We start from the raw sequence: 70556 nt of genomic DNA, 5'->3' as shown, positions 1-70556 counted from the left end.
ATACATGTCTTGTAAAGTCAACACGTTTAAGAGATTGTATAGAAAATTTCCACATAGCTCCTAGTTAAGAGTATATATGGAGGCAAGAGTGAAGCCTTCTTCACTCTTATCAATGCCTTTCTAGTCTTTAGTCTTGTTTCAAGATTTTCTAGTCTTTTTATTTTTGACAATAGCCATTTTAGTTCAATATTATATCATCTTTGAATGACTTTTTAGTTCTTTTTATTGATACAAGAATGTGTTGAGGATTTTCTTTCTTCGAGATTCATATCCTTGATAATATGCTTATCCTTCTAGAATATATAGGCATCTTTTCAAATATAATAGATTTTTCTTGAATTCAAATTTGAAAGCATTATGAAACTTAAAGAAGGATTTTTAATATCATAAACAAGAGGATCAAAAGACATACTTGATTAAATTTGTTTGATAAAGGTTGAATCAACAATCAATGTTAATTTTATTACTTAAAGATAAAAATACTCTGAATTCAAGAAAATCATTCTTTGTTGATTAAAAGATGTGTTTCTTTCTTTTGATGTAAGATAAAAATGTTTAGAAAGAGTGTCTAACAAATCTTGTTATTTTTTGGATTAATAAGTGAACTTGAAATCAAATCTTAACAAAGACATGCTCTAATGGGCTTGGCAATGATTTAAAATATGTACTCATATAAAATATTCAAGATTCTTGAGGTTTATATAAATAAAGATTAGATTAGAATCGCCTTCTAGATAATAGTGCCATTCTTCAAACAAATCTATAATTACAAGAAATTCTTTGTCATGAATCTCATAGTTGATCTCAAATATTGAAAATTTGCTTAAATGAAAAGTTATTGAATGAAGTTTATCATTTTTTCCTATTTGTGACAATATAGCATCCAAAACAAAGTCTATTGTGTTTATTTTCATAAAGAATGACTTTAAAAATTTGACATAATATAAGATTGATATAGAAATAAAAGTTGTCTTCAAAACTTCAAATGCTACTTCTTCTTTTTTATTCCATTGAAGTTTGTCTTTACAAGTCAAACGTGTAAATGGAGTTGCAACTTGAGAAAAATTATTGATGAAGATTTGATAATAGTTGGTACATTTCAAAAAATATTAGACATCTTTTATTATTTTTAAAATCTTCTAATCTATAATAATTTGAACTTTTTTAGGATCTATCATAAGTCCATCATTTGAAGTAATATATCCTAAAAAGCCGACTTCAATAGTATGAAATATACACTTTCCTATCTTGGCATAGAGTCCGACATCTCTTAGTTCTTGTAATACATGACAAATATGAAGTTCATGTTCTTTTATATTTTTAAAATAGATTAAAATATTATTTAGATAACATACAATAAAGTCATTTCAAAACTCTTGAAAGACATCATTTTTTAAATGTTAAAAAGCTATTGGTACATTTGTAAGTTCAAAAAGCATGACATTATATTCAAAATGTCCATACCTAGTTTAAAATATAGTCTTCCATTCATCTCCTTCTTTAATGCATACTAGATTGTATACATCATTGATCTATTTTTGTATAAATCTTAGTTTGATTCAATTGAACAAAAAGTCCAGATATTAAAGGTAGGAGATACTTATTATTGATGATGATTTTGTTGAATCCTTGATAATCAACATACATCTGCAATGATCCATCTTTTTTCTTTACAAATAAAATTGGAGTTCTTTTTGAAAATTTGGAATGATGAATGAAGTTCTTAGCCAAATTTTCTTCAATATGGTCTTTGAATTTAGCTAACATATTTTGTGATAATTTATAGATTAGTCCAAATGACGATTGAGTTCTTTCTTAAAGGTCAATTGAGTAGTCATAAGAATAATGTTCCGAAAGAATATCTATATTCTTCTTCTCAAATATATCTTGAAAATCTTGATATTGGCTTGAAATGTCACTTGAAGTCTTTTCACCATTAAAAATAAGTGTAGCATAAATGACACAAGGTAATCCTATTTTTGTAACATGTAAAAAAGCTCTTGTATCTACAATTATATGTTTAATTGCACTAGACTTATGACTTTTTACTTAATTATATTCTTAATTATATTTTTTAAAAAATAAATATTATAAGAAATCCAATTTATTTTAGGATTATATTTTTTTAGCCATAATAAACTCAAAATGACTAGATTAGAGGGAGATCTAATAATATTAAATATTACAAAGCTACTATGACCATTAGTTGTTACTTCTATAGGAAGGATTTTATGAGTAACATCTCTTAAAGACAATAGACGACCATCTACGACTTTTATGTGAACAAGTTTAATTTTCTTCACTAAAGGTAAGTTATGTCTTTTAACAAATTCTTCATCTAAGAAACATGTTGAGGCTCTTGAATCTAATAAGGCAAAGGCTTTGTGATTTTTAGGACCTAAAATAATATTTATTATAAAATAAGGAGATAGTTCTAAGAAAAGAATAGGACCTTCATTAAGCGTTGTACAAGATTCTAGCCGCATAATTCCTATTATAGTTAAAAAAACTTATTTTCAAATATATTATCTTTTTTGACAGCGATATTCTTCATTTTGTGGTTGCATTGCTTCTTTGGATAATGTTGAGTAGTATGCTTAGGTTCTCCAGAATACAAGCACAATCTTTTCTAATAACAAGTCTTTTTTTTATTCAAAAAGAGGTTTGAAACGTATTGCATCAATTTACATATCTTCTATTTTTGAATATTTATACTGACAAGACAATGGTATTACCATTGATTTATAATAATGTTGATGTATACTTGTATGACTCTCAGATTGAAATTCAATTGGATTGATTTATTTACAAATAAAAAATAGTATAAGCCTATAATAATCCAACTTATCACAAGAAGGATTAGTCTTATTATTGCAACAAAGTAATTATACCTTATTGCTAATGTGAAATTAAGATTTCTCCTCACAATAAGCATTTGTGTTGGTCTTTTGTAATTTTTTAGTTTCTTTTAATTATGCCTTCATTATTATATGTAATTTAGATAAGTGATTTGTAAAATATTTTATCACAAGATTATCAATTTTTAAAAAGTCAAAAACATCAAATTATAGATGATAATCATAATATATATATATATATATATATATATATATATATTGCTTAGAAGAATTTATTATATTATTATAAGCAAAATTTGCCTATGATAAAAGAATTATTTGATCATTTTATTGATAGTTGATGGTACATCTCAAACATGATTTCAAAACTTAGTTACATACTCTATTTGTCTATCAATTTGAGGATTAGAAGCCAAAGATAATTTTATGTTTAACTTTAGAATCTTAAGAGAATTTTCCAAAATCTTGATACAAATTGAATGTTCCTATCCAAAATAATATCCTAGGATAAGTTATGATAGTGATAAATATTATCAAGAAAAAACTTAGTCATTTTTTTATTCATGATAAATTTTTTACATAGTAAAATAATGTGATATTTTTGTAAAATAATCTACTATCATAAATTTAAACTCATAAGAACCTAAGACTAGAAGTTCTATGATAAAATCCATAGAAAGTAAAGACTATGATTTTTTTTTGAAATTTATAATGGCTGAAAAAGTCCATAAGATTAAAGACAAGGAATTTTTGATCTTGAACAAATGTCCCATGATTGTACAAAGTCTTTAACTTTCTTCTACATTTGGAGCCACCAAAAATCTTTAGATAGTAGCTCCAAAATCTTCTTGTATTCAAAATGTCCTACTATTGCAAAGTTGTAATGAACTTGAAGAATATGTAATTGTACTTCATCTTTTATAACATATAAGCATCCATCAAAATAGAGTAAATTATTTTTAAAATTCAAACTTGAAAGTATAATAAGATATTAAAGAATTTTTTGTAATATCACAATCAAGAAGATACACTTGACTGAATTTATTTTTAAAAAGTTGAATTAATAGTTGATATTAATTTTCATTCCTCAAAGATGACATTACTTTGGTTTTAAGGAAATGATTTGTTATTGATTAAAAGCCATATATTTATTTATTTTTTGTAAAAGATAAGATCATTTAAAAAGGGCGTTTAATAAATCTTATTATTTTTTGAATCAATAAGTAATCTTGAATTTGAATCTTAATAGATGCATGCTTCAATAAGCTTAATGATAATTTAAAATACATACTAATATAAAATATATGCTAATATAAAATACTTGAGATACTTGTAATCTATATTCATGGTGACTAGATTAAAAGTGCCTTCAAAATAATGAAATTATCATATTACATATTGTCTTGTTTGAGAATGCATCAAATATCTAGCTATAAAAAATGAAACTATATTTTATAAGTATTTAAAAAATCCTAATAGGTTTTATCCATATAAAAAAACATAATTTCAATTTCAATTCAAAAGTACTTAAAACCAATACAAAATGCTCAAAAACACTCTTCTTACTAACTTCAATTATACACAAGCTCTAATTTCCTTATTTCTTTCATAAGTAGGCAATTTTGATTTCTCTTTGTAAGTTCTAATCCTAGTTAGTAATCTTCAACAAGATGTAACTTCTAATCTATTTATTCAATTAGTACAAATTTTTGCATACAAATGCCACTATAAGTCTTCTACATATTCAAAAAAATTCAATCTAATCCAATTTATAAATTACAAGAAAACATCCAAAAAATTACAATGATGTCAATTGGTAGCCAATTCAAAAGTTGATGCATATGTTCTAGTAGCAATTTTTTATTCTCTAACTATCAGCTTCAGCTCAAAATTGGTATATAGCTTGATCTTTAAGTCTTATAATATCATGCTAAATTTCACCTTATTCCAATTATTAGATCTGTAAATATCATAGAAAGCCTACCCAACTCGAAACTACCAACTTTTAATATCTTTTTGTACCAAAAATCAAATATCTTTCAACAATACCATTAGATTAATACAAAATTTTATACATACTTAGCATATCTAATAAACCAAGCACTTTCAAATTGTGAACTATAGATATGACATCAATTATACAAACTAGCTAAGAGTATTAGTTTTAATTGTATAGCATAAATCTAATATCACCGATACAAACCTTGATTTTGAACAATAATTGCAAAGTCATCCCAAATCCTATAAAAACAAGCCTTATGCTTCTAAAACAAGCTTAAAGCTAGCTCTCTAATTCCAATTGCTGATTTCTAAATTTTCTTAAACTTTGCCTTGAGTGGCCATTATTATGATGTAACATGGCCAATGAATGATAGAAAAAAAATATTATATTATTAAAGATCTTATTAAAAATATTGTAACAAATTATCTTAAAAATATAGATAATAGTCAAAAAGATATTAAAACTAAAAATTACTACTACTATTATTTTATAAAATAGGCTTCTATTTACTTTGTAGGACCATAAATAAGACAAAACAAAGTAGATTAAAAAGTCAAACAATATAAACATGTGTAGAGAAAAGTTAAGAGTAGATTTTAGTAAAATTTACCTTAAGAAGACAAGAATTGATACATAAAGAGGATTAATTGTCAACTTGGATCAAAATCAGGTTCTAAGGTACAAAACCATGCACCTACAGTGATTTTGGGATCTTTTTGTAGTTTAAAGAGTGAGGTTTGAAGATAGACTTAAAAAAAAGGTTTTTAAGCATTGGTCTTATGTTATTTGAATCAATATTGAGATTTTGAAGGATTTTCAAAATTAGTGATATTTTTGATGGAACTAAAATTAGAGAAATAAAAATATGATTATAAAATTAAAAATTTCTTGAGTTCTATAATGATGTGAGTGTAAAATTTATTCTTCAATCCAGACTACAAGGTGGCCTCAAATAAGAATTGCTTGTATTTAGTGATATGAAGTGGAAGTAGCAAGAATAAGAACAAAAGAAGTACAATACAAAAACAAGTGAAATAAATGTAATCAAGCAATTATACTTTATAAATGTAGTAACAATTTGTTCACTAAGTTTTTATCTAATAAAAAATAAAATAAAAACAAAAAAATATTTTTAGAAATTTAATTTTTTATCTTTTCAATGGTATAAGAAAAATATGAATCCAATTTATTATTAATAATTTATAAAGGTTTAAAAATAATATGTAAATGAATAAAAAATTAAATAAATAATTCTTATCTCAAAAGTAACTTGCTTAAGAGATTAAGAGTTTGAGCCTCACCAAGGCTCATAAGTAGTATATATGGATGTCTAAGAGAGGCCACGAGGCTTTAGTCTTATCCTCCTAACTACCTTCAAGGTACTACAACCCATATGGAACTTATGCACTTCCTTTGTTACAAGGGCTACACTAGTTGCTGGTCCTCCTATTTTCTACTAGTAAAATCAATAATTTAGTATTTTTGACTTCTCTATGGTGTTTAAAAATACTTGATTAGCCAAAGAAACTTGCGTGGCCTTAATATCTTGTTTCATTTCTTCATAATGGCTTCCAAAGTGATAAAACTCATTTTTATCAAAGTCTTAGAAATTGTACTAAAAATTCCTAAGAACTTCTAAATAAATTCTAATTAAATTAAAATATTATTATAAGAATTATATGATACTAATATCAATTTAAGTATATAATTTTTTATTTTTAAATTTTTTTATAGTAGTAAAATGAAATTAAATTCATTGTAATTCTTACTTTTTATATAAATAACTAAAAATATATGAGGATCTTTTTCATGCTTCTTCTAGCTACTGATAAATATTTATAATTTTTTATAAGTAATATGTATAAATAGAAGGCCAATATAAATATTAATCTTAATAAGTAATCTTTAATATTCAATAATAAGTTAAAAATAATATATTAACTAAGATAATTGCCTCCAAGACTTACAAAGACTCTATTTCTATAATTAACATTTTAATTTTCTATTTGTCTAAAGATTTCTATACTTTTAACTATAAATTGTGGTTTTAAGCACTTCAAATGCATCTTTTTATCTTAAAATAACTAATAAGTCAATTTAATGACCCACATATATTTCTACAGGAAAAATTTGAGTAATGTATTAGTATATTAGTTATAAATGTATATACAAATTTTGAGGTCAATTGAAAAATTAGATTGAAGTATATGAGAGTTTACGGAGGTTGAGGTCTTAGAAATTGGAATTTGAAAGTTAGTGAATATTTCTAAGATCTTTAGAAATTTGTCAATTGGATTGAAGTGAAATTTCATTATATGGATACTAGACTCAATTTTCAATGTTTTGATGAAATTTGAGAGCAATTCAATAGTTCAAAAAGGAGATATTAGAATTGAAAGTTCAACATTTAAGTTGGAGTAGAAGACTATCCAACACATAATTGGATTAACTTGTATTTTTTTCAATTGGTAAGTACAATCAATTTCATCTTTCTTCTACTTGTTTTTAACTAAGATATTAAGAAGTTTGAAAATTTTGAGTTGGTATTAATAGTTTGATCTTTAATTATTGAGATTCTATTTTATTATAAGGTTTGTTAAGAGTTTGTTTAAGACCTAAAATTTGGTTTAGGATTTGTCTATGGTTTGGTTGGAACCTTTTAGAAGCTTCCTAATTGGTAGAAGTTGCTTGAGAAGCTTTCTAAATAAAAGTATATATTGGAATCGAGGCTGAAGAGTGCTTCAGTCTCGACAACACATCTCTTGAAGCTCTAGCTCACCTCTCTAGTGTTGTTCTTGTATTCATAAGATTAATCTAATTCTTGCCAGTTCTTCTTGAACTTCTTGTTAGATCTCGAGTCTGTATTTCTATGTCTGGACAGTTTGTCGAGACTTCACTCACCTCAGATATCAGAGTTAGTTTCTTCCTCGTTAGAATGCGGATTACTTCTCTGCTTGGAAGTATACTAGCATTTTAGTGGTTGCGGATTACCCTCCTCTAAACTGATATTTCTTTTGTTACAATATTGGAGTATTATTCTTCTTGGAGAGAATGGATTATCCCTTTTCTTGAAGCTCTTAAGGCATTTTAGAGGTTGCGGAGTATTTCCTCTAAACCAATATTGTCTTCTTGTAGGGTCATTTCTGTCCTTCTCTTAGAATGGCCGGGGGCTAAGACATTAGTATGACAGAAAGTTCGGAGTCCAAGTTGGATGCTATCATGAATGCCTTCGCTACGTTATCGCAAAGAACTGTAGAGATTGAAGGAGTCATGGCAAGGCTTCATAATGATGGAACATCTGAGATGGCACAATCTAGGTTGCACCAGCCTCAAACTTTTGCACTTGGAGAAGCAACTTTACCTCGGGTTCGACAAGCATCGTTGATTCTATAATATAAGGAGCCCCGAGTTAGCCTTCCTGACAAGTTCGATGGTACGCATTCTAAATTTCGAGGATTCGTCAACCAAATCAGGTTGATAACAATTTTACAGCCCGAACGCTATCCAACGGAGGAATCACGTGTTGAGCTTGTTGGAACCTTACTTACAGGACAAGCTCCATCATGGTTTGCTCCTTTGTTTGAGAAACGATCCTCCATACTAAACAACTTTGAAACCTTTTTGGAGGCGTTTGCGGAAGCATTTGGTGAACACGGCAAGTTTCGATGGACTACAACAAAGATCCGGTCACTACGACAAGGGATGCGCTCTACATCAGTCTATGCATCGGACTTCAGGCAATTAGCATGCGACATCAATTAGGACGAAGAAGCATTGATGAGTCAATTCTATTGGAGTTTAAAGGACGATGTGAAGGATTTGTTGTTAACTCTTCCTGATCCACAAACGCTCAACGAAGCTATTAGCCAAGCTATGAAGTGCGATAACGGCCTATTCAAACGCCACCAAGACCAACGTTCAAAACAACATACGCTTTGCCACGCCCCAATTATGTTGGCAAGCAACGTAAATTCACATTCAGAGGTAGAAGACATGCAAAATGATGTGGTACGTGTCAAATCTCTTACTCTAGAAGAAAAAAAACAACGTATGGAAAAAGGTCTATGTTTGTATTGTGGTGAAGAAGGCCACAAAGTTGGAAACTGCCCCAAGAATCAAAGTCGACGTATTATCAAGATTAGGGGCACGTTTACTCAGGAAAACGAGGATGCCCAGCCACAATAGGAACCGTGCAGCTGAACAGTGAAACATCGCAACAACAACCAGGTTCCTTTCTTTTTCGCTCAACCTGCCCTTTGTTTTACAATTCTTTTGCTTATTGGCCCTCAGAAATTGAGAACCTTAGCATTATTAGATTCAGTAGCATCTGCTTGTTTCTTAGACGAAGAATTTGCAAAGCATCGTAAGATCTCTTTAGTACAAAAATCCAAACCTGTTCACGTTGAGGTCATAGATGGGCGACCTTTATTGTCTGGTAGTGTCACCCATGAATCAGAACCTATAGAAGTGACGTTTAAGGGCCATAGTAATCATATTATTTTTAATATTATTAGAAGCCCATCAAATCCTGTTATTTTTGGTCTTTTCTAGTTGGAAAAGCATAATCCATCCATAGATTGGAAGTTGCAAAAGATGACCTTTTCCACAAAACCATGCAAGAGCAAGCCTAGTAGAAAATCTCGAATAGAGAAATCGTTATTTATTGGAGCAAGAGCATTTATAAGATCGTCTAAGGAAGGTACACCATTTATCATTTATGCGGCTCTAACTATCGGAGAGAAGATCTCGACAACAAGTACATCGGAGCAATAAAAGGATTTCAAAGACTTGTTTCAAAAGAAAAATGCTGACATGCTACCGGAACACAGACCATATGATTGCGCCATAGACTTACAAGAAGGAGCACAATCGCCTTTTGGCCCAATCTACAATCTATCGCAGACGGAGTTGGCGGAATTGCAGAAGTACATCGACGAGAATCTAGCCAAGAACTTCATCCGTCATTCAAAATCGTCAATTGGAGCACCCATCTTATTTATGAAGAAGAAAGATGGCTCATTGCGGATGTACGTGGACTATCGAGGCCTCAACAAGGTAACAAAGAAGAATCGTTACCAGTTACCCTTGATTTTTGGTCTCTTAGAACAACTTGGATGTGGAAGGATTTTTACAAAAATTGATCTAAGGAGAGCTTACAACCTCGTACGAATCAAGAAAGGAGATGAGTGGAAGACAGCGTTTCGTATAAGGTATGGCCATTTTGAGTATAATGTCATGCCCTTTGGTCTTACTAATGCTCCAGCGCTCTTTCAACATATGATGAATGATATTTTTTGAGAGTACCTTGATGATTTTGTTTTCATTTACTTAGATGATATTCTGATATTCTCCAAAAATGAGGAAGAGCATGAAAAGCACGTTCGTTTGGTCTTGGAGAAACTATGCGAGCGAGGACTATATGCCAAGTTGGAGAAGTGTTTATTTCATTAAATAGAGATGGAATTTTTGGGATTCATTGCGACTACGGAAGGCTTAAAGATGGACCCCAAGAAGGTAGAAGTAATCGTGTCCTAGGAGGTTCCAAAGACGGTGAGAGACGTACAATGTTTTCTTGGCTTTGCCTACTTCTATCGGATCTTCATCAAGAATTATTCTCAAGTTGCTGCTCCTTTCACTCGGTTGACATGCAAGGATAAGCTGGAATAGGGACCTCTAGCAAAAAAGGCATTTCAAGACCTAAAAATCACATTTACTACGGCTCCAATCTTGGTACATCTAGACTTTACAAAGGCCTTTTATTTAGAAACTGATGCTTTGGATTTTGCTTTGAGAGCTATACTTTCACAAATGGGAGAAGACAAGAAGCTCCATCTGGTTGCATTCTATTCTCAAAAGTTCTCTACTGCTGAAATCAATTATGAGATCCACAATAAGGAACTTCTTGCTATAGTGGATTCTTTTCAAGAATGGCGTCATTTTCTTGAAGGAGCTGCACACCTTGTGATCATATACACAGATCACAAGAATTTGGAGTATTTCATGTCGGCTCAAGTTTTCAATTGACGTCAAGCTCGGTAGAGTATGTTGCTATCTAGGTTCGATTTTGTTATCACTTATCGACCTGGAAAGCAGCAAGGACTATCTAATGCCTTATCGAGGAGATCGTATCTTGTACCAAAGGCTGGAAAAGCAGCGTTTCATCAACAATGTATGACGTTGTTGAAGCCAGAGCAATTTCAGCTTTCCGCTACTATTGTGCCAATTGATGCTGACTTCTTGAATCAGGTACGAGCCGCGACCATTAAAGATTCAGTAGCCATTGATATCAAGCAGCGTACCAATGACGACAAATTCAAGGTGGAGGGAGATCTTTTATACTTTGAAGAGCAGTTGTATATCCCAAAAGGACTAGCACGACTCCGAGTTCTTCAATCTCGCCACGATTTTCCAGTTGCAGGATATTTTGGATTCAACAAGACCTTGGAGCTTATTTCTCGAGATTTTTGGTGGCCCCAAATGTGAAAGGATGTGAAAGATTTTGTCCTCTCCTGCGACATTTGTTCAAGATCCAAGAATCCTTGGCATTGCCCTTATGGACTCCTACAACCATTGTCGATTCCACGTCGACCATGGTCTTCAGTTTCCATAGACTTCATTATGGACCTTCCATCATCAAACTCATTTGACAACATCTTTGTCGTGGTAGATCGACTTACAAAGATGGCACACTTTGTTCCTTGCAAGAAGACATCATCCAGTGAAGTCACAGCAAGGTTCTTTCTCAATAATGTGTATTGGTATCATGGACTACCAGATGATATCGTATTCGATCGAGGAACCTAGTTCGTATCAAAGTTTTAGAAATCTCTCTTTGAGATACTGAAGGTGGATATCAAGCTTTCTTCGGCTTTTCATCCTCAAACTCATGGCCAAACGGAATGGGTGAACTAAGTCTTGGAACAATACTTACGATGTAGTATCAACTATTAGCAAGATGATTAGACCACATATCTATCGCTAGTCGAGTTTGCATATAATAACACCCTCCATGCATCGACTCAATACACACCATTCTTTTCCAACTATGAGTATCATCCGAAGCTTGATTTACTGAATCCGTCAACAAATAACAATCCAACAGCTGAAGGATTTGCGAAACAACTATCAGAGCTTCAAAATACATTGAAGCTTCAATTACAATCCGCTCAAGAATCCTACAAGGTGTCTGTAGATAGATTTCGGAATCAAGCACCTACTTTCAAAATTGGAGATAAAGCATGGCTTCTTCGACAGAATATCAAGACCAAGCGACCATGTGATAAGTTGGACTATTGAAGATTGGGACCATTTATCATCCAGAAGCAAATCAATCCAGTGGAGTACCGTCTGGAATTACCGGCTTCTATGAAGGTACATCCAATCTTTCATGTTTCTCTGTTAGAGCCTTATCGAGAGTCGACTTTTCTTGGAAGAGTACAATGTCCGCCACCTAGTATTGAGATCGAGAACCACGAGGAATACGAGGTTGAAAAGGTGCTGGATTCACGGCGAAGGTGAGGCAAGTTGGAGTATCTTGTTCATTGGTGCGGCTACGACATTAATGAGTGAACATGGCAGCCAGCTGAAAATCTCGCCAATGCGCCACAAAAGGTACAGGAGTTTCATCAACAACATCCTCATAAACCTAAGTCAGTTCGACGATAGCTTCCTTCTAAAGCTTGCTCACCCAAGAATATTAGAAAAGGGGAGAGCACTACCAAAAGTCGTAGTTGATGTAGTTATTTTTTCCAAGATAAACTAGAATTTTTTCAGTAGCTATAGTTTGGTCTTCTGATATGGATAGCCAAGAGATAGATACTATGCCAGTGAGATTATCTCAACCGACTAGCTCACAAAGGCGACCCCGAGATGAAGAACCGCCTACACCACGCCGCCGACGGAGGATACCGAGTAACCGATCATTGGTGATTGTATTTGAGTCCGAGCCTGCTTACGATGGTCAGCCAAAAGGCATGTTTGCAGGATAATTTTATAATGAGGACACAGAAGTTCATGCTTGGTCAGAAGTTGAAGGAGTGGGCCACTACCATTGGCTTCAAGGGCCGATGAACTACTTGCCTCGTGAACAACAATTGGAGTTCATAGCAGACGTTATGCGACAGATCTTCATTTTCTTGCGTTGGTACTAATCAATAACATTGCTTCTCAGAGACCTCGAAGCTAAAGGAGGAGGTGATGTTGGAAAAAATCCTTAGAACCTTCTAGAGACAAGTTTCTAGAACCTTCTAGAAGCAAGTCTCTGGAACCATCTAGAAGCTTTTTAGTTAGTAGAAGATATTAGCGACTTAGTCCTTAGAACCTTTTAGAGATAAGCTTCTAGAATCTTCTAGAAACAAGTCTTTAGAACCTTCTAGAAGCTACTTAGTTAGTAGAAATTGCTTGAGAAGCTTCCTAAATAGAAGTATGTATTAGAATCGAGGCTGAAGAGTTCTTCAGTCTCCACAACACATCTCTTGGAGCTCTCGCTCACCTCTCTGGTGTTGTTCTTGTATTCATCTGATTAATCTAGTTCTTGCCAGTTCTTCTTGAACTTCTTGTTAGATCTCGAGTTTGTATTTCTATGTCCATGACTATAATAAGCTAAAAATACTATATTAATTAAGATAATTGCCTCCAAGACTTACAAAGACTCTATTTCTACAATTTACATTCTAATTTTCTATTTGTCTAAAGATTTCTATACTTTTAACTATAAATTGTAGTTTTAAGCACTTCAAATGTATCTTTTTATCTTAAAATAACTATTAAGTCAATTTAATGACCCACATATGTTTGTATAGGTAAAATTTTAGTAATGTATTAGTATATTAGTTATAAATGTATATACAAATTTTGAGGTCAATTGAAAAATTAGATTGAAGTATATGAGAGTTTACGGAGGTTGAGGTCTTAGAAATTGGAATTTGAAAGTTAGTGAATATTTCTAAGATCTTTAGAAATTTGTCAATTGGATTGAAGTGAAATTTCATTATATGGATACTAGGCTCAATTTTCAATGTTTTGATGAAATTTGAGAGCAATTCAATAGTTCAAAAAGGAGATATTAGAATTGAAAGTTCAACATTTAAGTTGGAGTAGAAGACTATCCAACACATAATTGGATTAACTTGTATTTTTTTCAATTGGTAAGTACAATCAATTTCATCTTTCTTCTATTTGTTTTTAACTAAGATATTAAGAAGTTTGAAAAATTTGAGTTGATATTAATAGTTTGATCTTTAATTATTGAGATTCTATTTTATTATAAGGTTTGTTAAGAGTTTGTTTAAGACCTAAAATTTGATTAGAATTTGGTTTAGGATTTGTCTATGGTTTGGTTGGAACTTAAAATTTGGTCTAAGATTTTATTAGAATTAAGATTTGGTTGAGAACTAGACTAGGATTTGATTAGGATTTTTCTTGGATTTGATTAGGTTGAAATTTATCATCTATTTTAATATGTGATAATATGACATCTAGCAAATAATTGGATGCATTTATTTCTATAAAAAAATATGTTGAAGAAGTCAACACAATACATGATTGATGCAAAATTTAATGTTTTTTTTAAGGCTTCAAAAGATGTTCTAGCCTCTTTACTCTACTTAAGTTTTTTTTTACATGTCAAAAATATAAGTAGAGCTAAAATTATAGAAAATTTCTTTATAAAGATTAAATAATAATTATTAAATTTTAAAAAATATAAAACATCTTTGACTTTTTTTGATATCTTCTAATACAAGATAGTCTGAACCTTCTTAAGATCTATTATAAGGTCATTATTTGAAATGATGTATTATAAGTATTCAACTTGAGTAGTATAAAATATACACATTTTCATCTTGATATAGAATCGTACATCTTCTAGTTTTTGTAATATGTAATGAATATAAAGTTCATACTCTTTTGTGCTTTTAGAGTAGATTAAAATATTATTTAGATAATAGTTAACAAAATCATCCTTAATAGTCTATACATATTTTTAAAAATTTGTGTTTTTTCTTCATAAATAAAATAGGAGTTCTTAGAAGAGATTTAATATGGCATATGAAGTTTTTAGTCAAATTTTTATCCATATACTTTTGAAGTATAATGAACTTACTTTGCAATAAATTATAGATTGATTCGAATGGTAGTTGAACTCTTTTTTGAAGATTGATAGAACAATCATGGAGACAATGCTCAAGAAGAATGTCTACATTTTTTTCTCAAAAATATCTTGATAATCTTGATATTGGCTTAGAATGCTACTTGAAGTTTTTTTTTTCATCAAAAATAGGTATGGCATGTATAGCAAAAGGTGACCTTTCTTTTGCAACATGCATAAATATTCTTGCACTTATCAATAAAAGTTTGGTTGTATTGGACTTATGAATTTTTACTTAATTAGAAAAATCTTTGGTTAAATATAAAAAAATATTAAGGCTATAAATAATCCAATCTATTTAAGAGTCAAAGTTCTTCAGCTATAATAATTTTAAAATAACTAGATTAAAAAGAAATTTAATGATATTAAATATTACTAAGCTATTACAATCTTTATTGCCACATCTAAAGGAAATGTTTCATAGAAAACATCTCTAAAGGACAATAAATTACTATCTATGACTTCTACATGTATGGATTTATTTTTCTTAATTAAAGATATTTTTATTTTTTAATAAAAGTTTCATCTATAAAAAAAAGTTGAGGTTCTTGAATCTAAAAAAGCAAAGATTTTGTGATTTTTTGGTCCTAAATAAAATTATATTATAAAATAAGGTGATGGATTTGAAAAGAGAATAGGATCTTTATTAAATATTATCCCAGATTCTAATTGCACGGTTCCTATTGTATTTTAAAAAAAATAAAAAATAAAAAATCACACATTATCTTTTTTAGTAATTATACATATCATATTATGATTACATTGTTTTATTAAATAATATTAAGTAGTATATTTATGTTCTGTAAAATATAAACATAATTCTTCTCAATAACATAACATCTTTTCTTAGTCAATAAGAAGTTTAAAACATATTGTGTTAATTTGCATAGGTTTTGACTTTGATGAATAAGCTTTTAAAAACTTAGAATTTGTAATCATGACTTAATTTTTTTCTATTCAACCAAGCCTTTTTCCTTGGCATCTTTCAAAGAGTCAATTATTACATGTTGTTATAGACATACTTATAATTATTTAGATAATATGAATTGATAAAAATAAATAAAAATAGATTAATTTAATAATATATTATAATTCTTAAGTAGATAGCATATATAGAAGTAAGAGTGAACCTTCTTTACTCTTCTCAACTCTTTTCTTGCTTCCAATCTAATTTTATGAATCTCAAGCTCTCTATTCTTTGGCAATAGTTATTCCAATTTTTTATTAAATATATTTATTTTTTATTTTTATTTTTCATATTTCTTTGATTTATTTATTTATTTATTTATTTATTTATGTATCTCCTTTGAATTCTTATCCTTAATAGATTGACAAGAGTGCTAACTCATTGTTCTTATTTTGTTTTTAGAAGTGAGTAGATTATCCTACTTCTATTATTGTGTTTCAAAGGTTGCAAATTATCTATCTTTGAATTGACTTTTTTTGTTTTCTAAACCTTGATTTTTTTTTATAAAGAAAGTAAATCATCTTTTTTCATAGAAATTTTTATTTGACATTAGAGATTGCAAATTATCTTTTTCTATTTGATTTGTGGATTTATAAAGTTGTTTGAAATAGAAGAAAAAAATACAAATACTATATTTAGCAATAATAAGGATAGATTTGCAACTATTGAAAATCTTTATAAGTTTGTTAATACTCTTAGGATAGAAATTTCACACATTACTAATGCCAACCACAAAAGTACTATTCCTATGCCTATAGAAGAAGTCTAGAATTTATGCCCAGAAGTTGTGTAGTTGTAAAAAGTAAGTAGATCAACCTCATAATCAAATTCAAGAAGTCTTGCTTCTACAAGTACAAGAGAAGTAAAGATTATTATGCCTAAAAAGTTTAATAGAAAAATATTAAAATTTTGAAGATTTCTACAATAATTCAAGCTCTATCTAAAATTGCATCATTTTTAATATTCTGATGGATTTATTCAAATTGGATTCATAATTGTACTTCTATTTGGAAGTATTTTTTCTTGATTTGTACCTTCAATAGAAAAGGATTTATAACTCTTTTATAATTTTAATTCATTTTAAAAAGTATTTATTACTACATTTAGAGAAAGTGATCAAAAAAGAGTAATAAAGACCAAATTTTTATCTTTATAATAAAACTTATGGTCAGCCACTATAAATATTGGTAAATTCCAAAACCTCACTTGCAACATGGACTAAAATGAAAAAGCCCTTATTAATTACTTTTAATATAGGTTTAAGAATAACATCAAAGATTTCTAATTGACAATATTAAAATTAAATTCTTCAAAATAATTTATTACTCAAGCCATTGCATACAACAACCAGCTATTTAAATGGTGTCAAGAATAAAAATTTGATTGAAGAAGAATAAGTTAAATAATAATGAAAGCTCTTAAGTTTTCAAAAATTTATTCATCAAGGCTGAAACCAATGCAAATTGATATAGTACATTTTAAACCTCTCATTGAGCAGAAAAAGAATTGATGTCATCAAGAAGGTTTATACTTATATTGTGGAGAAGCTAAGTGCATTGCTCAATATTGTCCAAAGAAGCAACGCAAGCACAAAATGAGGAGCACAATTGCCAAAAAAGTCAATGTCTCAAAAAACAAGTTTTTCTAATTATAATAAGGATTGTGTGACTAAAATCATGTGCAATGCCATATAAAGGTCCTTCTCTCTCTTCAAATTCTTCACCTTGTTTTACAATAAATGTGTATTTAGAACCTAAAAATCAAAAAGTATTTGTCTTATTATATTTAAGAGCCTCAACTTGTTTTATAGACAAAGACTTTGTCAAAAAATAAGAAATATCTTTAATCAAGAAAAATAGATTCATACATGTAAAAATCATAGATGGTCATTTATTGTCTTCTAAAGATATTACTTATGAGAATGTTCTTTTAAATGTAGCAATTAAAGATCATAATAGCATAATAATATTGAATTTGATAAGATCTCTTTCTAATCCAATTATTTTAGAATTATCATGGTTAAAAAAAATATAACTCTTTGATAGATTGAATTTCTTGTAACCTTGAATTTTCTTATAATTTAATCCAAAATTCCTTTAATCAAATAGAAACACCTATGTCTAATACATCCAAATTCTTACTAGTATGTGTGAGAGCTTTTATGCATGTGGCAAAGGAAGGGTCATCTTTTGCTTTATATGCCACAGCCATTTCTAATAGTAGAAAGGCATCAAGTGATATTACTAATTAATATTAATTTTTTTTAAATATTTTTAGAAAAGAAAATCCATAAATTCTTGTAGGATATTGACTCTATGATTGTTTAGTTGATCTTCAAGAAGGAACTCAATTGCTATTTAAACCAATTTATAATTTATTATAGAACAAGTTTGCTACATTAAAAGAACATATTGATAAAAATATGGCTAAAAACATTATAAACCATTCAAAATCTCTAGCAAGAGCTCCTATCTTATTTGTGAAGAAGAAATATGGATCTTTGTAGATATGTGTAGACTATCAAGAACTTAATAAAATCACAATCAAGAATAGGTATCTTTTATCTTTGATTTTTAAGACTTTTTGACTAATTCAATTATACAAAGATCTATAAAAAAAATGGATCTACAAAGAATATATAACCTAGTTTGCATCAAAAAAGAAGATGAAAGAAAGATTATTTTTTAAATTAGATATGGAAATTTTGAATAAAAAGTCATACCTTTTGAACTCACAAATACACTAGTAACTTTTCAACATCTATGAATAAAATTTTTTATAAGTTTCTTCATGATTTTGTGGTATGCTATTTAAAAAACATTCTAATCTATTCTAAGAATACAAAAAAATATGAACTTCATATTCGTTATGTGTTACAAAAACTTAGAGATGTAGGATTTTATGCCAAGATAGAAAAGTATCTATTCTATACTACTTAAGTTGACTTTTTAGGATACATCACTGTAAACAAAGGCCTTATGATGGATTCTAAGAAGGTCCAAATTATTATGAATTGAAAGATTTGGAAAAAAATAAGAGATGTGCAATATTTTTTGTGCTTTGTCAATTACTATCATATCTTCGTCAAGAACTTTTTTTAAGTTGTAGCTCTACTTACATGTTTGATTTATAAAAAAATATTCAAGTAGTAAAGAAATTAAAGCATTATTTGATTCTTTAAAGAAAGAATTTATTTTTGCTAAAATCTTGTATTATTTTGATTTTTCTAAGGTATTTTTTTTGAAAAAAATACATCACACTTTTTAAAGTGAGGTATTGTCACAAATGGAAATAGATGATAGATTCTACCTAATAACTTTCTATCAAAAAAAATTTTAGAAATAGAGATGAAGTACAAAATCCTCAATAAAGAATTTATTGCAATTGTAGATTTTTTTTAAGAATGACATCACTACTTAAAAGATACTTCAAGATCAATCACTATATATATATGGATTATACGAATCTTGTATACTTTATGACAATACATGTATTGCATTATTACTAAGCTTGTTGTAGCATATCATTATCAAGATTCAATTTTAAAATAACATATTGACTTAAAAAATAATAAAATTTATTAGACATACTTTTTAGACATTTTTATCTTGTATCAAAAAAAAAAAGATGTAGGTTATGATCAACAAAGCATGGTAGTCTTGAAGTTCAAGCAATTTCATCTTCAAGTAATAAATTATACATTGATTGTTGATTCAACTTTTATCAAGCAAATTCAAGCAAGTGTATTCTTTAACCCTCTTATTCATGATATTAAGAATCTTTCTTTTAAGTCTCATGATACTTCCAAGTTTAAGTTTAAAAATAACCTATTTTATTTCAAAGGTTGCATATATGTTCTAGAAGAAGAAACATGTTTACGTATTCTTCAAACTTGTCATGACTTTCTAGTGACATGAAATTTTGAATACAATAAGACTTTAGAGCTTATATCTAGAGATTTTTTATAGCTACAAATATAAAAGACTATAAAATATTTTGTACAATTATGTGACATTTTTTCAAGGTCAAAAACTCCTCATCATTGATCTTATAAACTTTTTCAAATATTTTTTATATTAAAAAAATCAAGGTTTTTTGTTTCTATCGATTTCCATTATAAATCTTTTAAATTCAAGCTTATATGACTCTTTATTTGTGATTGTAGATCATTTCACAAAAATGGCATATTTTGTATTATGTACAAAAACTATTTCAAGTGAAGAAATATCTAAGTTTTTCCTTGACAATATCTATTACTATTATGGATTGCCAAAAGATATTATATCAAATAGAGGGATATAATTTGTATCAAGTTTTTAGAGAATTATTTTTAAGATATTGAAAGTACATATAAAACTATTTTTAATTTTTCATTCTTAAATTTGTTGACAAATAAAATAGGTGAATCAAGTTTTAGAGCAATATTTAAAGCACACTAATAAATACTATCAAAATGATTGGACAATACTTTTGCCTTTGATAGAGTTTATATATAATAATTTGATATATTTTTTATTTAATAAACATCTTTTTTACTAATTAAGGTTATCATCTATAACTTGATATTTTTAACTTTTCAAAAGTTGATAATCATGTGGTGAAAAATTTGGTAAATCATTTATTAGAACTACAAGCAATAATAAAGGGGTAGTTAACATAAACTCAAGAACAACAAGACATTAATACAGATGCATGTAGCAAGGAACAACCACAATTCAATGTGGATGATAAAATATAGTTATTTTATTATAATATCAAGCCTATTTAACTTTGTCATAAATTGGATTATTGTAAGCTTGGACCTTTTCTTATTTGTGAATAAATCAAACTAGTTGCTTATTGATTATATCTACCAAAGTCAATGAAGATCCATCCAATGTTTCATATGTCTTTTCTTAAATTATATAAGATAATTAATATACTAAAAAGATAACAAGTACATCTTTGTGCTATAGAAGTGGATAATAATAAAGAATTTGAAGTCAAAGAAGACTTAGACTCAACTCAATGCCAAAACAAATTAGAATAACTTATTCATTGAAGTGGATATAATATATATATATGAGCCACTCAAAAATCTTACAAATATAATGAAGAAAGTTGATATCTTTCATCAATAACATCCATCAAAATTAAGATGAAGGATAATAAATCTTTGTTGTAAAAGAATTATAATTTAGAAAAGATTGCATTCAACATTCTATCTTTATTTATAGTTTTTTTTTGTAATTATGATGCTAAAAAGATGGAAAACCAAAAATCACTAAATTCAACTCAAGAACCATCATTTGATAACTTATTGAATGAAACATTGCAATTATAACACCCTTTAAGAAAATGTAATAAAGATGAAGATCTTCAAGAATAATATATTCTTTGTCAAATAGATGGCAAGTTATAATATGTTTGATATCACAACTTGAAAAGAGACTCTCAATGTTTGGTGATTTTATTAGAGGTAAAAACAACTTTTGATGGTGTTATAAATTTTTTGTTTGAAAGAAGTAACGAAGCTCTTAATAATGATCAAATAATAGGATGGTCTTTCCACCTTACAATAAGACATCATTATTAGCTGAGAGGGCCTATCAACTATCTTTGAAGGAAACAACAATCAAAGTATGTAGCAAATACAATTTATTGCATCTTGTACTACTTCAACATGTGACCATTGCTCTTCATGGAACTTGTTCCTAAAAGAGGAGATAATGTCATGAATATACTTATAATTACCTAAATAATATAAATATATAAAAATAAATAAAAATAGATTCATTTGATAATATCTTATAGAAAAGATTTTTAAAAGCTTCATAGATGCGATTTCACCTCTATGCATGTCTATAGGTGATTGATAGATTAAAAACTTGGTCAATAAATTAGTCACATGTCATATATATTGGTAGCTTATAATACAAGCTTATAATATGGCACACATAAAGAAAACTTATTTTGCAAATTAAAACATGTGTCTCACAAATTGAACACGTATTTAAGATCTTATAGAATGTTGCTACACAGTTCTTTGGTAGATAGTATATATAGGAGCAAAAAAGAAGCCTTCTTCATTCTTGTTAATTCCTTTCTTACTTCCAATATAGTTTCAAGAGTCTCAAACTTCCTCGTCTTTGGCAATAGCTATTTGAATTCTTCTTAAATATAATTGTTTTTTATTATCATTTTATTCTCTTCTTTGATTTATTCTCACATGTTTATATATCTTCGTGGATTCTTATCCTTGATACATGCAATAGCTTGAGCAATAAATTTTTCTAATGAATCTATTCTTGGCATAGTCAACAATATATTTTTGATATTATCTTTCAATCCATATTAAATTTGATTAATAAAGGCATTGTCCTTCCAATCTACATTGCAAGTAAGATTTTGGAATTTTACAATGTATATAGTGGTTGAATGTAATCATTATTTTAAAGATAGGAATTCAGTCTCTATTACTATGTTTCAATCACTTTTTTTAAATATGGCCATATAACTTCTAATAATTAATTCAAATCATAAAAAATCATGATTTTTTTTCTATTAAAGATATAAATCAAGAAAAAATACTCTTCAATAGAAGTATACATATGAATTTAACTTCAGTAAATCTGTCAAGGTATTAGAAAAGATGTAATCTTAAATAGAGCTTTACTTGTTGTAGAAATCTTCAAAATTTTAATCTTATTACATCAAACTTCTCTAATATACTTATCCTTGCTTCACTCATATTTATAGTAGTAATACTTCTTGGATTCAATTATAAACTTTATCTACTTACTTCTCTTATTTATCCAACTTCTTAGTCTAGAGTTTAAACCTCATTATTGACTTCTTTCATAGGTATAGGAATAGTACCTCCATAGTTCATGTTAAAAATACATGAGATTTCTATCCTAAGAGTGTTGACAAGTTCATAAAGATCTATAATAGTTACAAATCTATTTTTACTTCTATCAAGTATAGCATCCATAATTTTTCTTTCTATAGACAATTGAAATAAATTCATAAGTTAAATTACAGGAAGTAATTTCTAATATCTAATATCAAATAATAATTTTTACCAAAAAAAATTAGTTCATTTTTTTTAAGAAAAAAATCACTATTAGAAAATTAAATTAATAATTTAAATATGGATAGTTCACAATCTTTAAAATACAACAATAGAAGTAGGATAATCTACTCACTTCTAAATAAAACAAAAATAATAAGTTAATATTCTTATCAAATTATCAAAGACATGAGTCTTAAAAAAATAAAAATAAAAAAAATAAAAAAATTCAATATAATCTTGTCAAAATTGTGAAGAATATTAATCTTAAAGAAAAAAAATTCAATGCACTCTTATCTCACTTAAAAAGAGTAGATATTCACTCAAAAATAATATTGTATTGAAATTTGAATGGCTATTGCTAAAAAATAAGAAGACTAAAAAGTCTTGAAATAATACTAAAGATTAGAAAGGTATTGACAAGAATTAAGAAGGCTTCTTTTTCGCCTCCATATATACTATCTAAGTAGGAACTACATGGCAATGTTCTATAAGACCTCTAATACATGTTCAACTCGCAAGATACATGTCTTAACTTATAAATGAAGTTTTTTATATGTGTGTTATATAATTAGCTTATATTATAAGCTATTAACATGTAAATAATTTATTAGTCAAGTTTTAAACCTACTAATCAAATACAAATACTTGTAAAGTCAAAATTGCATATATGAAGCTTTTAAGAAGATTTTTTATAAGATATTATCAAATTGATCAAATTTAATCTACTACTATCTTTTTATATTACCTAAAAAATTATTGAAGTAAATGTGTATGTCCACAACAACAAGTATCTTATTTTAATAAAATATGTCAAATTATTGAAGCATAAGCTTTTTAAAAGTAAAATACTATGGCTTGCCTTCTCTTTTAAAAAGCTATATCTATGTCCATTTTTACAGCAAATAAGTTGGAATAAAGATCTTTCTATTATAAATACTATTTCAATGGAAAAACATGAAGGTTTATATTTCAAACAAAGAAATATATGGCTCTATGAGAAATTTGAAACTTATTTTGTTTATATAAAATATCAATACATTATTGTAAAAGGATTATTGATTTTCTATATTATAATAGGATAAAACCAATATTCGCCTTACATATATTATGGTATAATTTTGTGTACAGAAGTTGATGGATCAAACTATACAATTGAAGTTTTTTATGAACTTCCTTCATTCTTCTTATTTTCTTTTTTCTTATAGTGGTCACTTGATTACAAGATACAATATTCACTTGATATTATTTGGATGAATTTTTTAAATAAAAATCCTTGCAGTATTGCTCTTTCTTCAATTTCTCTATTACTTCTATGGTTGATCAATTTAGCGATGGATAATAATTAAATATAGACATGAATCAATCTTCTTGATATTATTTTAATCAATAATATTAAATATTAGGTTTAATATCAGATTTTATAAATTTTGAGGAATTTGACTTCAAGGCTAGTAATATAGCAATAATAAAATGAATCACTTCATATCATTATTGTACATGATAAGAAAGATATTAAAGTGTTGTTACAAAACAAACTTTTTTTTTCAGTTGCACTTCCCTATAATGTAAGCCACCATGACATATTTTACTTAGTCTAAGGTATACATAGGTAAGAGCATAGTATCTACAAAAGAATTGACATCTTTTATTCAATTTTTTTTTTTAATCAATATTTGAATATTTACTTGGATATCTATTCAAAGGCCATAATTATCAAACATGATAATATAAAAAGTTGTAGTATATATGTCCTAGTTTCATGGTCTAATTAATGTTGCATATTGCCTAAAAATTTTTTTGGATGTGATATATTTCTATTGAACTCAATTAGTTGTAACTTATCTTTAATAATGAAAACAATGCAAAATGATGCCATGATCATAAGCAAACACTACATCTATGGAGGGTTTGAAAAAACAAGAGCCATAGCATGTAATAAACATGGATTAAGACTCACACATAAGGAATCAAATTGTGTTATGTGAGAGTGGAACAAATGTAAATTCTTTGGAGGCTTAACACCTCATTTGATCTAAAATCTAAAACAAGGGCTTTTACAAAATTTTATGTGCCAAAAAGTGCAGAAGAAGGCTTGTTGATTACTCTATGGCACACAAATTGGGCCTAGTGTTACTTAAAAAAAATATATTTTTGATAGTTTAATTAGTTGAAGTTTAGATTTAATATTCTCACAAAAGTGAAGGATAGATTTCCTATTATCAAGAATATAGAGGTATTCTTGATATTTCAACATATTTTAAGGACATATATGATATTTTCCTTGAAAAAGAAATATATATATATATATGTATATATATGCTATTTTAACTTTTTAAATAAACTATAATAATATATGTTTCTATCATTTAATAATCAAGTAAGATGTTTTGATAGATATTTTAATATTATAATATGTTCAAATAGATGTATTTCAAATTATTTACATTCTTATTTTTATTGTAGAAGAAAAAGTGGATTGGAGAGAGATGGGACTTGGCCTTGAAAGCTAGGTAAAATTTGAGTAATGTATTAGTGTACTAGTTATAAATGTGTATACAAATTTTGAGGTCAATTGAAAAATTAGATTGAAGTATATGAGAGTTTACGAAGGTTGAGGTCTTAGAAATTGGAGTTTGAAAGTTAGTGAATATTTCTAAGATCTTTAGAAATTTGTCAATTGGATTGAAGTGAAATTTCATTGTATGGATACTAGACTCAATTTTCAATGTTTTGATGAAATTTGAGAGCAATTCATTAGTTCAAAAAGCAGATATTAGCATTAAGAGTTTAACATTGAGGTTGGAGTAGAAGACTATCCAACACATAATTGAATTAACTTGTAGTTTTTTCAATTGGTAAGTGCAATCAATTTCATCTTTCTTATGTCTTGACACACATGTGATATTGGATTAGAACCTAGATGGTATCAAGATTCACATGAACACCCACTTATACTAATTTACACCATGAATGGCACACATAGACTGCATTCATCATTCTTAGGCTTCATTCAACACCCTTGCATTGTCACCCCATGACCACTTTTAATGTACCAAGATAATCAATGAAGCACATCTAACAAGTTTGAACCTCCCAAATTCTTAAGTTACATAAACATTTATTTAAAATGCACATAGTATGCATGCCCCAATCCTCCCTATGGTTGTTTCTCTGTGGCTTGTACCATGAAATTTGGGGAATCTTTATTTTGTGTGAAGACATTCACATTGTCCAATGCTTCCAAGAGCAGGACCAACAAGCAAAAGGAAAAAGCAAATAGAGGGGCCAAATATCCACGGCACATGGGATGAACAGTGAGAATCGGCCATGTGTTGGAATCCAGCATGGAGACCCTGATCCCCAGCACAGGCATGCATCTTTTGACGTGGGCTTGAAGCGTGTATGGGTCGGTCACTGACAATCTTCCTTCCCATCTCAAAAGTGGGGACTGACTAAATGAATGAATGAATGACTTCCTGGCCCGCTCCTCGTCACTATGGCCTCACCAGGCTCCTATATCCGCCCACGGGCCGTGGGCGTCCCCGGGTCCAGGCGAGCCCCCCGTGGGCCAGCTATGGGACCCATTGCCGTTCGGGCAGGCGTGGTGGTGTCGGCCAGCCAACGTCATCGCTCAGCACAGTTTCAGTTCGTAGTTGTATCCTCTCTCTGCCTTCTTCCAATTCGCCCTTGGTGGTGAAACGTCGGCTGATTCTTCTGTATTCGGCTGCGTGCGAGAGCAGCTCAATTGGGTTACTCTCTGCCCTGCAGTGTGCTGCCAAGTTAGAGAAGTAATTGGGGGTTGGGAGAAAAGATACAAGTCGTGAGGAGGTGATTCTGGAGGTGATTTTGTTGCGATGATTTTGTTTGGCTTCTTTCTGTTCTTTCTGCACTAGTGGTTCTCAGCGAATTTAAATTTATGGAGACAAGGTGGCTTGTAAGTCGAACTGAGATTGATGAAAAACTAAGATGATGGTAATCAGCTTGACAGCTTTATTTTCCTCTCAACTTTGGGAAATAGCAATTCGAGGGGAAAATGTAAGTTGGTTTCAGATGGTTGGGAGGGGGGAAATTTTGCAAGAACATGGGACGCTGTAGGATTTTTCCTTTCCTCTGATACAGGACTGTTTTAGGAGAGACTTGCGCCTCGGAGTGCAATCTCGAAGCTGAATTGCAACATTTTTGTTCACTGAAGGAGTGAAAAGCTGTTCTGCATCAATGAACTATTTCGTATATTGCTGTGCTACTTATTTTTTGCTTCTCGCTTCTTTCGAGCTGGTAGCAGGAAGTTCTTTGGGCTCCATGATGTTATCAGGATCGCGGAACAGCTGCGGATGAATTGTTAACCTTGGTTATAGACTGATATCATTTTGGCCCTCTATTACAGGCCACGCGTTGGCGAGGCGCACATTTTGCCAAGGCAAGCTCTTCTTCAAGTACTTCTTGGTCGTAAGAGTTTAGTATTCGTGCAAACACATAAACCCTTGCAAAACCCCACAGCGTTCCATGTTCCTGCAAACTTTTCAATCTCCCCAGCCAGCTAAAACCCACTGTTAACGAACATAATTAATAAAATAAAATTGAACAACGTTTGCAACAATTTCATCCAACCTTGGAAATAATCACCAGAGGGGTCGTTGTGAATATGATATCAAATCCACTGCTTAGATACTTTCCTGGCGAAACCTTTTGTTGTGTTACCCTAGACGGGCATGCAGTGTTTTCCCAAACTTGAATGTGATATGCTCAAATGAACACAGGCACTGATCTAAGAAATAGAAAATTTGGACCTACTACGGGTTACACTTCCAGTGTCCAATAGTTACCAAACCGTACAAGCAATTGAGTGAGTCTTTCTCACACACACACTGTCTGTTTCGAGAGAAAGTTACTTCGTTGGAGACGTACTCCACACTGCATGCTAATCCACCTACAAGAGGAGCATTACAGAACTCATGAATCTTGCTCGCAGTGAAGGAGACAGCAATGCTGGTGAAACCAACGAGATTAAATTGCTTTCCACATGGATTGTGGTGGCCATTACTCGTGAACCTTGATGTGTCTTGATTTTCTTGCCCGTCTTCCTGATCTCTGACCCTCAGAATCGGCTGCTTCAATTTTAGCTGCTGATTGGTGCAGCCTGGGTGCGAGAGGCTTCGGTTTCCTTGTGGCTTGATCACATGCTCTCACGTATAATTATCCTGTACAATTTCCGAGAAGAAAAAAATAATTGATAGATATAGAATACCCATTAGAGACTTAAATTTGCGCTTCAAGGTCCATGTGAAAGTCCGGGAAACTCGCAGTGGGTCATGATTACTCCCATGATCTGCAAACACCTGCTGAAGAGAACCTGGATGATTCAACTTCTCTTACCAAGCTTGCCTAATAGATTGCATTGAAACTACGAACACAGGCTGTGCTGAGCGATGAGGACAATGTCTGAGCTGGAGCTGGAGCTGTGTGGAACTCACCGCAGCGATAACAACGGGAAAAAGCGGCTGCCCGAACAGCAATGGGTTCCGAGGCTGGCCGGGACCCAGGGACTCCCAGGCCCCTGGCGAGCGCCTATAGTAACGACATGGGGGCTTTCCATCTGGCGCTGCTACATCCACAAGCTGTGGTAATAGGAAGGGAGTCTAACGAATTTCCAGTACAAAATACACTGTTGGAGTTCCGCCATTCGTATCGCGGCCATCTAGGGCCTACAGGTTTGCGGTGGTTGTGAGGACCCACCATTGCTGACAGGGATATAAGCAAGCGCCGCAACGTCTACGTCATCCGCTCTGGATACTGTTTGTTATCGATTTCTACTGAGTCAGTGCGAGTTTGGATTTAACGTGTGTGTCAGCTTGCCTGTAGTGCTAACCCTGATTTCTCCTCGCCGAAGTTGCCGTTACCGCAGTTTTCCTTTTATGGAGGAGGTTTACAGCATCAGTGGATGCCATGGTTCATGCACGAAAGTCATTTTTGGTTGATGTATGGGTTGACTAATAGATAGCATTTGGTTCGGTGTAATAAGATCAAAGTAGCGTAATCAGGGTTAGGTGGTGTGTGCAAATGCATGTGCATGAGGCTGATAGAAAAGTGAAAGATCGTTGTTGGGTTTTGAATAATTCGATTGCGTTGATTGCCTGAGCTCTTATTGTTGTAGTTCAAAAAAAAGTTGGAACCCTACCGATTGAGCACAAGGTATGTCTCTGTTTTAAGTGCTGGTTGAAGTACCCAACGGGAGGTCGCTTCTGTGAGTCCTTCCACCTCTATGTGCTGTGGCAGCGCGGACTAGAACTTATTTACTTCATGTGTAGTTCCTTAGGGTGGTTATTGTTGGGGGTTGTGGTTTGTTGGTAAGTCGGCTGGAGATCTGCTACGTGCGCTTGGAGGGTGCCGATGTACGTGTGCTCAGGAATGGAACAAGAGACGTGTTGCTGTGCTACAAAAAATTATTATTAAATTTATGGGGTGCTTGTTTATGAGTTGTCCTATTATTTTTTGCGACCGTAATTTATCCGTTTGTCGATTCAAGGTTGTTAGATTAGAGCCCGGAGTAGCTTTTAAAGAGCACGTCGATCTGTGGGTTTTGTGAAGGAGGAAGAGGATAAGTCATTCTGTGTCTGTAATTAACAGCATTGTTCTAGGGCTCTGCAGCTTTTGCCACGGCAGATTTGAGCCTCGAGAGGTTTTTAAGTCTCAGCGTAGCGAACAGATGATGACAAAGTACTTGCAATTTTTTTCATCATTATCACCACAAGAGCTACGTTAATAGCCATAGTTAACAACGCACAGGACTGCGAGGTTCCTTTGTCATCTGCGTACAAATCCTATGAGTAGAACCCAAAAAGTATGCTTAATTTTAAGGACAAGGAAGTTATTCCATTGGACAAGTAGAGTATAGTTGTGTATTGTATCGCGATCCTTCAAAACGCGTCGTGCCCGTAGACCTCAGTTTAGGTCTATGTCTCCAGTAGTTAGAAAAATAAACAAAAGTACACATACTGGTTGCAATTTTAGATGATGCGGCATTTCTTGATAAGTGCATCTCATACAGTAAGTGCATCTTCGCAGGATTACCGATTGGCGTTACACGAGCCAGTGCGATACTGAAACCGCATGTTACGAAGACTGTCGTTTTGTGAACAATACCCCTTGATTGACCAGCTATGTCGTCTGCTCAAAGACTAGAGTTTTTTTTGTCGACATCCGAATTCTGCTCTTTCTTTAATCCTCCCAGCAGTCGACGAGTTTCCCCATTCTCCGATGAGATGACACACAGGTTGGTTTCCATCGGTACGCCTAACCCGTTTTTCTTCCTGGTTAGACCTGTTGTCCTCAGATAACTCGCCAACAAATGACCAACACTTCGGATGATGATAATGCTGTATATCCTTCTAGTAAAAATCCACTAATTTTTATTATCGTTCTTAAAAAGCACAGTTCACTTAGTTGCCAGTTTTTCACTCGGTACTGCATGTTTCGATCACGTTGACAAAACCTGGATCTCAAGCACGTAAAGTTACTTTGCCGGCGACGTTATTATGGCTGAAAATTACTGTTTCGATCAACAGTTTAGCCACTTGTCGTTAAATCGACTTATGCCTTTCTCCTGTGAAAACTAGCTCTCTGTGGAACCTGCCGATTGACACGGATTTCGAGGACTGCGAGTCTCACCGTGATGGCTGCGCATATTCGACGACATCAATACTGTGCGATTCTCTCGGCTTATCATCCCCGAATTCCCCGCGATCACCATCATCACCTTCGTTCAAGTCCTTTGCATCTGATTCTCCACGGTACAGCCCAAGAGGTACATTTCCTAACCATGGTTGAGAACTTTCGTTGAATTGCCGCAGCACGTGTTTTATGTCGGTGCTTTGTATTGATATTCCCCAGTATAGATGTATGATGTCGAGAAACATATAATCCGCAACAGCGTGGTTTAATCATCTGGAAGGGTTAAAATGAACAATGAATTTACAATTATTCGCACAATCACTTGACATCAATCTCACGGGTCAACTAAGAAGCTTATTTTACCTGAATTTTGCACACTTCGTCGCTGACAATCCATGTGATGTGTATTCGGGCGTGGTCACGTGCAGAGAGAAATGGAGCCAGCTTGTTTGCAGATCATCCGAGGGTAGAAATTCCCGAACAAAATATTGACTCGCCTACTGCCACCGGAAAAGGCCCCACAGTGTTCGTGTGGGACATGGATGAAACCCTGATAGTCTTTCAAACCCTCCTCGATGGGCAATACGTGGAGCTTTTTGACGGTTCCAAGGACTCTCACAAGGCCACACAGCTTGGCCGGCGCTGGGAGCGACTTGTTTTGGAAGTGTGCGACGAGTATTTCTTCTATCAGCAGGTAAGGAGTTCTCGTCCTTTTCTTCCAAGTCTTGCCTGCCAGTCTCTTGTCTGGCACGACCTTCAGGGTGCAAATCTCACAAATAACCTCAAATTTATTTGGAAGAGTGCTTGTCAAACAGCAAAGCGCGGTGATGCTCAAACCCTGAATTCCAGTGATGCCATTCATGTCTTCATCTTGTATCACAGAGATACTACTTCAGCTGTCGGAGGCCATAAGAATGTTTGCTAACAGTGTGACGGTGATTCAGACAGAAGAGTTCAATCATCCAAATGTGGATTCGTTGCAAGAGTATGACGATGGGATCAACCTTGACGAGTACAAGTTTGAGGACATGAGCTTGACGCCACCATTAGATGCTGAGGATTTGCAAAAGCTAAGATACTTGTATCGGTACATCAGCCAGCTGTATGAGCAGGTCAAGATTTTCACTCTTCTTCCTAAGAGCACAGATTTGGATATCTGCAATCAAAGTGATGTTCGCAATTCAGTGAATGAACGCGGAAGTACTTACGCTTTTCGACTGCCTGTTTCTTTAGTTTCCTTTCTGGCTCAATATAATGAAGGGGATTTTCTCGTGTAGTATGTCGTAACATCAGACATTGACGGTTGTTTAGATCTACCATTGTTTCACAGGGTCTGGAAACTTTTCTGAGTCCAGAGCAAGCCAAGGAATGGGACGACCTGTATGAAGAGACAGACTCATTTACTGATGGCTGGCTTTCTTCTGGTAATCTTCACATCCCAAAGTATTCCTTCTTTTTTAACAATCTGCCCTAAGAGACCCAGAGTCATGTGCTAATAACTCTTGGAACATAAATTGAGTCGTGCTGCTGTACAGTATAGAATGAAGCCCACTTCTTGCTCAACCCTCTCCGGTTTTGTTGCACACTAGGAAGACAAAAGCTGAAGGAGTTTCAGAAGGCAAACGAGCAAGCATTGCAAGATGAGCTCCGAGAAACCGCCTCGTGTAATAAAAGCACTGAAAGTACCTCTGAGTCTACTGCTGCCTCTTCCAACTCATTCAATTACCTCGTCACGTCCGGGACCCTGATTCCAACCCTTGCGAAGTGTTTGCTATTCAAACTCAGCCCATATTTCAAACCCTCAAACAGTAAGCCTTCAACCGTCTCTTATCCTACTCATGTCTATTCCTCTGTTTGATTGAGGAGTGCTGTTAAGTGTCTCGCACTGGCATGATTTGAGGAGCATGAAAGCTTACTGTTTGAGGGTTTCACCTTGTGCTGGGAATCACCTTGTGAAGGACTTCATCTCATGGTCCTAATGTTCACAACCTTTTGGCGCAGTTTTCAGCTCCAGAGAGGTAGGAAAATTACAATGCTGTCGATGGATTCGAGATCGTTTCCTAGACCGCAACACATTTCCTAAGTTTTGTGCAATCGGCGATGGGCCTGATGAGAGGGAAGCTGCTCGAATTCTGACATGGCCTTTCGTGACAATCAGCACCGATCCGAACTCTTCTGATCAGCTGCCTATGCTCTCGATCACGGCCATCCAAAATCTTATGAAATCCGTGTACAGGGATTCCGAAGATTCATAGGGACTCAACCACTGATTCAACCAATACCGATTTTCACGGTCTCTTGTACACCATATCCTTAAGGTTCATCATCTAACGCTAGATAATATCGTTAGTTGTGTGTGTGTGAGAGAGAGAGAGAGAGCTCAAATGATGCACAATTCATTCCTCAAGTTCACCACAAATTGAATGCCTGCACTTGTTTAGCCAGTGTAAGCTTCTTTTTGTCAAATGAGTACAGTTCTATGTTATTCTAAAAATAATAATTTTAAATTATCTTATTGTTTCTTTTTATTGTTTTATATTATTTTCAAGTTATGAATAAATAATTTATATTTTAAGCTATAAATAAATTCTATTAAGTTATGTTACAATTGAAAACTTAATCTGTTTTATTTATTTACTTGATAGAAAAAGTACTTTGATGTATCATTAGTTGGATATGGCATATTATGAGGAACAAAATTTGATTCTTTACCATACAATTGAATAATTTTCACAAATGATCTAAAAATTTTAAAAAATATTAACTATATAACAATAAAATAATATATTATATTAAATATCTTATATATATATATATACAACTACACAAATTAAACGAAAAAATAGAATTAATTTTTTTGAAGATAATACCAATCTTTTTTCTATGGTTGTTTTCATTTTTAATAGAGAATAGTATTGTCTACGCTTTTTTTGAGTTGCAATCTGAAATTTGAAACAAAAGTGCCAAAAAAAATAAAAAATAAAAAATAAATATTGTACCTAAATTTCAGTATATAAATTGTAAAAATACGTACTAATTTTGTAACTTGATACTTTAGATTCTTTTGAGAAACACCATGTGTTCTTATTCTTGTTATTTTAAACATTAAAACATTAAAGCACGTAATTATTTGTTGATAGGATTAATTTCATCTTAATTTTAATCACATGCTATTACAACACATGGCATTCAACAATAATACAAAAACCTTGAAAAACCTCAACAAAATTTAGTTCACTACAATATTGTCAAACTTCAAATGGGTTTCTTAACAAAACGTTAATTCTACAACATGTAAAAACACCAACCACCAACCAAAGCAAGGTAGCAATTTCACAAACAGTTCAAATGCTTCCAAAAAAGCACACGATGTGTGCTCTTCTATGCTTTTGTGTTGCAGATATTGACGTGGAAAGTGGGATTTTCCTTAAGGTTCATCTTCAGTCTCAGTTTCGTAAGAGTAGCCCTAATTTTATTTTGACCAGAAGGGTTGCTTCAGACCAGGATTTGACTGGGTGGGTTGGCAGTTGCTACGCATTTGTTCCATGCTTTTCGTGCTGTGCTGGAGTTGCAAGCTGTTTCTATAATTAGGAGGAGAGTAGACTTTAGAATTCGTCTGTTTGCATTGCTTTGTTGGAATATTTTTACATCCTTTTTTTTTAATTATCTTTTAAGCAACTATGTTTTCATTTGGCTTGTGACCCAGCTTGGATTTTGCTTGCTTTAACAATGGCATCTCCAGCTCCGTTGCTATGTCTTGGATAGAGTTTGTCTTTGCAACTCTAGATGCGAATCTTTGTGAGCTGTGTATCTTGCACTACAGAGACAATCGTCAGTGATTGTTTCTGCAAATTTATGGTTCGTAGAGTTTTGGTTTTCAGGAAGCTCTGTGTCGGTGATTGATGGCTGACCTGGTTACTGGGAAGTATGCCTTCTCACGCTTGAGAGGTGACGAGCCATCGGGTAAATCCTCACTACTCTTCTACATTTTTCATCAGTTGCTGTACGCCTTAGGAATGAATTAGAACTAATGACAAGATCCTGTGTTGGTCCATCTCAGTTCTCCACTTATCTCTATTGTGATGTTAGATGTTTAGCTGGAGCTATGTCAGGTAAAGTTTGTAGTGAAGGAGTGGATTTTCGTAGTTTAGGATTTGATGCGGAAGGCTCTAGCGAGGAAGATATGAGCGCAATCGATGATTGAGGACGAAATTTCACTGGTTTTTCGTAATTGGGAGTCTTCAATTTCATATGATAAAGTCAGATACGTTCCCAAACTGTGAGAATCCAATGAACTCAAACTAAGTATTTATTCAGCGTTTCTGGGTTTTCAGAAGTGCCGAATAAATACTTAGTTTTTGATGCTAATATCAAATGTCCTACTGCTGGGTTTAACCGTTTTGTGGCACACTGCTGAATTTCAGTGTCTCTGTAACCCTAATTTTACTCCAATTGAACCCCTCCTTACGAAGCTTTGCACAATGGAATCTTTTTATATGGTTGCTGTGCCCATCTGAACTATCACTGCTGGTGATTGGAACTCCAATGTCCGTATTTGTTTTACTTTTCGCGTAAGAGTAAAATCCACTGTGCACTTTATGGCATGCGTATCCTCTACAAGCTTAAAATTGATGTGCAAGAAGTCTTCAACCGAAAAATTAAGCTTATGGTGGATGTCGTATTTTGTAAATTGGAGACCTGAGCGCAAGGTGTTGCCGGATGTTATCTAGGATGCTATCATATCCCACCTTCTGATGATGTTTCATTAACAGCAGAGAAGGGTCTCATGCCAATCAATCACATTATGAAATTGACATGGTGAACGATCTTCTTTGTAGCTTTTCAACTATTGATATGTAATGTAACAGTCCGAAACAGCGGAAAGCTTATGCTTCATTTTTTACCTTATTTTCTAAATCAGGGCTTTTTGTTTGTTTGTTTGTTTGTTTGTTTGTTTTTTTGTTTTTTTGTTTTTTTTAAATTCCTCGAATGGTTACGTTGATTTGATTTTCGTTCAGGCAGATGAAGAGGGGAGGGACGATGTGGAGGGGACGAGCTCGCGGGAAGAAGTGGAAATCACCAATGATGGGACTGTGGACTTCCGAGGACGGCCAGCTATCAGGGCAAAGACCGGGGGTTGGAAGACATCCTGGTTTATATACTGTAAGTCTTGTGAATGACTAGAGGGTTAGGTTTCCATAGGTATGTGGAATAGCTTTTGGTGCCATTGTGAATGTGCCCATGTCTATTGATGATTGCACATTCTTATTGGATTAATTTTCTATGGTCTGATGACTTGACCAATTAATTCCAGCATGGCAGGACTGGACAAAGAAGTCCAGTGATGTTCCCAGCAGCCAACCATTGTGAATTAGTCTGGGATGAATCCTACACCTTGTATGTGAAACTGACTGAGTCATTGAAGGTTTTTGTGGTGTGCCAGCCAACCAGGTGTTCGCAAATATGGGTTTTTACGGGTGCTCTGCCAATCTGGTCAGGTACCTGACATCTGTGATGCACCAAAGCAACGCGACAGCATCAACGAACGTGAGCAACTGGAATGGAGTGGGCTATATCACTCCCCTCATTGGAGCATTTCTGGCGGACGCTTACTGGGGACGTTACTGGGCCTCTTTTGTCTTTACATTCATCTTCGTTATTGTAAGTTCATAATACCGGCATCTTACCCACTACCTAAATGCTTAGATAAAGCTTAATAGCAGTTCTTCATATTCATATCATAGCTTGTGGCACATTTTAAATGAGAGCGCTCTGAGCAGTTACCGCAACAACCGTGTTCATCATTGTTACATTATTTCACGTTCCATGTGTTTGAATTCATTTGGCAGGGCATGATCTTTCTCACAGTTTCGGCATCCCTACCATCACTACGGCCCCAGCAATGTGCCACTCAAGACTTGTTGTGTCCTCAACCATCCTCTGCTCAAGCAGCCTTCCTATTCTTCTCCTTGTACATAGTAGACCTTGGAGCGGGTGCTTTCCAATGTGTGGTTACACCTTTGGGAGCGGATCAATTCGACGATGAAGATCCTGAGGAGAAAGCTCAGAAAACTTCCTTCTTCAATTGGTACTACCAGTCGATGAATATGGGAGGGCTCTTAGCTGGGACCTTTTTAATTTACATTCAAGATAACGTGAGCTGGGGCTTGGGGTTTGGCGCATCTCTCATCGCCGTCGTCATCGGGACGATGTGTTTTCTTGGAGGCACTCCATTTTACCGGCACAATCTACCTGGCGGTAATCCCATTACCAGAATTACTCAAGTGATTGTTGCATCAGTTAGGAAGTGGTATATCAAAATCCCCATTAGCAGTGAACTTTACGAGGTTCCGGAGGAGATGGAGTCCATCATTCAAGGCAGTCGCAAAATTCGGCATACAAATGAATTCAGGTTTCTGGACAAGGCAGCCGTGGAGATGGATGGGGACAAAAGTGATGACAGTTCTGCCAATCCATGGAGACTTTGCACCATCACTCAAGTTGAAGAGGTAATTCTTCATTTCTCATCACCTGAATAGTCGAAGTTTGCTTGCATTCATCAATCCAGCGAGTCTAGATTTTCGTCCTTTATGTTTTCTGCTTTAGCCCCCTCATGCCTCTGTTTCACACTTTCATTTGCTCAGGTAAAAGTCCTTGTCCGGATGATTCCCATCACAATCACCAGCGCCATGTTCTCCACTATCTACAATCAGATGTCGACTGTCTTCGTCCTTCAAGGCGCAACTATGGATCTTCGAATGGGATACTTCAACATCCCTCCTGCGTCTCTCACCGTGGTTGAGCTTCTAAGTGTTTCTGTCTGGGTGCCAATCTACGATTTTTTTCTAATCCGCCTTGCTTCGAAATTCACAAATAACCCGCGAGGGTTCACCGAGCTCCAACGCATTGGAATTGGGCTCTTAATCTCGGTGTTCTCAATGGTAGCAGCTGCCTTGTTGGAGATCCAACGCTTGGAAGTGGCTCGACTGCATGAACTCCTAGACGACCCCACGGTTCCTGTCCCACTGAGCGTCTTCTGGCAGATACCTCAATATTTCTTTGTCGGAGCTGCGGAAGTGTTTACCTACGTGGGGATCTACGAATTTTTTTATGGGGAAAGTCCCGATGCCATGCGGGGATTGGGCACTGCTTTCGCTTTGCTGACTGTTGCCCTTGGGAGTTTCCTGAGCAGCGTGCTGCTAACGATTGTGACGCACTTCACCAGCAAGGATGGCGCTCCAGGTTGGATCGCAGACAATCTCAACAGGGGCCACTTGGATTACTTCTTTTGGCTACTAGCGGGCATGAGCACTGTCAATCTCGTGTTTTATGTAGTATGCGCCAGATGGTACACAACAAAGCAGACGTGGGGCCCTTCCAAACCGGCAACTCTTTCTTCCGGGACGCAATAACTTTAACTCATTGATTACCCTGCTATTTTAGTGTTCTTTCAATCTGATATATGATACAAATCAACACAATAGTTGATGGATGTTCATCAGGTCATTTTTTAGCAGTGAAGCCTAGTTGATTTCAGGTCTCTGCGAGATTACTATATCCATGAAGAACTGCGATGGAACATTCTTTGTATTCATTTATTTCTAGTTCCTTTTTTAGGAGCCATATGTCGATTTGGAACTCGAAGAGAAGGTTCGTTGATCGAAACATCAGTGCTCTCGCTCCTCCAATTTTTGTTATTGACCTCGTCTTTGGAGACATACAACTGCTTTTGGCCTTGGGTGGGAAGTCATGTGAGATGCAAGCATTGTGAGCACAATCGTAGATCACAACGACTCTGAGGCTCTTGAGGTTACTCAAGAAGTTTCTATCGCCATTCCCGACGCAACTGAATACCAACAGGCTGGAGGTGTGGAGCAGCCGCTTGAATATCCCCTTCAGCATGTGCTACACCTCCACAAAGTCCTGTGTGGGGTGCCGAAGTTTCCACACAAATCCCGAAGTGTGGCCTCCTGGCATCGTAACATCGTAGCTATGCACAGTAAAACGATTTCACCTTGCTGTGTGGATACTCATTGAATGAAGTGAGTTTAAGGCTAACGGGTATAGAGACCTCCGCAAGTCTCCGACCACAAGAAGCCCGCCTCCGTACTACCTCACCCGGGGGCGTCATAAAATTTGGGATTGTCACATGCACTTTGCCTCAGCATCATCTCCAGACGTCGAAAACGCATAATCGATGGACGCCACTGCTAGTCCGCTAAGTTATGTAGGCAATACGACCCATGAGCTCGTCACCATGTGGAGATGGAACACTAGTAATATGCCTGCAACTATAACATTGGATACTTCGAATGGGAGAGGAAATGAATTTGGAAAGAGAAGCTGCACAGCTCGGAGTCTATGAAGAATTCCTGAGTACCGATCTATCGTTCAGCTGCTCGAGCATTGTCATTTTGGTCTTGTGGGTCTTGTGTGCCGTGTTCTGCTAGACATCCTCATTACCATTACAGACAGTCACCGGCAACAGGTGCACAGCAAGGGGATGATGCCCAGTGTAGAGTTCAGTCTTTCAGTTTTGAAATCTTTCTGTTGCAGCTGCTAGATTTCAGAGCTGATTTTATTCATGACTTTATTAGACGAACTTCCCACAAACTGAATTTATGTGCGGATTTATGGTAATGTTGTGCGAATATATTGTTCAGACGAGCTTCTTTTGGCACCAGGTCGAGAGAACATCCGAACAAACAGACTACTAGGTCTGTTCTGGTTCTCAGTCAGAGCTAACTTCAGCCACATAACAATACTCATTTGGCTGCCTCTTTTTGATGACATACACATGATTTGTGCTCATTTTCTCCTGTGCAATGAGCACCTTCTCACCGTCATAAATGATAAAATAACCCCCTTGATCACATGGACATTCCCCGAGCTCAGTAAGGTCCTTGTCTGAGTTCTCGGATGGCGCACAATACCGTGAGCGGAGCATGATAGGCACCTTGCCGATATAGACTTTTGACAGATCTTCTTGCTCAGTGTCCTCTCCATCTTCAGTTTTTCTTATGACCAACTTTGTAACATCCACATAGAATGGTGCTAAATATGTCAAGTTCCGAAGTCTAGCAGCTCTCGGCCATGGTATAGCTGTTTCACAATCAGCTTCAACCATCAGAAGTTTACTGAGATAGATTTGACCAAAATAAATTTTTTAGCTAACCCAAACTAGAACAATCCAAACTTCACGTCAATACAGCGCTCGGGAGAAACATCCGCTTAATACATTGTTGGATCCCGTTATTGTGTGGATGCCAAGAGGCAACTCCTACCACCATGCAATTCCTTGACATTATTGTTAAAATTTTGGGTGCAATTTTCTGTCTTTTTCATATAAATATATATATATATATATATATATATATACATATATGAGTGTAATGTTTGATAAAAAAAACCAACTTACTCAAGTTACACAAGTTACAGCTTACAAGTGTTCCGTACAGAAGTAATATGTGTAAAGCTCAGCGGGTGATAGTCTTATCAATCTTCTGTGTATGCTAATGTTGAGTTCAGTTAATCAGCAGAATCTCCAGTGCAGACAATCCCGAAGTATGACTTTTGAAATGATTCATCCCCCCTACATGTTGCAATCCCAATAATATCCATCTTTGATCGAAAGTGACTCAGGACAAATATAGTCTTTTTATGTTTGCTGCCATGCAACAGTGAACAATATCCAATGAAGTTCAGAGACAAACTTGGTTGAAGCGCAAAAAATGGTTCTAATCCACAATCATTTCATGGGGAAGTGAACCAGAAAATGCACGAGAGTTAGAATAACGGAATGTTCAAAATGATTAATGTTCTGCAACTTTCCATACTGAAAGTTCCTGAATGTTTTATTTTTATGCGCTGGATATCTACATGCATTCAACTACTGATACAGTATTATTCATGATTCAATACAGTATTATGCATGATGAGTGAAATGAATGTAAAAGTATACATTTTCAAAGATTTAAGTGTCCAACAGTAAGTACAATTTGAGGCTTGACAAGCAATTATCATGTTGCATACCAATAAGCTCAAAATTGCATTGCGATAGGGATTTACCCACCGCCTGTAAACTAACAGTACTAATTCCTACAGCAACAAATAAGCGAAGAACATCAGCACTCAATATGAAGAAGTCATCTATTTACAAAACCTCAACTTGAGCCACCAGCTCATTTCATGTATATACATATTTATGTATGTATATGAATGAGACGATGCTGCTACGCTAGCGAGAAACATGTATGTCGCCAAATTCTTCATTGTGAATCCTTCGTAAAAACAGTCTCCTCAACTACAACCTCATCAGATAATACTAGCACCGCCTCACCCTCACCTGATTCTAGTCTCTTCTGGGATTTCTCATTAGAAAACATGGAGAGAATGGTGACCCAAATGATCTCCACGCAGTCCACCCACAGCAAACGTTGCTCTACTGGCACTAATCCGTAAGTAATGAGATGTGCAAATGGCCATAACTTCCAGCCAGCCTGCAAAAGATTCAAACTCAATTTGTAAGAATAAGAATAGATTTGCTTTGATGTGGCTTTGAAATTATGCGCGATGATCAAGATTGCGTACATTCGTGTATTGACTGATCCAGATATATTTGTTACCGAGAAAGATTAAAAAGAATTAATGGTCATCTTACCGTTAAAAGAGGGAAAAATGTTTCTCTCAAGTCCTTGAGAATCCGCACTGGCGATTCAAACCGGAGCAGTCCGAGGGTGACGAAGTAAATGCTGTTCCAGACAGCCGACCAGATAGTTTGATCAAAGGCTACTTTCAATGGGACCACCCACCATCCTTGGAAGGGAAACAAAAACTGCACATTGATGGCAAATCAAACATTTCAGCAAACGATAATTCATTTGTTTCATCGTTAGCTCTCCAGAATTATGTTCAGAATTGAAAACAACAATAGAAGACCTGGATCAACTGAGAACTGCAACAATATGACCATGTTGGGAAAAAAATGAATATACCTCGCAAACATGGTAGTAGTGATGCGACAACATTCCATGAAGGCAAAACCCCACGAGACCCGATCTCAGGAGCCTTGATCTGTCGAATTCTAGAACTGGCTTTCCCTCCACACACTGTAGCCCAAATAGTAGCACGTCAGATATCATTAAAACGATTCACAAACACCACAAAGTAAAGTCCGAAGAGCAGAGCCCTATCTCTGCAACTCCATGAACTCAAGTACAAATTCCATACAGGAGTTATAACCATGGTGTAGGGAAAGATCCTATACCTGTCCAATCCAGTCTCCGATAGAGTAAACAACTCCGCTGATCATCATCTTCGCCAAAATTGGGTTACTTTGCAGCAGGAGCTCATAAGCTTTCCAGTTGTGGAGAGGAGCATACTTCAGGATTTCAAACATAGTCCAACCTTGCCACACGTCGTGGTCCACAGTGACAGCCTTCGTGATCGCATACAAAATGGCACCTCCAACAAGTAGTGCATTAACAGTTCTATCAAGGTATTTGTTCTCCTCAACTTCGGAATGTACAAACCAGAACAGCTTGGGTCTGTACATGGTAGCACTCATGGTCTGCACCTCATTTCCTCTCAAGTTGGATTCCATGAGCTCCATTCTTAACTGGTCCACACAATATACACCACTAACTGGCTGCTGCCGATCGCTCTGAAGCAACCCTGTCAACATTTCAGTTGCGCTGTCCAGTACAGTAGAGTTCTCGGTGTCCTCCGATAAGGCTTGCACGACGAAGACATCTCGCCCACCGGTTTCAGCGCTGCTAGAGACTACGACGTCTTCTTCAACCCAACGCAATGTTTTCGAGCTGGAGCTTTTTCCTGAATTTTTTTCATCTCCAGCTGAGGCACCATCTCCTGGCACGGTTGAGCACCGCGCGATTCCTCTCTTGTTGGAGTTTGACACATGAGGATACCGACCCCTTTTTCCCGCAGATATACTCCTAGAACCGGAAGAAGAACAGAATTTACTTGACGAAACTCTCTCCGGCAGCAATGAGGTACCGCCCCATCCTCTCACATTCCTACTCCCATGCGCCCTTTCTGCACAGAAAGATCCAAAGCCATGCTCGACAACCGACTTCACAGACGCAGGAATAATAACTGCCATCACAGTTCAATCAAACAACACCCTCTAAAAAGTCTATCGAGGAGAATAAACTCGGCGGAGTGTGCTCAGTTTGAAGGAACAGGTAGCCTAAGGAGCTCAGACTCACTCCGACCTGGAAGCTGAGTGCACAGACTTCGCCTTATGAGCTCCCAAGCCTCAGATGCTGCCGAAATCTCCAACAGGCATAGACCTCCACTTGGAGGAATCGTGACGGGAACGGCTAATCCACCACATTATTCAGAACAGAATCTTAAGGTGAGTGAAATTCTCATTGACCTGCGAGTCGATAAAAGCTAATTCGTTCAGTAATCCTCATTAGCCTCACAGCTGAATTCCTAAGCGACTTCTGAAATACGCACATGTAGTCGTCACATCGCAGGTTGCATGTATGCTGGTTCGCAGATTTTATCCTAGAATTTGTTTACCATCCAATCGGCAGTTGCCGAGATTCGCGTCCCACCAGGTGGCGATGTGTGAGGTTCTGGGTCCCAGTTCGACGGGCACATGGCGAAGAGGAGGAAACGCCAACGCTGCGTTGAAAAGGTAAGGGTGTTGGAAAGAAGGGTGCGTTGGAAAGGAGGGTCGTGAATAAAAAAACCACGAGTGAGGCCTGCCAGACCGATTTGATTGGTCTGTTTCGATTGCGGCAATTCACGAATACAACTGTCCAGTTGGATGTAATTTGTGTTATCGAGTAACATCGTGATAGGACCGCTGATCCCATTTGGGCATTCGTGAATTTGAGATTGTTGACAATGCGCAACACGTAGCCTCTCTGACTTCAAACTTTAAAGGAATCTACTGTCCATCTTCCTCTCCATTTCAAACTGCATCACCAAGTGGCTGTAATCATTGACTTCAAGTCGGTGCCAAATGCAGCATCTGTACATGCTACGACGTAGAATGCTATTCAGTTATACTTCAGTTGGTAATGACAAATGATTGTCGATTTCGTTACAAGTCATTGGAAACTATTGTTCAGCCAATTTCAGACACCGATAATATAGTTTAAGTCTATCAACATGGTCAACTGACCAATACAATATTATGTACAAAACGTTAGTATTTACTATGACAACAAGTTCTAACATTTAAACCGGAAGGGTTCTAACTGCAAAACACATTTCAGTCACTGCCAGGAGTTCGATTGATAAAGGTATTTTTCGACCTGTCAAAACTTCTGCAATGAATGAAAGAAAACTTGAGCGTGTTGTACATTTCAGATGAAGTACAAATCAACGGTGTCCTCAGCTTCACTAACCAACCAACTAGCATTCTGCTGCATCCTGCGCCCAACTGAACAAAATGTCTTGCTGACGAAACAGATAAATGGATAGCAGGTTAATCTAAGAGATAATCAGCCACAAGTGAAAAGGCTTTTATCAAGCAACTATGCAGTACGTTACCCTGAAACAGCGTACAGAGAGCCCTTAGAATGCGTAAATGACACAGTCCCAACTCGTGGATTCAAATGAACACTTCAAGTGAGCCCGTGTACACAGCTACCTTTAACTGAAGAAAGGTCCCTGTAGAAGCGCACCATAGTTGAGACCGCTATCTTACATTATGAGTCTGAATTCCGATGTCAAAAAACTTCTCATATTTGTGATATCTTAAAGACAATGTAAGAGGATTTGAAGAATGGACCAAATTTGATTCAAGGTCACCTCCTCTGACGTTTTGGCTCTGGCTGCACGACAAAGTGAACATTAGGAGATTTTGATCCGATTTTGCAGTCCTTGCCACGACATTAGGAGATTTTGATCTATATTCGACTGTTCGGTTGACCCTCAAAAACATCTCATCTGGCCTGGATAACAATCATGAATACTTACGGACACTAGTCAATCGACGATTAAAAGAGCATATTGAAAAGCCTGAGACTGCAAGAAACTGTGGCGACAAAGATAATTGAGGGATCACGATCATTGAATAGTATATAAGTTATGAGACCCAAATCAGTATTACGGGAGATGAATATGTAAGAGTTGAACCGAGTATACCTTGGCGTCTGGGGTCATATGTGATGGTCCATTACTTTTCTTCACAGTTTCAGGAGCACAACCAGGACAAATGTATCTATCCACGTGTTTAACCTGCTCCTCGCTCAATCCCACGCAATGCCTATGGAACCTGCACCCGTCCACCCAAAAAATCAATCATTAAATCAATCATCCCCGCATTCGTGGCAAGGACTGCAAGTGGGTCAGAGCGTGAATTCTTAAGCCAAAGCTAAACAAAATGGATGCATCGAACATGGAGGATACTTCACGCATGTGAGATTTGCGTCATAACAGAAGCCGCAGCTGAGAAGTAATTCAATGATGAGCGAAAAGGACGCAACGAAGTCTCACCAGTCTTTGCAACTGTTGCATTCCAGCATCACATGGTCGGGGTTGTAAGGCATCTCGCACTTACAGTACCTAAAGTAGTATACTCAAAATAATTAATAACATCCACGAAATAGTTACTGAATCAAACATAAAATCCTAGAATTAAGTCCTTGGGAAAATGCAATGCCGGATGTAAGGCATTCGCAGCACATGACCACAAGTAAACTGCACAAGATTTACGCCCAGTAAAAAAATCTATCACGGTAACTTACACAGCGACGCGGTCAGGAGTGAAACCACCAGTAGTTGCCTTGTACTCAAACCGACAGAAGTAGTCCTCAGCACTCACAGCCTCCAGTTTCGTGTAGTTCTTAAAAGAGTGCACAATGCATTTGCCTTCTATTGTGTCCGCGCTCTGCACGTCGTAGTGGTCGGACAGAAAAACCTCTTTCTGTCCATGGAACTGCTTGCGCCCACTCATTGATTCTTCTGGGCGGTAATACCATCGCACCTGAACCTTCACATTGCCCCGGCTATCGCCCTCGATATTCTCTACTTTGGCAATATATGGAGGTTTATCTGGATCCTCACTGCGCATCAGAACTGTATCTCCAACTGCCACCAGTCCAGTGAACCGTCACATAAACGCCTCAATCTAAATGCCATGTTTATTGAACAATGAGTCTAACAAACTTACACTAAATGCTCAATAACATAGATACCCCCGATTCATATCCAAAAATTTCAGACTTGGAAAATCAGCAACTTTGTATGCTTGCCAGCAGTGAATTTCTAATTGTTGGAAGCATTCAATATCCGACGATAGATTAAAACTCAAGAGGGAGTACAGTGGTCCTTCAGGAGCGACTCTACCTTTAACAATTTTCCGAGTGCCCTTAATGACGCATGAGTCCAAAGTCTTCTTCCCATTCTTCGGCTTTGCCATGTTAACAAGCCCCCAAAATTTAAAAAACCAGAATCCACAGTGCACAGCCGCTTCTCAGAATCAAGAAATCCAAGGGAACTGCAACGATCGATTCCCGCACCCTAACCCTAGTCTCTTCCTAACGCCATTTCCCGAACACATTGCCCGATCCTACAGAGTTCACCACTGCAACCACTTGCTTCCCTTGAGCACAAACCCGCTCCATCAAACCCCCCAATCGCTGCAATTAGCATCAGAAACCCCCTATTCAGCTTCAACATATACCCGATCCCATAAAACTAAACCTACCAACCTCATCATCCTACACATTCATCAAGCCCCCTTCAAAAAACCCCGCATGATCTCCGACCACTTCCATAAAAAACTCCTGTTACTCAATCGACACGAAACTCCCGCCCGCCCTGCCAACCCGACCTCTCCTCAAACACAGCACAACAACGCCCACTGCTGCGGCAACGTCGAAGCCCCAATTTTCTATGCACCGATCCACCCGTGCCGTAATCACTAACAGCTATCGACACCCCCGCATTGCATCCAATCTCAAGCAATCTCTGGCGCCAAGAGAAAAGGCGGGAATCCAACCTTGAGGAAGAGAAGGAGGAGGTATGGTGACCACGAGAAATAGCCGAAAAGAGAAGAGTAAAGCAGAGCAAACAGAGCAAACAGAGAAAACAGACAGACAGACAAACAGCGTGAGCTCTGTGGGAGTAGCGGGGAATAGTGCTGTGGGAGAGTGAGTAAGTAGTGGACCCTGGTAGTAGTGTTGGGGGTAGCATGGAAGTGAAGGGAGGTATGCCAGAGTGCCTGGCTATGGCTATGGCCGGATCTTATTTTGCATGGCATCGTCGCAACGCTGCTGCTGATGCAGATAGAAGAAGGAAGAAAGAGTTGCGCGGGAGGTGGCCTGAGTTGCGCGGGAGCCCAGCCCCCACGGAGTACCGTTCCTACTCTGTATCTCTACTACTAGGACTTACTATGCCGTATTCCGTTTGTTGTACTCACGCTGTATATACTCGGACAGTGATTTAAGGGTGTAATACCGTGTCGTGGGTGGTGTGGGCTTGAGAAGGTGGGGAGTGGGTCTTCAAACCCAACTAACTAGTTATGTTTTTATAGTTTTTTTATTGCACTAGTTGGTATTAGTGTTCGTGGAATTCCACTCTTGGATTAGTAAACGGATTTATCTCAGGATTTAATGATGCATCACTGTTGAAGAGAATGGTCGAATCTGAGATTGTAATAGATTAAAAAAAAAAAAGATGTGATTTTCCTTCAGGGTTGAATATTTATCAATTCATGGCTGGTAGGTGAGTGATGGTTTTTTTTTATTCTTTTCTTTACTTTCAGTTTCACGTAATTAGAGATATAGAATTACTAATGTTATTGTTTTTTATTGTACGTGTTTTTTAAAACATTTTTAACACATTAGTAAAAAAAATACAATGGTCAAATTCATAAGCTACTAAATCCTCCATCTAATTTTACAGTAACTCAGGTTACCATACATTGCTAAAATAATAATAATAATAATAATAATAAATTTAAATTAGTTTAAAGTTTTAATTACCAAGTAATTGAAAGCCTGAATTAGATTCTGCATTAAATTTGAACTTCTAAGATCATGCATACATATATTCATTGGAGTCTTACTTATATATATATATATATATATATATATATGTTTAACATGAAAATAAAAGATTTGTACTTTAAATTTACTACACAAATCTAAACATATAAGTATATATACATATATATCAACTAACAATGAAATCAAAATAATTTATCTTTAGCAATTCAAAATGATGTATATTTCTTATAAATTATCTTAAAAAAAAATAGATAAATCATTCAGATTATTCTGTCATGCAGATTGTAAATCTGATAATTATTTTCCAACACTCTAAAATTCCTGATTCAAAATATTGTAAATTATGATGCTTAAGAATAAGTACACAATTTTAGTTAAGCCTAGTATTTTCAGATGACTATATCTCATTTGACTAATTAATTAATCAAAGTTGGATGTTTCTGTCACAAAATATTTATTTCTTTATAAGGGGAATAAACAAGATTGAAATAATAACTCTAAAAATCTATAATAATAAAAAAATTGTGATAACACATGACAACAATCTCGTCTGATGCATTCTTGTGCTCAATGTACTGGTATAGTTTCAACATGTTATTCCATACATCAGAATTCTAATTTCAACCACTAAAGTAAGTACCACTTGATATCCGTGTGCTTGTTGTTGAATGTAGTATACAACAAGTTGGGAATATAGTACTCAATAGAACATTGAGTGGCGTTGACAATATCCATGCAGAAGACTGAGAGTTTGGAGCTCTTTAGATCCCTACACAAAGCCCATAAAGCCTACAGGAAAACAAACTCAGCAACCTCAATCACAATACAAAGTTACTGAGTTCTAAACCGCAAGCAAATTGCAACTTGTAACTTAAGAAGAACAATAGTATTTGAATCCATCGATGTAACAGAAACACAAAAATAATACTGTCAAGGTTGAAGGTAATCAAGGAGAATGGAAATTGAATGACGTTGTGTAAAGCGACACATCAATGCCCACTCTCAATCTCAATCTCAATCTCTACAATGCAATCTGCTACAGACGAGTTCAGGCAAAGATCCTGCGCTGATGCTTCATCAACAGACACAATTTCCAGTGTTGATTCAGTACTTCCAGCGCAGAGAATGATTGTTCCGCAATCCCAAGCTGTGCACTTCTTCCAAGTTGGGATGATGAAAGCGTGTGACCGTAGGCCTTGGAAACGGACAGGATGGCGCATCAGACACTGGACCATGAACGCCACACAGCTCTCTTGGATAGTGTGTACCGCAGTGATTGTGCTGAGGAATGACGGAATTTCCAGCTTGGGGGACCCACGCACTACTTTTCAGGTTTCTTGTGATGTGCTTGGTAGTAACTGAAGATGTGACCTGCAATGGGCTTTTCGTTGCTGAAATTCCTCCGCGGCTGTGTGAAATGAGATACTATGACTCGGAAGGCCATCAGCTTCCGAATGCTGCTTGTGGTTGTGAGAACAAGCAGTTTAGAAAACTATGGACATTACACACGGCCTTCCTTCCACGGTAGTTCGACTGGCAAAACATTCATACTGCAGTGTGTGCCTCTATCTTACAGGCTTGAATTTGCACCGTGATAACTTAAAACGATGTTATCCAGTTGACGGACAAAATGATGACCCCTTAAGAGTGACTCAAGTTATGCATTACTTAGATACAGGCACATGACATCTTGCATCTGATAAATATCTATATCGAGTTCCAACATATTGCTTAAACGGGCTCTTCAATCAAATGACACAAGCGATGAGCAAAATGCACTTCAGATATATACCCACAGGTTACGTCACAATAGGATCTAATATTCAAAAGGATAACGCTTGAGGATTACAGTAGGCCTGAGTGACAATTCTCACGGCTCTTGTGAGGTTGGGTTTTAGGTTACAGAACACGTGCAGGCAGTAATCCAATCTAGATTGCCTGATTTAACTAATCCCAAGTACCTTAAACGTTCTATAATCTATATTCTAATCGAATGCTGAGCGAGAATATGCAGTGTTTGTTACATTAGATTGTCCTAGTTGACCAGACATGATCAAAGGTCAGTAAGAAGAACAGGATCCAGGTTCATTCCTATCAGCATAACTAAATAACCACAATGATCCGAGTTGTTATGACCATATACCTTTCTTTTTCTTCCCTGGTTGTAACTTGAACTTAGGAAGAAGTCTAGGCTCCTCTTGGATCTGCACAGATCAAACGATTTAATAAATTTTATAACATCTTTGCATGCTGAAAACTTCCTGAAAGCAAAATCATGTCCAACCTCCCACGAGACCCTTAAATTGGTTCAGATATGAATTCATGCAGTAGTCCTGTCGAAGTATACTACACTGGTGGAAGTGTGCATTAACACTAAATTTTGAAGAAAAAATACGCTGCCGTAATGATGAAACCAGAATGGGAAGTAACTGATGCACCACTGTTATACATATGGTTCACAAATGTGCTTAGTAATACCTTCTTTCCACTCGTGGATCTGGGGACGTCCCCTGTATCTGATTTTACTTGCTTCGGTTTCTCCTTCAACTCTTTAGCTTGGTTTTCCCTGAGCAACGAATCCGAACGGGTATCAAACGAAGCCACAGAGCATAACTGTTTTGCAAAATAAAATCCACGATTTCCGCAGGGCAGAGTTAGGAAATGAGCTGTGACCCAAGTCTTACTTGCGGATCTTAAGAATGGATTGAAACTTTTTCTTCGCTCTTTCCACAGCATCGTCAACATTGTCCACCGAGCAAATGTCCACTGCTGAAATTGTTTTTCCGTACTTAACCTGCAAAACCTAAAATATCAGATACCAAACTCTATCCAATCATTTTATGAAATTGATGCAACACCCTGCTTTTATCCAGAATGTTAAACGCAAAAGATGGACCATGGCCACTAACCAATTCATCGCTCAGCAACAGATCCAAACAGTTCTCTTCCCATACACACATCAGGTCATAACAGAGATGTGGTTGTAAAGCAAACTTTTGCACCAGCTTTGGAAACTTCTCAACCATTCTTCCCAACTCTTCTTGCTCTGTGGATAAGAAGAAAATTAGTGGACAGGAAAAAGCAGAGCGAAGAAAAAGTGGAAAAACATATCATCAAAGACATACATTTCAGAACATACCCTCTTCAAAAGCATCATGAAATTCCATAATAGCAGCAATCTTTTTTGTGATCTTCAGGTTAGCTCCATCTAACACCAATGCTAGCGCTGATCCCAAGGGCATCGAACTGCAAACATCAGAAACAGAATGATTACCCTAAACATGCAGCATATTCAAAATTTGCATTTGCAGAGGGTAAAACCGCAACCTAAAAGGTTTGCAGCATCAGCCTTACAAATCAAACTTTGCAGCTTCAAAACCTAACTCAAGGAGCTCTTCTATTAGAGATACAAAAACAACCGCAATACCTTCGATAATGGACAAAAACAACGCCATGCAATCTCATAAATCCTTTCACTAATATACTTCATTAATATATAGAAAAACAAAACAATTCCACCAACCTTTCGTCTTCAAACTTCACCGTGATGTTTTTGTTGAATTTTCCAAGAAGAGCCGGATCTGAAAGACATCAGACCACCACTGCACAACGATTGAGTCTTCCACCGAAATCATTTAAGCGGTTCACATTTTGAATACTGCATTCGCATCCAGGTGACTAGCGAATATCAGGTTGAACACTTCCACAGTTATTCAAATCAATGAAATGATCACTTCGGTTTCTGATTACCGAGTACAATGGGCTTTTATCTAGAAAGTTAATATCACTCGAGGAAACTCACCAACGTGTACTGACTGAGGATCCATAAACGCAATAGGTCGGGGAACTGACGCAGTAGGGGCTACCGAAGGTTCATATCTCTCCGAGGACGATTGAGTTGAAACTGATACAGCAGGTGCTACTGATGATACAGATCTCTCCGCCGATAATTGAGTTGGAACTGATGCAGCAGGCACTATCGAAGATACAGATCTCTCTGGCGATGATCGAATTGGAACTAATGCAGCAGGTGCCACCGAAGACACAGATCTCTCTGGAGATGATCGAATTGTAACTGATGCAGCAGGTGCCACCGAAGCTACAGATCTTTCTGAAGATGGTAGAGTTGTATCTGATGCAGCAGGTGCTACCGACGATACAGATCTCTCTGGCGATGATTGAGTTGCAACTGATATCTGATGTTGATTTAGTACGCTTGGGAACGGTGATGATAACTCAGGGGACCTCTGCGTAAAAGGCGATGAACGAGACACCTGAGAAGTTGAGCTAGATGGTGACTGTGACCTGTTCTTCATAGAGAGAGAACGAACGGAAAGAGGCGGGGAAAGTTGACCTATCGAGGAACTCTTTCCTGAAGAGGTCGGTCGAATGAGACCTGGAACCGCATTCCTGTTAAGTGACATACTGGATGTACGCTGAAGAGCCACGCGGGGAATAGCAAGAGAAGAAGTAGGTGGATGAAAATCCATCCTTGAATTGAAGTTGAAAGAAGGCCTAGCTGTTGCACCAGGGATAGAAGATAGAGGGGATTTCGGCACAATGTTGGCAATAGAAGTACTTGAAGAGCTAGATTGTGAAAAGCATGTTGATGGAGAGCCACTGTGGTACGACTCCTTGGGATCATCCAACGAAAGAGTAAGAACAGACGTAGGAGACATGGATGGCGATTCCACAGAGTTTCCGATTTCAGAAGTGCGAAAACCACGTTCATCTGCACATAATCCAAGGCTTGACATGTGGTTCTGTTTCAGAGCTTCAGCCTCGACTTCGTCTGTGTCGAGATCGGCGGGCTGCTGACTGAAAATGACATCGTGGTCTCGATCTTTGTGCAAATCTTGGAATACATGCTTGAAGATTTGGTCCTCACCATTAGAAGATTTGTCTTCAATACTTCCAAATACATCATTTCCAAAAGTATCGTCCATAACGTTCTGTGAGCGATTGAGATGCCTCACCGCAACAGCCATTAGATTGGGACGACCCATACGTCCGAAGTATTGACCACCAAAAAAGGTAGTGCTGTCGAACTCTAGCTTCTCTTTGAACACGCGGGCATCGATTTCAGCCTTACGAGGCTGGCCTCCCCTGCTGAAGTCAGGCCTGAACCGTCGAAAATAGACTTCAAAGTCCACAATTACACTACCAGGGCGCTTTCCTGTAATACGTACGTCCTTCGTATCCACTTCGGCACCAATGGCAATACTACGTTTGAAAACTCCGTCTGCTTCGTCTTGAAAATCTGCCATCGTCGCCTTTGGGAAGGACACTGAAGCATCGACCACGATGCCTGGTCCTAATTCAGAATCTTCTTCGCTTACTCCTAAAGAATCTTCAGTCCACCAATCACAAGGATACTTGTGCTTCAAAAAATGCTTCACTGTCTCAGAATCCACTACTTCATCTCGAATATGATCGGTAGGTGTGATCCATGCTCCGTAATTCTTCGCATTTCCAGGCACTAATTTATCTAGCAATCTAATCACCTCAGAACCTTTACGCTTGTCTGCACACATGATCGCCAAACATTCAATTGCACGTTGTACAACCCCATCGGCACCTTCAGCATCGATGATGAAGTCTGCCATTCTTGGAACTATTCCCAACCTTAATGCAATGTCCACAGTTGCACTGCTAAGCCTCATCAAACGGAGTAGTAACATAAGGCTGCATATCCGTGGATCAGTTCCAGCATAACCAGCTGCAGATCTCGGAACTCGAAGTTGAAGATGAGAAACCAGGTTCTCGATCAATTCTTCAGAGACGATACAGTCGGCTATATCTGAATCGTAACAAATGGCATGAATCAAGCACATGGCCGGTTGAGCAAGTGCTCGACGCTCGTTTGGGTTACTCATGAAGTCGTAAACAGGGAGGAATATGTCAATGTTCGACTGACCAGTTAATAGATAAGGCCGTGCTTTGAAAAGAAGCAGCAGAGTAAGCAATAATCGCCTTCGGTCATCAAGATTGAAAACATCGGCATACGCTCCAATGATGACCGCTTTGCGAACTTCACAAAGAAATCGTGCCTCAAGAATATTACCGAAGTCATACCCAGGATCTCTGAGAAACTGATCTACAAAAAACCCACCAAGATACATCTCGCGTGCATAACCAGCTTGTTCGCTATCACGATACATTGCCTTGGTATCTCCATACAAAATGGAGAACAGTATCCACCGAACAAAGACGGGTTGCCCTCCTTCTAGAGTCCAAGCTGATAGAAAATCCTGTTGTTGTAAGGCATTTCGCAACTTGCGTGCCTCCTTGCTGAGCGTTTCCTTTACGAGGAGCCGTTTCCCCTGATCCCACACAAGACATGGAGTCTGAGAGATTCCATCAAACTTCTGACAGGCTTCCACTGGGTCTCTCGCCAAAGTGGATAAAAGGTCGAGAGGAAGTAAAAGCAAAAAAGACTGGATGACAATCGGTCGCACCCCTGTGCTGTCCTTTTTACTCGATTCCATTATATTGATCAGCTCGTACATATCAGTGGCTTCTCCTACACCATCCTCATAATTGCTGTGTCCATTAGCAGACCCATTTACCGAACCGTTTGTAGACTTACTGGCGAGAGACTTACGCTGAGTTAGATCCTCAAGAAGTTTGGAACGACGACTCACACCACTGCCAGCTAAAAGAAGCTGCCCAAGAGTTTGGGCAGCTACGATGCGTCCAGCTTCTGAAGAATGCAAAAGGCCCAAGTCTTGGCTGTCATCGGAATCCGCAGCTTCAAAATTTGGCAGCCTAACGCCACAGAATATCGCCAAGAGTGGAAAGAGAACTCCAGAAGTTGCAAACTGATTAGTAGCCTCTACTGTAGCAGGAATTCCTTCACCAAGAGTACGAAGGGCTCGGAGAATCCCCATGAGTACCTCTTCCATTTCGGCACTACTAGAATTAGCTGCACAATCCCACAGCTTGACCGCAAGTGCTGCCACTAACTTGGATTGAAGTACAGCTGCTCTCCCAAATTCATCCTCAGCCAAAACTTTAACAATACTGGCAATTTCGATCTGGATTTGCAAATTACTGTATCCTTTGACTGCAATCGTTGAGAGCAACGACAGACGGCACCGTGAAATTAATTCAGGTCTTCCCACCTTCACAGCATATTTCAGTGACTCTTTGAGTGAAGCCAGTACTGTTAGGTATTCGTCGAGCGCAACCTTACATTCGTCGTCGATACTCAAGTACAAATTTGACCGTGTATCAACAATGTGTTGCTTTGTTTCTAGGTAATCGAGAATACAATCCAGGAAGTCGTGCCCTGTTGGCAGACCAAAAGTCTCCCACTGACCAGCTGCAAGACCTTTCAAAAACACTCCACCCACAGTTATTTCATCCTTCAGGCACTCGTATTGGAATGATTGTATCCATTCCAGTTCATTACCAGTGTCACCATTACCTGTAGCCAATAATATGTGATGATCCTGCAGACGATCCATTACACGATCACGAAGCTCTGCTCGAACTTCGGGTGTCCACATAATCATTGGTTGCTCAAGGTCGCACCCAGCCATCGTCATGAACTTGTCAGGTCCCTCAGGATGTTCTAGACATGCGAGCAGAGGACCTGGAATAAGATAGGTCATAATCGACCGTTCTTGTTGCTGAATAAGTTTGGAGCGCGATACCTTCGCCTGCTTTAGCACTCGAACTAAAGTTCCCAGGACATCGGCAGCTAAGTAAAGAAGAGCAGACTTTGTGTCTCGAGCTTTAAGAGCAGCATCACCGGGCGGAATAACTAGCAACAGTAGTGGAAGATACAGAGCCTGCAAAAATGATCAAGCAAAGGGCCCCCACTATTGTCAATATCACGCCATTCGGACAGCCAACAACACAAGGTTAGACCATAATTCTAGAGTAAAGAAAACCTGAGGCGCTGCAATTCGGTTACTGAAAACTTATAAATAATATTGCTGGATATACCTAAATCGTGCTTCACAGAGCATAAGATACAATCAAAAGTTCAAAATGCCAACCTGCTTGATAACAAGTTCATGCAAGTCTTCATCTCCAGCAAAATTCTTCAAACAACTCAACGCTGCAAAAGATGCTGGTGCAGGACCACGAGGAGGGTTGGCCAAAGCATCCCCAGCAGCTAGGCAAAGGGCCCAGAAAAATCCCTCCAGCCATCTTTTGTCATCGCGAAGACATTTTCTTCCAAACCTGAAGTATTGGAAGGAACAGCCACATGAAACCGGAGGGTTGCAATCGAACATAAGGCACAAAAGCGAAACCTATTCTTGAAAAAAGACAAACTTTAATTGACATGATAAGAATGTTTCTAAAAAAAGATGTAGGCAAATTTCAACCTCCAAAACAATGGATCTCTACTTCAACCAGAAGCCAAAACTAACTATCAATTGTGAAACAGAATGGAATATTCAAATCATATAACAGTTCAATGATCAGAAGCCTTCAGAAAAAGAATATTAAAATAAAATCTTACTGAGAAGAAGAAGCAATCTCTAGAATAAAGAAGGATCCTGTAGCGATAGACTCCAGGCTTGTATTGCTGCTTGCTATTGGGAAGGTTCCGTCCGGGTTCAACTTCGCCTCAAGGGATATAACACTCAACGCAAAATTGATAGAAGCTTGTGGTATTTCGTCATTACTGGACAAGAACAAAAAAGACCCAAATTTAGAGATAGATTAACGAGTCTGGCTTATGATAAGCCAATCGTAGCAGCAATGAATTGAGAGAAACGTATTCTCAGAAACAGGAGATTTTGCTATCGCGAAGGCAGGGAGACCGCACGTAACATAATTGAGATGGAAAGAGCGTTCTCTACCTCGTGACTGTAGCGCAGAATCTCCGCAGTACACGAACACAGTAGTGCAGAACGTCAATAGCAACTACGGGCGCTCCTTCCCTCTCTACCAGGCAAGTATTCAGAGAGGGTGTGGCTAGTGTAATAAGAACGGATTCAATGTCACCTGGTAACACCAGCTCAGGAAAGCGGTCAACAAGATTGGCCTGCAAAAGCAAGGAGAAAACACAATCAGCCAATGCCAACTTCACATAACCAATTCAAAAATGGTGCTCCCTAAAAAAATCACAATTCTCTTCGTCCGCTTTTTGCATGCATATCACTCCAGCGCCGTCCATAAATTGTCGAAGTCAAACAAATAAAAATAATAGAACTTCAAAAACTACCACGTCACCTGTGAGTTAAAACACAGTCCTCTACAACAGGTTGGGGTTAGAAACCAAGCAGCACCCACCAGGGCATGAATCAATAGGTGAGTGCGAGTCAACTCCTTATGATCTGCAGAGGACTCCGCGACTGAATTGTCCAACAACTTTGCTGCCTTTCGTAAATCCTACAATAGAAGAAGATAAATGAAAGGTTTTATTCCAATATTTAACAATTCTGAGTTCAACACGTACAAATAACAGTTTTTAAAGGGCATGAACTGGCAAAATACTCAGCTCAAATTGAAAATCGTCAGCAGGTAGAGAATTGAAAAACTTCCCCACCTGCGCAAGACTATTGAGAAATCCATTCGGATCATTGATTTGGTAGTTAGGAAATCGCTCACTATCCAGCAAGTTCTGAATGTAGAAAGGCGATGAGAAAACCGAATCTGCGAATACAACCGAGTAAGTGCAATTTTAGCGTCCACAAATGGGTGGAATCAGCACTACAATTTCTGATTTCACAATCGTATGAGTACATTAACTGAGATACATCGAACAATGCAGTAAATTTGAGAAATATGGGATGGTAATTAAAGCCTACCTTCCAACTCTGGATAGGCTAGTGGGGCTTTCGGGACATGGATGTACAATGCTAAAGGGTCTGTAGCACGGAACTTGACATAAGACTCCAGCTCAGATGTTAGGTAATCAAGCAAGCGCTGCCTCATATCCGAGTTCCATATTACCTCAGGACCATCCTGCTCCGAATCCAGATGCGCTGAGAAAGATTCAGGGCCCTGTTGCCACCAAATCCCATATATCAGCACGATCCAAGGCCGCAGAGAAAGCCATGGCTATATGACAAACTGACCCTCTGATCGTATCTCCAAAACTTCAAACCAATTATTCAAATCACTACAATACATCCCCAGTCATACGAGAAGCTTTACATACCTCAGACATTAGCTTCAGTATCAAGCCTTCAGGTAAATATAAGTGCAAGACACTGTCTCGCCAAGTCCCATGCTGACCTTCACCGTTTTTACTACTTGGTGACGACGAAAGATCCTGTTTTTAAAAGAGATTATCATCAGGAATAGGACCTTCAATCTGTCAAGGTTTCAAATTTCGTAAGCTAAAGAATGAGCAGAGAAATACACAGAATGTGCTTTGGGGGTAAAGATACCTGAAGCAAATGGCACTGTGCCAGGAATTTGGCAATTCTTGTTTTGTCCCATTCGACAACATCACCAGCAAGAAGTTTCCAGAGAAGAATTTCAAATGCACCAAGTTTGTAGAGATGTGACATTGCAGTTTTGTTGGAATTCACCAATGTGGTCACAGCCTCTAGGATCCTGAAACAAAAAAAAAGGGTGGTTACGTTGCAACCGACGAGGAAAACACTACTTAAATTTACACGAGAAGATGCAAGAATAACAAGCCGATTGATGGTTCAAAGTAACTTAATCAATTCGACAAGTTTTTACAAGCAAAACTAACAGCCTGAAATATAATATTTTCACTACTGAGACCACCTTCATTGATACATACACAAAACAGAAGGAATTTGAGCACAAAAAATTAGAATTCGGGTAAATGTACAAATCAAAGGTTAAAAAGTTGCTTCATAACAAGGGGCTGGTGGAAACATCTAAGTGAGGAATACAAATTACAAACTTCTGTGCACGATGGAACTATATTGGATTGTGCAAGTCCCACAGGTTCACAGCAAAGGGCACCAGAAGTAAACCTGTTGAATATTGGACTTTTCGCAAGTAGAAGTGACTGTATTAAATGACAGAAGATCTCTTCCCTAGCAAAATTCGAAGAAGCAGCTGAAGGTGGAAAATGCTCAATGGTGTTATCACTTCCCGATATCCTGTGTACAAATGATGACAGTGTCAGCTAAGAACAATCAGTCAAGCAACCAAAAATTTAACAAACAGTTACTGTCCAGTTCTAATATAAAGGCTTCAAAAACCCAGCCAACCGCTAGTTGTAGTTACTGTTATAATACGCACATATTATATGGACCTAGGACTACCGCCATGTAAAATTTTACCTTAAGAGGGCTTCCATCAAGTCCAGTGCTAAACCTAATTGGATTTTCTCTGGAACCTTCTCATCTTGCCATCTAATAGCTTCTTTTGCGTCCATGCTGCCATCTTGAGTTGCTCTTTCCAGCAACTCGTGTGCTCTTCCAGAAGGAATCCTTACGAGTCTCACCTCGCCGTCCGTACCCACATACCGCAGAGTTTCCACTGCACCCCGAGACAAAATATCTTGGGAAGACCATGCATCGCACTCAAACTTATGCTTATCTCTACAACACTGATAACATAGAAATCCACCGTTACAATTCTGAAAATCACTGAGATCAAAGAGAACCAAGGTAGCATGCATGCAGTGCCAGGGTCCACATTTCAAAACCTTTTGATGACCACAAGTTCTATCAGTAATAACGATTACAGTAAACTTACAAGAAACTCACCTTTGCTAATGATAACACAATAAGAGGAACTAGAACAGTCGCCCCTCCACTGCGAACGAAACGTAGAACATTATCCCGTCCCCCCTTCTCCACAGTGACTAACAAAAATACCACCAGCTTGAAAACAAACACCTGATGTTCACTCTCCACCACTTCGCGGAGCATCCCGACAGCAGTCTGCCGTAAAGAATGTCAGAAACTTACTGAAATTACATTTGAAGTTGTGCGCGTAACGGAGTAACATATCAATTACAATATGAAAAACTACACCTGCAGTCGCAGCTATTATCAAAATTTTAGCAACGGGTGTGATTAAGAGGGATACCTCGACAACGTTCAACGTTTGAACACTGAAGGCAACCTCGTCTGCATGACGTTCATAAATCCAAATAAGCACATGGACAGCCAGTCGTAGATCAAGCTCCGGTAAGTTGTTGTGACCAAAAAGCGGAGTGAAGCCAAGTACCATGGCCTGAAATACTGATTGAAATATAGCCAGTGGCTCATGCAACTGTCCGACCATTCCAAGCCCAGAGGAAAATCATCAGTGCTGAAGGTTCATTTCAAAAAGGCGATAAGATTTAAGTTCAAATTCCAAACAAATTCCCACAGATCCTTAACTAGAAAGCATTCAGTAGACGGACTCACGAAAGTAGTTCAACCAAGATAATGAACACTTCGAATTCCACAACGAGGATATCGAAGATCCTTTCGTACATGACAGCATGAGCAATCATTAGAATAGATATTGGAGGTTCACAAACCTTCCAAAAAGAGTAGTTAGCAGAATCAGCAGGAGGATGAAGGTCCACAAGAAGCTCCAGGTGGATACCACCAATCACTGAGCCTTCACCCTCACTAGCTGTAGAGTACACAAGCTGTATGTCTGCAGTATCGTAAAAGAGTTCGTGATCACTTTTGTACGCTTCGTAGAATCCATCTACCTCGTCTTGTAGAAACTGCAGATCCAGAAAGAATGGGTGATCTAAATGAGATTCAAAACAAGACCTTAACATCATCATCTTCAACAAACCAAGAACGTTCTCTGATGCTCAAGCCTCCAATAATGTTTTCAATATCGAGCATGTAATTTAACGAATAAATACGTGAAATTTTGAGCAGTATCCAAGTGAATATTGCAAAAGATGCTTTACCTTTCTGAGTTCCAAACGCTTCAAATCATTCCATACCAAGACTGGTGTTTCAAGTGTCTGACTTCGCAGTACTTCAAGAGTCTCTATCCACGCTAATAGACCACCATTTGCTTTATCCTGGTGACAACACGTGTAAGATTCCATGTCAAATACTTGTAAGAATCTTGTTATAAAGTGTAAGCCACTTGGTTCAGCTTTATAGATGACCAAGCTGAAGGTATTCATATACTCGTGAGAAACAAAAATTAAGACAAAACATTTATTTTGAGCATGTTGATTTGCGTACCTTTCCAGCCACTTTCCTCTCAGCTACTTTACTAGCATAAAGCTGCATAACACCCTGAGCCAAGACAGAATCCGCAGTAAGTCCACAAATAAACTCGAGCATAGATACATTATGCTCCACATCGCTTCATCTAGAGCCATTGCCAAACATGAGACAACAACCTGGCGATATTCGATTTCGAGGAAACTAAATAATCAAAACAACAATTATATTGGTTTACGAACTTGTATACAACTGAATGGGTCTTTCAAAAAAGAAGACAACCTTGGGAAGAAGGACTTCCAAAACTTTTCGTGCATCACGGTTGCCTTCCATCAAAAGGAAGACTAGATTGCTACTTAATAACCGAACATGCTCTTGCTTAGAGAAAAGTGCCGCTTTAAATTGCATCAGAACCACACATCGACCAAGACAGTATTTCTGCAAAGCCACACAACAAGAGCATACACTTTTACACCAATCTGCAAAATCTTGAAAAATAGTGGATAAGAAGGGAATTTCCCAAGCTGACTCAAAACATTTAGTATAAATCAGAAACCATTAAGCACAGACCTGCAGATGACTACATACAGGCTGTGAGGCCTTTGTGAGAAGTGCTTTCAGCAACACCCCATTCCTGCCACAATGACGGACACCATTTTAATAATGTTAACCACACACACACAAACACACACAAATACTGGGGAAAAATTTACTACTACGGAAATGCACATATGATCCCTGCGCTAGCCACAATTCGATAAATCTTTGCTCATGTACAGTGTCCTTTTGCCTCACACTTTTACAAGAATACATTTCTCAATAGCCAAATTCAAAAAATGCACCTGTGGAAGACAACAGAACTTGAAGACCTAGAGATTGTACACAGTACATCTGCAGCAGCCATAATTGACGCTTCATAAGCCTGTAGAAACATTTTGGGGTAAGACGTCAGATATAGAAACTCCAGTCAATCCAAAAGAATAAATTACAATACATGCGACTTGACTATAACCCCCTGGTTGATGGAAATTCATTATTACCTTAATCCATGCCCGCGCTGTTTCGGTTTCCAAAGGCTGTGACGTGAGAATCAATGTAAAGATATCCAAAAGCCCCACAATCTGCATGACATTGAAGCAGGATGATCAATAAAAAAATTCGGGTCACAGCTGTACTTTGAGCCACGCTGGACTCTCTTGAAGCATTAAGAAGTACAGTCTGTTACACATGTTTTGCAATTAGATGGATTTCAAATAAAATGAATAAAAAATAAAAAAAATAAAGCAAACAAACATTGAAATTGTTTCAATAGTCCTCAAAATAAAGTTGATCGAAAGAACTGTAGAATATGGAGAGACATGCTCTTTCGGCAGAACTAGAACGAGCTTTGCACCTGCAAAGCACTGCTTTCTGCAGATGAGAGTGCCTGAAGCAGTTTCACTAACTGCTGAAGATGATCAGTGCTCAAGATTGTCATCCTGTTTGCAAATTCTTGCTGCAAAACATCAAGGGCAACAAAATAAATGATTTTAGATGAAGCAAGAGGAGAGTATAAAATGTTCAAGAAGAAATCGACTTTAAAAGTTTGAAACAAGTAGATGGATTTAGCGCTATTTCAAAGAAAGCATCTCCGGCTCAAACAATTCACCTTTGAAGCATGACCGACTTCTGCATCACCATGATCTGAAGCAAATTTTATGGCTGCTCGTAAAGCTACTGTGGCAAGATAAGAAAGCACGTTGTTTTCTGATCGCATGCACTGCGTCAAAGCCGATTATAAATTGCAATGTCAAAGATTCAAATGGAAAATAATATGGCATCTCACATGATAATCCATATAATGAATGAATGATCACCTTACAGATATGAGAACGAGTGTAGACTGAGGTCAAACTGACAAGAACAAACACAAATGTGTGAGTTGCTCACCAAGCGAGAAAGAGTACCTGGAGTAGTACAGTTACAACCTCGGGCATGCTTTTGACGGACTCAAAACATGTTCGAGATGCCAGAAGCCTCTGAAGGACAAGGCAACAAGTAGTAGCGCGGATGTAATCGTGGCCAAAAGGTCCTGTTCCAAATGCACATAATCTCCGAACTACAATGAGTATAATTTTATCACCCTGTGGAAGAAACTTTTATGAACTAGATAATGATTGTTTGAAACATATTCCGAAACCCATAATACAAGCGACTTGTCAAATTCTCCATGAGCGAGTTGATTACTACATTAACAAAATAAAATAAAAAATTGAAAAAAATAAGTTGAAAGTTTAGATAATGGAAAGCGAAGATGCATGCAGCCGAGACACTTCTTGCAAGATTTCATATGTAATTAACGCTCACTCACTGTATCTGTGGCATTGATCACAACACCTTATCACGAGTATAAAGAAAACCCACAGACAGTAGTTCCCTGTATCGTGGCAAGGTTTCTGAAACTTTACATCCGGTCACGCGATCACTTTACTAGTATCGACTTAAAGATTGCGACTCTTGAACAAAACCCAAGATGCGGTTGCTTGCAGTCCTGCTCACCTAAACAGTCTTTCAGGGTATCCGTAACAGCTTGAAGAACTTTAAAATCACTACATTGTGAATCTCCTACCTGCATCACCCATAATACAGTTCTTGAAAAACATATCCAGTTAAGTTGGCCAGATGATACTGAAGTAGATGGTGCAAAATACGTGCATCTAATCAACAGTGCATTGGCTACTCGATACAGTAAATAAGATCTTTACGGGGAGTCGTAGAATAGAAAACTCACATTGATATTGCAGGCATACTCTTTCAGCGCAAGATGCAATGCTGCAGGATCGCGAATGGAGTTGAAGGTTCCAATGAAACGGTTGAGAAAGTATGCCTCGCATTCATTCTGATGAAAACGACGGTTAAACTATTTCAAGTGATTTAAACCAATTTCACTTGGAGAAAATAGTTTCACATAGGACTATATTACAGTCAAGGGTAATACAAAGAACCAGCATTGCATGATGAATGTTGATCAAGGATTGACACCTGATGCGCTGCTGGTGGCTTATCCGGAAGCATGTGAGGGAAATAAGGCTCCATTCGAATACAAAACTCAGTACCCTTTCCGATGCCCATCAAATCAGCCATACTGGCTAAAAAGTCGTCCCTATTTTCGAAAAGGTACAGGGTAGGTCTCCAAGATCTAAACTCCAGAGTTACTTCTCGGTCGTCTTTCTCGCTGACAATAAGTCCAAGTATATCCTTTAAACTGCAAGAGGGATGATATCAGGCTAAGACCTAATAATATACTGCACTCGATGATAAACCTTGCACTAGTTCTATTTAGTACTTCAAGAATAGTACATTACTACCGACCTAAAGCTCATAGGGAAAGCTTGGAGACGTCTACAAAAAACTTTCTCAAAAACAACCCACAATAAAATAGCCGTGTGCAGAAGTAATGACTACCTACTCAGCTTATCTGCACTTTGACAAGATTATTAAATTTCATAGTAAGTGCAGAAGGAAGACTGACGCATTTTCTTATAAATAAAGTAAATAATTACAGGGATCAAAAAGCAACATTTACCAAGGTGCGGAAGGCAAGCACGAAAAATGTAAACTAAACCTTATAAGAGATAGTTATTACCTGTGCATTCCTATCACATGGTCCCCCCACTTTTCAATCAAGTATTCCTTAGTAATACAAATGATCCTCTGCCGTTCTTGTTTAGATGAACCCTGCCGCTTTTTTACTTCAAATTTATAAAGGATAGTACTGTTTTTCTGCAAGAAAATTTAAATAAAGTCAGAGAGGTATTAAGATTAGCCTATCCACTGCTACCTTGCTAACCATACGGTGAACGGTCGAGTTGCTGCCAAACACCACGTGTTTTATCAGAAAAGATAGCATAACCATGTGAATTAAGGGTCACAACTGAATGAGCACATATTAACTCCCGGACCTACCCCTTTTCTTAGATATGCCGCGACATTCTCGATCAATGCAGAACTTGTAATCTTCTGGATCTCGATGTCCAATTTCAAATTTGACTGCAACAACCCCAAGATCGGCATCAGAGAAAACACTTAAAAGAACCACATGAGGTTCATTCACTGGTATTTCTTGCAGACATTTCAACAACATAAAACAAGAGGACTCCTCAAAATTTTGACAAAATGCAGATGTGCATGCCTACCTTCATATTACGTTGAACAGCGAGTAAGAAAGGCAAGGAATCCTTAAGCGAAAGCCGCATGACACGCGAGGCAAGGTACACCAACACAATATGTTCGTCGTCGCTCAAAGTTTCCAGTTTGACAATATCTTTAAAGTTCACTCTTTTAGCCCCTTTCATCTGCAATGGATCTCATGTGTTGTTAAGACAAGGCATTTCAAGAGAAATTAATATTGATACCTAGAATACAGCACAACATCGTACACGTAAATTCCCAAAAAAAAAAAAAAAAAAAAAAAAATGTTTACTCTTCCGCAATACTGTTTTTATATAGGATAGACTAAGTTGATCAAAACCCGACTATTCTTAGGAATCGATAGCGTTAGTGCGAACCCGACGTCTCTCTTGTCGGTGCCCAATATTAACCATCTTGACAAGGGAGGCACTCCGAACACGTAAAACTGCGTCAACTAGACCACCTCGCTGATTACTGTGCTTCTTAACGGTAAAATCTGTACCTGAAACAGAGGAAAATACAGGTTCGCAATCAAACACATGAACACTTCACGCGTCAAATAAACCACCACATAGAACATCTGGCACAAGCTCATGGAAAAAATTGTCAAATGGGGCAAACATGATAAATATTATGATCATTTTACTGAAAAGAATCATTCAACGAAATGAAAAAGTTCAAAATGTTCAATAGGTTTATAAAGGCCTTCAGATAGTTAGTTTCTATAATATATCTAGCGTCTCAACGAATTAGTCCAATCGGAACTAAGTCAACAGTTCCCACTAGAACAGATGATTCACTCGAGAATGTGCAGGTTGTGAGTTAAAGAATACTACCGAAGCCAAGTTAACTTTTATAACTAAGGCATTTGATCTTAATAAAATATGCCACTCAACTTTCTAGTGCGAGTGATGTAAGGAACAGAAGACACAAATTTAGAGCATATGAGACGTATAAGTATATGAGGAATTTAAATAGCCTAGTTGCAAAACATAAAGAAAAATATCCACTGGACGTGTGTCAGCAGGCAATGACAAAGGATAGTTGTATTGCAGATTCTGCGTTAGGCATTTTCAAGGAAACCTCACAAGCTGAAATTACAAGCTATATGAGTTCTAAAGCTATCCAAATACTAAGGATGAATATTAATATGAGGGCCGTCTGTAACATCCAACTATTTAATTATTTTGAATCAAAAGCTTCAAAAACACACCCAGTCTAACGTTTTGAATGGCCAGGTCCGTCAGGTTATTAATTAAGGAAATACATGAGTAAAGCACAGGTTTTCAGCATTCGCATTACACAGTATTCGCGTCACTTATAAGCAAACCATAGAGTAACAATAGTCTGTTAAGGAGCTTTTCAGCTAGCTGAATCAAGGCAGTGCTCGCCATTGATACGTAACAAACGACCAAAGCGGGGACATGGTTGCTCTGCTCAGAGAAAAGATGCTTACCAATGCCATTAACTTCGTCGATGCGGTTGAATAGGACAGTTAGGAGGGCAGATCTGGAATCGCAATGAATACGAACTGTATCATACCCAAGGCTTTGTTTCGTCGTGTCCAGAATTTCCATTGAGAGCTCTGTCGGGTCATCGTTAGAGGCAGTAACTTTAGCAATGTGCTCGAAGCTATATTCAGCTACCATAGGATTGCTCGCATGTAAAGGCACCAGAGTGATGCCATGATCAAGTACCCGCAGCAGCCGATTACCTCCGCGTCCTTTCGGACCCAACCGCACAAGGAACACCTGGAAATCCATTCTGTACAGCTAACGATCTGTACTCTCAAATAGCTTCACTGCTAGGCGGCAACTTTGCCCAGCCTAGCAAAACAGCATCTCCTCCCCTCAAACCAGCCCTTCGCAACTAACAATTCCCACTCTCCACCTTGATCCCTAAAAATCGCCTGTGAGCTTTCACACATTTCCTCCTTCATGCTTGCATTATCCTGGACTTCCGTGATCCCGAAATCAAACACCAGATTTAGAAGCTACAATTTTCTTATAGCCAGCGAATACACGACCTAGAGTACACACACCAGCTCCTCAATGAGACCAAGCGCTCAATCAGGATTAACGAGAGCTCAGTCGCAGCCTACCTCATCTGAACCATTTCCCGCAACCTTAACTACATCTCCTTCCACTACACCACCATAACCAAGCCACGCGAAAAGAAACGCCTCCCGTCTCCGTCGACATTAATCACCTCAACGCGATTCCCGCGGCATGCCTGCAAACGCCAAATACAAACACAATGACGGACTCTGCGACTCTCCTACAAAAAAACAAAGGAGATCTGGAGCAACAAACTAACAACGCCGAGCAAAATCAGTGAGGAGTATACTTCATGCTCCATGCGGATCCACGCCAAACTATTTTTTTCCCCGCACAAGCATGAGCAGTTGCGAGCAGTCAGGTGAAGAAATGCGAGTCCACTTCGAGGCAGGGAGAGAGCGGGGGGGGAGAGGGGGGGAACGCGGAGGAGAACCAGGAAAGGCGGCCGTAGCGATGGCGTAGTCAATAGAATATGGAAAAATAAAAACCGCGCGCTACACAACAAACGCCTCCTCAATCGCTTGGCCTCCGCATCAGAGCTGGTATCCAAGCGTTGCGAGAGAGAGACGACAACCGCGCACTGGACCGTGCTCGCAACCACGACCAGCAAGCTCTACACCGCACGGTTCCCGGCTCTTCACCAGCCACTCTTCTCGGAGTACCGTGCGCGTGACGGAGCGGCGACATGGGTCGTGCTTCCGTGGTGGAGTGCGTGAACCGGGAGTGGAACATAGCAGTTCCGTGCTGAGTCGCTCCTCGCATTGGGGGGGGGGGGGCTCCTTACTGTGTTTTTTTTATCATCAATATTGGAAGACTGAGATATCTCGTAATTTATTAGAATTATTAGAATTATTAGAATAATTGATTGAGATTTTTGGAATGGTGAGCATCAATAGGGTTAAATTAGAGGATCCAAAACAGCTAACAGTAAGAATGAATGAAGGAATGGATGAATGAATGATGTGAGGGATGTTGATTGTTGTTCCGTTGTTGATGTTTCCTTTTAAAAGGGGTTTTTCATCAATGAACAAAGGCTTTTAATAAAGAGATAACCCTGTGTTAATGTCAGGTGACAACCACCACGGGGAGGGTACTACTACTTACTGTACAGTATCAAGTATCAATAATGTGATGGAAGTGTTATGTGGGTAAAGCCAGATTGTTCACCACCACCCCCCACCCCCCTTGCAAGCACATCACGAGCTCCTAACAAAGAAAAAATCAAATAAAGTAAACTTTATTATGTTTGTTTGGCTGGAAGTTACACTTTTGCAGTGACTTGCAATGGAAGAATGTGTAACTTGACCAATTCGTGTGTGTGCGTGTGAGAGAGATGAATTATACATCCTTTTTCCTTTCCCTTTTTTCTTTTATCCATAGGAGCTTTAAAAAGTAGATTGGCATGTTTAGGTTCATCACATACAAGATGTTGGTTCCCATACCACACACTAAATGTGAGTGCAATTATGTGTTTCAAGCATCAACTTGTGCTCTACATAAAGCAGCTTGAGTTGGATGTTTCTTTTTATATTTGGTTATGGTAAAAAATTAGAATTATGTATGTTTGGTCAAAATATCAATGACTTGCTTAGTGATGTTTTTTATTTTTTTATTTTTTGTAATAAAAGCCATTTACTGTTACAAAACGATTCTGTTGTTTGGCAATTCTGATGTGTTTTAATTAAAAAGGAAAATCTAATCAATTTTTCAGTAATTGAAAAAAAATCCAAAAACTATCCAAGTCAAATGATTTCGGTGTGACACATTTTTGTAGACTATATACTTTAAATTACAAGTGTGCATGATTGAACATCACATTTGATGAAAAATTGTTGCTATAACAAACATACGACAATCACAGTATTATTTGATTTTTTTATAATTATATTTGGAACTATATTTAAACACAGACCTGTTATTTAAGATATTTACAAACAATGATTGTACTTACAATGTAAATATCATGTATTCAACTGAACTGCTTTCATATAAAAATAGAAATAAAAATAAATAAAAACTATTTTCATTTATGGTACTTAAATAATTACGTAATAGAGTATCACATATATTCTCTCATACAATAGTACTTTTCTGATCCAAAATTCTTTATTTATATTCTTAGAATTAAATGATGTAAACAATAATTAAGTTTACACAATATGATGGTGTGTAAATTTAATATGCAATAATGTGGTTTATAAATATATCATTGTAACATTTAAAAACTACACACTAAAAACTTTCACTTAATATTGGTGGGACTTAATTGTTATGTAATACACTTTAAAAAAATCATAAAACAAATCATTGTACACATGTACTTACAAACATAGTCTTTTAAAACCTAATTTTCTTTTCTACAAGTTTAAATGGATTGTATAATAAATTAGGTTGAAGATCTTTATCTTCTATAGGTTTTAACTTAAATGATATCAAATGAATTATAATAAAATTATTTTTACATTATCTAACTTAACCTTTATTGAACACTAATACCATCTAGTATCTTGGTCAGACTTAATTTTAAAATAATAAAAAGATGATTCATTTTTTGAAAGTATTTGAATTAATATAGTTGCAACCATTATCGTGATGTTTCTGAACTAAATAAAAATTTAATCCACAACACATACATTCTAACACCAAATATCCTGGTTAGTTACATTACTTATTTAGACTTATTTTAGATGGCAATCATTTGAGTATCCCTAGTTTGGTTAATACTAGAGACACATTGTGTAGATGTTTAAAACTATGCAAATACACTATTGCCTTGCTATCCAATCTTCTATGTTATGTTCATCTTAACTTTGACAAAATAATGATGTCACATATATATATATATATATATATAGATATATACACACTTAAAAATTACAATTTTATTTTGACTTAGGTTTTCTTAGATTACAGTATTACATATTTTAATGTGTAAAAAAAAAAAAAAAAAAAAAAAAAAAATCTACAACCAAGATTCTATATTTGTCTAAGAGCTCAATTTAAAAAACTGCTTTGTGATTTTAACATATTTAAAGCTTGTTCACAATTATCTTAGAAGATTAATTATTCTTTGATAACTCTCATTACGAAAAAAATATTTTTTAGGCCTCTATGATAAAATAGAATTACTCCATGAAAAGACTTCAGGTTTCTTTTAGATGTCTTTGTTGGTGCATTAGTGATATAAAATATATTAGCTCCTTGTAAACTATTGCCAAGCTTTTAAATATCAAAGGAATAAATAAAAAATAAAATTATATTTTAATATTGTTCTAAAAAATCACCGTATTTTTATTATAAATTTAAGGAAAATTATAATTAAAATATTAATAATATTAACCAACATTTGTCCAAAAACAGCTACTTTAATACAACTTTAAAATAGATATTTAAAGTATTTATTGATATTTATATTTTATACTCTAAAAGCAATGAAATAATCTTAGGTATATATATATATATATATATATTTAATATTTATCATTTTAATTAAATATATTGAACTTTAATATTGAAGCTCTCTTGAAAGAAAAAAAAAAATTATAACTATTATAACAATT

General features: G+C 36.4%; 5 protein-coding genes and 2 long non-coding RNA genes across 31 annotated transcripts; 4 read left to right on the top strand and 3 right to left on the bottom strand.

The window, feature by feature from the left end:
- The first annotated feature begins 26728 nt into the window (after positions 1–26728).
- LOC149989940 (uncharacterized) lies at positions 26729–28820 on the top strand. Of its 2 annotated transcripts, none has more exons than XR_016505059.1 (3): positions 26729–26868; positions 27413–27445; positions 28442–28820. It is a non-coding gene; the product is annotated as an uncharacterized LOC149989940 (long non-coding RNA). The 2 variants fall into 2 exon arrangements; XR_016505060.1 differs by lacking the exon at positions 26729–26868 and adding an exon at positions 26872–27000.
- LOC112282124 (protein phosphatase EYA) lies at positions 28818–33232 on the top strand. 3 transcript variants are annotated; one of them, XM_024519389.3, is made up of 8 exons: positions 28818–29004; positions 30091–30298; positions 30642–30829; positions 31125–31390; positions 31641–31808; positions 32027–32120; positions 32286–32504; positions 32698–33232. In XM_024519389.3, the coding sequence occupies exons 2-8, from the start codon at positions 30186–30188 to the stop codon at positions 32949–32951; spliced, it is 1302 nt and encodes a 433-aa protein (XP_024375157.1). In that variant the 5' UTR covers positions 28818–29004; positions 30091–30185; the 3' UTR covers positions 32952–33232. The 3 variants fall into 3 exon arrangements, with proteins under 3 accessions (XP_024375157.1, XP_024375149.1, XP_073392913.1); XM_024519381.3 differs by having other exon boundaries at positions 28818–29217; XM_073536812.2 differs by having other exon boundaries at positions 28818–30298.
- An 858-nt stretch (positions 33233–34090) lies between these two features.
- On the top strand, positions 34091–38361 carry LOC112282098 (protein NRT1/ PTR FAMILY 8.1). Of its 6 annotated transcripts, none has more exons than XM_073536790.2 (6): positions 34091–34211; positions 34578–34659; positions 35719–35859; positions 36122–36357; positions 36546–37205; positions 37341–38361. In XM_073536790.2, the coding sequence occupies exons 2-6, from the start codon at positions 34599–34601 to the stop codon at positions 38106–38108; spliced, it is 1866 nt and encodes a 621-aa protein (XP_073392891.1). In that variant the 5' UTR covers positions 34091–34211; positions 34578–34598; the 3' UTR covers positions 38109–38361. The 6 variants fall into 6 exon arrangements, with proteins under 6 accessions (XP_073392891.1, XP_024375093.1, XP_024375111.1 ...); XM_090253541.1 differs by lacking the exon at positions 34091–34211 and adding an exon at positions 34848–35514 and having other exon boundaries at positions 34532–34659; positions 35715–35859; positions 36140–36357; XM_024519325.3 differs by lacking the exon at positions 34091–34211 and having other exon boundaries at positions 34244–34659; positions 36140–36357.
- Positions 38362–40630: 2269 nt separating this feature from the next.
- On the bottom strand, positions 40631–42919 carry LOC112282118 (uncharacterized). Its single transcript, XM_024519358.3, has 4 exons — positions 41963–42919; positions 41691–41804; positions 41357–41530; positions 40631–41195 (listed from the first exon to the last, which is right to left on the bottom strand). The coding sequence occupies exons 1-4, from the start codon at positions 42815–42817 to the stop codon at positions 40965–40967; spliced, it is 1374 nt and encodes a 457-aa protein (XP_024375126.1). The 5' UTR covers positions 42818–42919; the 3' UTR covers positions 40631–40964.
- Positions 42920–43742: 823 nt separating this feature from the next.
- On the bottom strand, positions 43743–46910 carry LOC112282135 (chromatin remodeling protein EBS). 13 transcript variants are annotated; one of them, XM_090253566.1, is made up of 7 exons: positions 46024–46910; positions 45423–45765; positions 45172–45240; positions 44821–44950; positions 44485–44507; positions 44324–44343; positions 43743–44103 (listed from the first exon to the last, which is right to left on the bottom strand). In XM_090253566.1, the coding sequence occupies exons 1-7, from the start codon at positions 46094–46096 to the stop codon at positions 43943–43945; spliced, it is 819 nt and encodes a 272-aa protein (XP_090109692.1). In that variant the 5' UTR covers positions 46097–46910; the 3' UTR covers positions 43743–43942. The 13 variants fall into 13 exon arrangements, 9 of the variants coding, with proteins under 9 accessions (XP_090109692.1, XP_090109690.1, XP_090109693.1 ...); XM_090253564.1 differs by having other exon boundaries at positions 43743–44113; positions 44485–44503; XR_016505048.1 differs by having other exon boundaries at positions 44008–44113; positions 44224–44343.
- Positions 46871–48564, top strand: LOC149989939 (uncharacterized). Its single transcript, XR_016505050.1, has 2 exons — positions 46871–47031; positions 48362–48564. It is a non-coding gene; the product is annotated as an uncharacterized LOC149989939 (long non-coding RNA).
- Positions 48565–49486: 922 nt separating this feature from the next.
- Positions 49487–67424, bottom strand: LOC112282084 (uncharacterized). 5 transcript variants are annotated; one of them, XR_012218375.2, is made up of 39 exons: positions 67286–67424; positions 67041–67171; positions 66396–66890; positions 65317–65441; positions 64945–65103; positions 64715–64798; positions 64395–64531; positions 63791–64013; positions 63540–63647; positions 63308–63377; positions 62716–62840; positions 62418–62528; positions 62163–62264; positions 61810–61890; positions 61612–61691; positions 61340–61403; positions 61052–61207; positions 60788–60841; positions 60502–60618; positions 60112–60306; positions 59673–59858; positions 59348–59524; positions 58919–59187; positions 58607–58735; positions 58043–58211; positions 57811–57924; positions 57458–57653; positions 57196–57302; positions 56940–57038; positions 56507–56691; positions 56164–56328; positions 55694–55880; positions 51490–55483; positions 51211–51289; positions 50827–50933; positions 50597–50733; positions 50372–50481; positions 50166–50253; positions 49487–49891 (listed from the first exon to the last, which is right to left on the bottom strand). XR_012218375.2 is itself a non-coding variant. In XM_024519278.3 (38 exons), the coding sequence occupies exons 2-38, from the start codon at positions 66700–66702 to the stop codon at positions 49817–49819; spliced, it is 8850 nt and encodes a 2949-aa protein (XP_024375046.1). In that variant the 5' UTR covers positions 66703–66890; positions 67041–67179; the 3' UTR covers positions 49487–49816. The 5 variants fall into 5 exon arrangements, 3 of the variants coding, with proteins under 3 accessions (XP_024375046.1, XP_024375065.1, XP_024375066.1); XM_024519278.3 differs by lacking the exon at positions 67286–67424 and having other exon boundaries at positions 51211–51268; positions 67041–67179; XR_016505028.1 differs by lacking the exons at positions 61052–61207; positions 67041–67171; positions 67286–67424 and having other exon boundaries at positions 66396–66851.
- Positions 67425–70556: the final 3132 nt, after the last annotated feature.

Source organism: Physcomitrium patens, chromosome 1 (genome assembly GCF_059467195.1).
Source record: "Physcomitrium patens ecotype Gransden chromosome 1, ASM5946719v1, whole genome shotgun sequence".
In the NCBI taxonomy this organism is placed as follows: Eukaryota; Viridiplantae; Streptophyta; class Bryopsida; order Funariales; family Funariaceae; genus Physcomitrium; species Physcomitrium patens.
Note: the sequence above shows the minus strand (reverse complement) of the source record. Positions and strands in the feature narration are given on the sequence as shown.

Excerpts from the sequence above, each read along its gene's own strand:
- LOC112282124 (XM_024519389.3), top strand. The coding sequence starts at position 30,186 with ATGTCGTCTGCTCAAAGACTAGAGTTTTTTTTGTCGACATCCGAATTC. Across the intron at positions 31,809-32,026 it reads TCAGCCAGCTGTATGAGCAG|GGTCTGGAAACTTTTCTGAG; the intron begins GTCAAGATTTTC and ends ATTGTTTCACAG. Across the intron at positions 32,505-32,697 it reads ATATTTCAAACCCTCAAACA|TTTTCAGCTCCAGAGAGGTA; the intron begins GTAAGCCTTCAA and ends CTTTTGGCGCAG.
- LOC112282118 (XM_024519358.3), bottom strand. The coding sequence starts at position 42,817 with ATGGCAGTTATTATTCCTGCGTCTGTGAAGTCGGTTGTCGAGCATGGC. Across the intron at positions 41,805-41,962 it reads TCGGAGACTGGATTGGACAG|TGTGTGGAGGGAAAGCCAGT; the intron begins GTATAGGATCTT and ends TTTGGGCTACAG. Across the intron at positions 41,196-41,356 it reads CATTTTTCCCTCTTTTAACG|GCTGGCTGGAAGTTATGGCC; the intron begins GTAAGATGACCA and ends AATCTTTTGCAG.
- LOC112282098 (XM_073536790.2), top strand. The coding sequence starts at position 34,599 with ATGGCTGACCTGGTTACTGGGAAGTATGCCTTCTCACGCTTGAGAGGT. Across the intron at positions 35,860-36,121 it reads GACATCCTGGTTTATATACT|GTTTTTGTGGTGTGCCAGCC; the intron begins GTAAGTCTTGTG and ends GAGTCATTGAAG. Across the intron at positions 37,206-37,340 it reads CCATCACTCAAGTTGAAGAG|GTAAAAGTCCTTGTCCGGAT; the intron begins GTAATTCTTCAT and ends TCATTTGCTCAG.
- LOC112282084 (XM_024519278.3), bottom strand. The coding sequence starts at position 66,702 with ATGGATTTCCAGGTGTTCCTTGTGCGGTTGGGTCCGAAAGGACGCGGA. Across the intron at positions 65,104-65,316 it reads ACCGACAAGAGAGACGTCGG|ATGAAAGGGGCTAAAAGAGT; the intron begins GTTCGCACTAAC and ends GATCCATTGCAG. Across the intron at positions 60,307-60,501 it reads AGCGTTTGGAACTCAGAAAG|TTTCTACAAGACGAGGTAGA; the intron begins GTAAAGCATCTT and ends CTGGATCTGCAG.
- LOC112282135 (XM_090253564.1), bottom strand. The coding sequence starts at position 46,096 with ATGGCAAAGCCGAAGAATGGGAAGAAGACTTTGGACTCATGCGTCATT. Across the intron at positions 44,951-45,171 it reads TGCAACAGTTGCAAAGACTG|GTTCCATAGGCATTGCGTGG; the intron begins GTGAGACTTCGT and ends GGACGGGTGCAG. Across the intron at positions 44,114-44,323 it reads GGACCTTTCTTCAGTTAAAG|TTGGGCGCAGGATGCAGCAG; the intron begins GTAGCTGTGTAC and ends CATTTTGTTCAG.